The sequence below is a fragment of the Panulirus ornatus genome, chromosome 36, assembly GCF_036320965.1.
Source record: "Panulirus ornatus isolate Po-2019 chromosome 36, ASM3632096v1, whole genome shotgun sequence".
NCBI classification, from domain to species: Eukaryota; Metazoa; Arthropoda; class Malacostraca; order Decapoda; family Palinuridae; genus Panulirus; species Panulirus ornatus.
Window position 1 is genome coordinate 12,234,526 of NC_092259.1, and position 72,089 is coordinate 12,306,614.

Sequence of the window (72,089 nt, forward strand, 5' to 3'; positions counted from 1 at the left end):
GTGGAGACCATAACGTCCGTGGAGACCATGACGTCCGTGGAGACCATAACGTCCGTGGAGACCAGGGTGTCCGTGGAGACCATAACGTCCGTGGAGACCATGACGTCCGTGGAGACCATGACGTCCGTGGAGACCAGGGTGTCCGTGGAGACCAGGGTGTCCGTGGAGACCAGGGTGTCCGTGGAGACCATAACGTCCGTGGAGACCATGACGTCCGTGGAGACCATGACGTCCGTGGAGACCATGACGTCCGTGGAGACCATGACGTCCGTGGAGACCATAACGTCCGTGGAGACCATGACGTCCGTGGAGACCAGGGTGTCCGTGGAGACCAGGGTGTCCGTGGAGACCAGGGTGTCCGTGGAGACCATGACGTCCGTGGAGACCATAACGTCCGTGGAGACCATGACGTCCGTGGAGACCAGGGTGTCCGTGGAGACCATGACGTCCGTGGAGACCATAACGTCCGTGGAGACCATAACGTCCGTGGAGACCATAACGTCCGTGGAGACCATAACGTCCGTGGAGACCATAACGTCCGTGGAGACCAGGGTGTCCGTGGAGACCAGGGTGTCCGTGGAGACCAGGGTGTCCGTGGAGACCATGACGTCCGTGGAGACCATAACGTCCGTGGAGACCATAACGTCCGTGGAGACCAGGGTGTCCGTGGAGACCAGGGTGTCCGTGGAGACCATGGCGTCCGAGGAGACCATGGCGTCCGAGGAGACCATGGCGTCCGTGGGGACCATGACGTCCGTGGAGACCATAACGTCCGTGGAGACCATAACGTCCGTGGAGACCAGGGTGTCCGTGGAGACCATAACGTCCGTGGAGACCATAACGTCCGTGGAGACCATAACGTCCGTGGAGACCATAACGTCCGTGGAGACCATGACGTCCGTGGAGACCATAACGTCCGTGGAGACCAGGGTGTCCGTGGAGACCAGGGTGTCCGTGGAGACCAGGGTGTCCGTGGAGACCAGGGTGTCCGTGGAGACCAGGGTGTCCGTGGAGACCAGGGTGTCCGTGGAGACCAGGGTGTCCGTGGAGACCAGGGTGTCCGTGGAGACCAGGGTGTCCGTGGAGACCAGGGTGTCCGTGGAGACCAGGGTGTCCGTGGAGACCAGGGTGTCCGTGGAGACCAGGGTGTCCGTGGAGACCAGGGTGTCCGTGGAGACCAGGGTGTCCGTGGAGACCATGACGTCCGTGGAGACCATAACGTCCGTGGAGACCATGACGTCCGTGGAGACCAGGGTGTCCGTGGAGACCAGGGTGTCCGTGGAGACCAGGGTGTCCGTGGAGACCATAACGTCCGTGGAGACCAGGGTGTCCGTGGAGACCAGGGTGTCCGTGGAGACCATAACGTCCGTGGAGACCATGACGTCCGTGGAGACCATAACGTCCGTGGAGACCATAACGTCCGTGGAGACCATGACGTCCGTGGAGACCATGACGTCCGTGGAGACCAGGGTGTCCGTGGAGACCAGGACGTCCGTGGAGACCATGACGTCCGTGGAGACCATAACGTCCGTGGAGACCATAACGTCCGTGGAGACCATAACGTCCGTGGAGACCATGACGTCCGTGGAGACCATGACGTCCGTGGAGACCATGACGTCCGTGGAGACCATAACGTCCGTGGAGACCATAACGTCCGTGGAGACCATAACGTCCGTGGAGACCAGGACGTCCGTGGAGACCATAACGTCCGTGGAGACCATAACGTCCGTGGAGACCATAACGTCCGTGGAGACCATGACGTCCGTGGAGACCATGACGTCCGTGGAGACCATGACGTCCGTGGAGACCATAACGTCCGTGGAGACCATAACGTCCGTGGAGACCATGACGTCCGTGGAGACCATAACGTCCGTGGAGACCATAACGTCCGTGGAGACCAGGGTGTCCGTGGAGACCATGACGTCCGTGGAGACCATGACGTCCGTGGAGACCAGGACGTCCGTGGAGACCATGACGTCCGTGGAGACCATGACGTCCGTGGAGACCAGGGTGTCCGTGGAGACCAGGGTGTCCGTGGAGACCAGGGTGTCCGTGGAGACCAGGGTGTCCGTGGAGACCAGGGTGTCCGTGGAGACCATGACGTCCGTGGAGACCATGACGTCCGTGGAGACCATAACGTCCGTGGAGACCAGGGTGTCCGTGGAGACCATAACGTCCGTGGAGACCAGGACGTCCGTGGAGACCATAACGTCCGTGGAGACCATAACGTCCGTGGAGACCATGACGTCCGTGGAGACCAGGGTGTCCGTGGAGACCATAACGTCCGTGGAGACCATAACGTCCGTGGAGACCATAACGTCCGTGGAGACCATGACGTCCGTGGAGACCATAACGTCCGTGGAGACCATAACGTCCGTGGAGACCATGACGTCCGTGGAGACCAGGACGTCCGTGGAGACCAGGGTGTCCGTGGAGACCAGGGTGTCCGTGGAGACCATGACGTCCGTGGAGACCATAACGTCCGTGGAGACCATAACGTCCGTGGAGACCAGGGTGTCCGTGGAGACCAGGGTGTCCGTGGAGACCATGACGTCCGTGGAGACCATGACGTCCGTGGAGACCATAACGTCCGTGGAGACCATAACGTCCGTGGAGACCATAACGTCCGTGGAGACCATGACGTCCGTGGAGACCATGACGTCCGTGGAGACCAGGACGTCCGTGGAGACCATAACGTCCGTGGAGACCATAACGTCCGTGGAGACCATAACGTCCGTGGAGACCATAACGTCCGTGGAGACCATGACGTCCGTGGAGACCATAACGTCCGTGGAGACCAGGGTGTCCGTGGAGACCAGGGTGTCCGTGGAGACCATGACGTCCGTGGAGACCAGGGTGTCCGTGGAGACCAGGGTGTCCGTGGAGACCATAACGTCCGTGGAGACCAGGGTGTCCGTGGAGACCAGGGTGTCCGTGGAGACCATAACGTCCGTGGAGACCATAACGTCCGTGGAGACCATAACGTCCGTGGAGACCATAACGTCCGTGGAGACCATAACGTCCGTGGAGACCATAACGTCCGTGGAGACCATAACGTCCGTGGAGACCATAACGTCCGTGGAGACCATAACGTCCGTGGAGACCAGGGTGTCCGTGGAGACCATAACGTCCGTGGAGACCATGACGTCCGTGGAGACCATGACGTCCGTGGAGACCAGGACGTCCGTGGAGACCATAACGTCCGTGGAGACCATGACGTCCGTGGAGACCAGGGTGTCCGTGGAGACCATGACGTCCGTGGAGACCATAACGTCCGTGGAGACCATAACGTCCGTGGAGACCATAACGTCCGTGGAGACCATAACGTCCGTGGAGACCATAACGTCCGTGGAGACCATAACGTCCGTGGAGACCATGACGTCCGTGGAGACCATAACGTCCGTGGAGACCATAACGTCCGTGGAGACCATAACGTCCGTGGAGACCATGACGTCCGTGGAGACCATAACGTCCGTGGAGACCATAACGTCCGTGGAGACCATAACGTCCGTGGAGACCATAACGTCCGTGGAGACCATAACGTCCGTGGAGACCATGACGTCCGTGGAGACCATAACGTCCGTGGAGACCATAACGTCCGTGGAGACCATAACGTCCGTGGAGACCATAACGTCCGTGGAGACCATAACGTCCGTGGAGACCATAACGTCCGTGGAGACCATAACGTCCGTGGAGACCATGACGTCCGTGGAGACCATAACGTCCGTGGAGACCATGACGTCCGTGGAGACCAGGGTGTCCGTGGAGACCAGGGTGTCCGTGGAGACCATGACGTCCGTGGAGACCATAACGTCCGTGGAGACCATGACGTCCGTGGAGACCATAACGTCCGTGGAGACCATGACGTCCGTGGAGACCATAACGTCCGTGGAGACCATAACGTCCGTGGAGACCATGACGTCCGTGGAGACCATAACGTCCGTGGAGACCATAACGTCCGTGGAGACCATGACGTCCGTGGAGACCATAACGTCCGTGGAGACCATAACGTCCGTGGAGACCATGACGTCCGTGGAGACCATAACGTCCGTGGAGACCATAACGTCCGTGGAGACCATGACGTCCGTGGAGACCATGACGTCCGTGGAGACCATAACGTCCGTGGAGACCAGGGTGTCCGTGGAGACCATAACGTCCGTGGAGACCAGGGGTGCGACACATGTACCTCTTATCAAAGAGGCCCAGAAGTGGAGGGGCAGAGGCAAGGGGCAGTTACTGGAGGACCACAATCATCAGACCCGAGGATGGCGAGAGAGTGTAATGCTCCAAGTCGATCATTACGGTTTAAATGCACTTCCAATTTTGTTTTGATCCTCGAGTGTGGCACCAGTCACCAGCTGGCCTGGACGAGATGCCAGTGGCCACAATACCATAATCGACCGAGCAGTAAACTCTGTGGAATGATCGCTCTCATACTTCTAGCTTGATATACCCAAATCATCTCGGCGCATTATCATCTGGCATCGACGAGACGTCGCGACATCATATGAAAAAGAAAAATATATAAATCAAATTACCATCTGGCAACGTTCACCCTCGAGTTGCCAGTTCGGGAAATAAATACTATAATTCCGAGACGACGAAGGAATGAGACATTGGTGATGCCAACAACTGGTGGTGCCACGGGCGTGGGCTCAATCCTGAGTGTCAAAAAGGACGCCATCGTGAGCGGCTCTTCCTTCCGTATCGGACACGGGGACGTGTCGTGCGCAGGGACGTGTACAACCGTCGTGCGGCTCTTCCTTCCAGATCGGACACGGGGACGTGTCGTGCGCAGGGACGTGTACAACCGTCGTGCGCGGCTCTTCCTTCCACATCGGACACCGGGACATAGTCACTCCCGTAACCCCATTTGGCGGGCAATGTCCCATCCCCCGTTCTCCATGTCCACATGAATTTCTCCAGGGCTACTTTTTTTTTTTTTTTTATTCTCCGTTTTCTGATTCCTTATTTATAGTCCATAAGTCTCTCTCTCTCTCTCTCTCTCTCTCTCTCTCTCTCTCTCTCTCTCTCTCTCCTCGCCGGACTTAAATCTACCTTCTGCTGGACCAGACGCTACGTAACATTGAACACACAGGATCATCACATATATATATATATATATATATATATATATATATATATAATATATATATATATATATATATATACACACACATATACACACACAGAGGCATCACTGCAGACTATCACTTTGAGAGGAACTGGACACCGAACAGACTGGCAGGTCGTCAACATAATACCTCTGTTCTCATGTTTTACGTCGGTCAACACAGCCAGCTTTACGTCCTGGCCAACACATTCTGTTATCACACCCATAAAAAGCTTTCTGGTTTATTCTAATGCGTGTAACTGTGTAGCTTCATTTCCTCTATGTCGATGCAGAGGCTTTCGCTCTCTAATTCTGAGCTTTCTCTCAAATCATTTCGAAGTGAGACGATATACAGCGGATACTGTCCATGTGGGAGAATGTTTAATTTCCTGGGAGAGAAACTCCAGATATTCTGTATGTCGTCTAACTGCTCATCAACGTTAATGGTAATGATTACCTGCTGGCCAGCTACTTCAATGTAATACCAAATTTCATTCTATAAACAAATTAACTGGTTTAGCTCACGTATTCTGCTGAGAGAACTGTATTCTCATTTTCACGTTCGCTTCTCCTGATTTTCCTATTTACAGACACGTATTAACCAAAAAACAAAATGTAAATGTAATGTAAATGTAAATGTGAAGATCCCTCACTAATTCCTTTCATTGCGACAGTGCCACAAACTGACGTAAGCACATTCAACAGACATAAATTTCATTATTTACAACACAGTTATTTTTTTTTTCGCTTTCTGAAGCCTGGAGAAAAGAGGAAACTGAATAATACATACATGAATAAATGTATGACACATAACGTATACATAGGTCCCTGCCTGGTAATTACGGGTCATCGTATGGAGGTATTACGGTTTGGTAGTGGTGATCTGAACTGAAAAACGGAAGACTCAAGGAAAACATGGATACTTACGAATCCTTGTGATCGAACGTAAATTCTTACGAAAATCTACTGAAGTGTTCGTTTCTTACGAAAATCTACTGAAGTGTTCGTTTCTTACGAAAATCTACTGAAGTGTCCGTTTACTGTTTTCCATAACTGAAGGACATGAAGGAAGAGGCCGCCATATGACACAGCCCTGCGGAACGTAACAAGACACAGATTTCTGACGACAGAAAATCTTGGCAATCTGGGCCGTGGGCAGGCGTGTGTGAAGTGACGGAGGGCGTGCGTCTTCCGTCGGAGGCGTGGGCTGTTATCAGGGAAGTGTTGTGACATGTATGTATGTTTGTATGTATGTAGGAACGGAGGAGCCGCCAGAGCGAAGGGAGGAAGTTGTGACAATGTAACAGGACGGTGTGAGGGTACGTGCCAGCCATCTACGTGGCGCACCGAATTCTCAAAGGATGTGTAAATATGTGTGTGTGGACGTGCGAGCGTATGTGGAGGTTGTAAACACGTGAACTAAGTGAGTATGAGGGAGTGTTGAGTGTAGGGAGAAGTGAGGGACCCCGGCCCACCCTCCACAACAACCCTCCTTACAGATTCAGCAAAGTTGTAGATGATATATAAATAATTCAACTGCACACGACCTTCTTTCTTATTGATCTGCTGGGGTCCATAGCCTCTGGGGGAACAGTGTTTTGTAGGAGAGGAGGGCGGGGAATCTGCTGGGAGTTAAAATGTGCTTTGGAGGGAGGAGGGAGGGAGCGGCGAGGGGGACTGCTTGGAATCAGGAGTGGTTTGTAGGAGGGAGCGGAGCCAGGGCCTGGTGGGAGTTAGCAGCTCTTTTGGAGTAGGGGAGGTACAGGCCCGAACAGTAAGAGTGCGAATCTGGAACATTACAAGGGAGATCTTTACCATCTGACACAGAGGCCTGGAAATGCCCTGTGTTGCGGACTGGAGCCTGGAAACACCTTAGGCTGAACGGTTTGGGACAGTGGGGGTGGGCCAGCAAAGCTTAGAGGAACGCTGTAGCTCTTAAGGAAAAGCTGAGGGACACTTCTAGGTGCTGGTGTGGGAGGAAGATAGTGATATAGTTAGATTTATGAAGCAAATGCTTCATGATGTTACAATTAACAAGGTTCCAACAGCATGATGGCGGGTGAAAGATCCAATTCCAGACCCATGTCCAGGGGAAGGTCCAAGTCCTGATGTAGGTCAGGTCCTGGTATAGGTCAGGCCCTGGCGCAGGTCCAGGTCAGGTCCTGAAGCAGGTCCAGGTCTTGGTGTGAGGTATGTAGGGGGTCAGGTCTGTTGGAGCAAGTCTTGGGTGACGAGGGGTGTCGGGTCTGCTGTACCAGGCCTGGGGTAACCTGAGGGGACCAGGTGCGTCAGGTGGACTGGATCTGGGAGTAAATCTAGGGCTCCAGTGATACAATCTACCCCCCAAAACACATCCGAAGGTCCCCACAAACTGCATTAGTCCTCTGTAAACGCTTAAATGGGGCTAACAGGACGCAACGAGTGGTAAGAGACGTGTCTGGAATGACGTAAAGTTCCATACAGGTCTGGAGGGAGGGAGAGGAAGGGAGGGAAGGAGGAAGAGAAGGAGGGAGGGAGGTAGAGAGAGAGAGGGAGGGAGGAGAGTGCCTTGCTTGTTATATAAACAGAAATAAGAGATTCAGAGGCAGAGCACTGCTGAATACGTAACGCTGTTGGAAAGAACTTCTGTTGCCAGGGACGTAAAGTGTCTTCCTTCCTCTGGCTCCAGCAGCGTGGTCTGTACCCTCACTTCTTTGTTCCCTTCCTTCTGTCCTGAAGCGTTACCACCTCAGGGAGGGCGGCTCCAGCCACCGGCGTCAACCTCTCTTTGTCAACATTTTTCAACACATTCTTTCCCAGGCCTCTCGTTGTGGCTTCTTTTATACATTATCTAATGTTTATCTATATTCCATTCATCTATGTGTTTTCTCCTTCCCACACGTTTGCTGATGGACTTATTTAGTTATCTAGTCTGTGTGTGTGTGTGTGTGTGTGTGTGTGTGTGTGTGTGTGTGACAGTCCTTACTGTCCGTCACCGTCCTTGTTGCGCGTGAGTGCTCTTATCGCGCCTGCCTGTCCTTACTGCCCGGGACTGTCCTTAGTGTCCGTGACTGACCTTACTACACGTGAATGTCTTTACTTTTCTTATGTAAAATCTACATCATGAAAACCTATACACACACTGCTGTGGGCCACATATATACCATGGAAAGCTCTCTCGTATGGTTCGTGACGTCGATAAATGAATAAATAAATAAATACATAAAATAAATCACGGTTTATTGGATTTCGGCAGCCAGTCGGCTGGAAATACACAGTGGAAGTACGCGATGGATGGGTCTTTCACATATGTGGCCCACATCATGCACGATGGAAGTCATTTTCATATATATGTATGTGTGGCCTCTTATGACTTATATAAGTATCGGAGGGGGGGTGGGGGGTGGTCTTCATACGATCTCGTGTTACTTTAAATAATCAAATCCTGGAAGGCTTCTTACGCATGTGGTGTGCATACCACATGCATACTTATACATGACGAGTGGCGTCTTCATACATATACGACCTCATTCTACTTATATCAGGTACACTACTGAAGGCACAGGTTTCTTCACCTAGGCTAGGTAAACAGTACTTATATAAGTACATCACAGGAGGGTTCCTCGCCCATGTGGCCCCGGTATACGTCAAGTAGCTTTCGAGATACCGGACCAGCTAGGAGAAATTGGATTCAATGAGGCATACGGCTCACCCTCCCCACGTACATGCCTCCCGCGACAATACATAAAAAACAAACAGGTCCATATTTACCCCAGGTCAATACATATTTACCCCAGGTCAATACATATTTACCCCAGCCCTCCTCCCAGCCCGTACTGATGATCATGCCGTAAACACTGGGTTACGTCCACCGCTTCAGCAAGCACGACAAAACTAAATAATGGTCAAACATCAGAGAATCAAACAAAAACAAAAAAAAAAATGACATCGTCTTTCGCGGGGGTAAAATACCTCAGCCATCACACAGCAGACACAGGCTGGTCCTCCAGCGAACTGTTGATATACGCCGGGTACATCTTCATATAATTACCTCAGCGGGATCTTGATCGACTGACTTTATACGGCAAAATGGGGGTAATTTTCATGTCACCGACGACAGAACATTGCCACTAATGGTAAAAATACATGATGCTGCTACCAGATCATCTGTCACATAAGGCTACGACTTCTTTGCATTATGTAACGAGTGCGATCATCATATAACTATATTACTGCGAGAAGGACCGTGTTCTTGGCATCATACCGACGTCACGCCATGGGAAGACGGAGGGGTGAGGTGGTAGATTCCTCAGACCTTATCTCGAGACGTCACAACAAAACACGTTTGAGGAGATGTTTATGATACGCGATGATACAATGTGGTCTTTCTACCTACAGCTGCCCACATGGCCATGCGGGGCGACATACACAACACGTAATTTGCTGATATTATATCCTCTCAATTCAGCTCGCAAACTTGTCTCTCTTCGCTCTCTTATCATAAATGATTCCCTTTCGCTATCGTTCTTGTTAGCCTGTCTCTTTCCTTTTATCTCTAAACATAATCTATCTCCATGTGTCTCCCTTGTGCTTCGCCCAGCGTGACAATTACGTACAATTAATGATGCACAGAGAGTGAGTGGCGGGTGTAAACCACGTCTGGGGGCCCATGTCGCACCCACGCATGCGCCACACAGACGTCCCCCGCCGGCTACACTCGTGTTTCATCAATAAACATGAAAGCATGAAGAGTGTGACGAACCAGCCAAGTCACAGGACTTCACAATAAGGATGAAAGACTCGAGTACAATCGAGTCTTATACTTTCGGAGGATCTAAACCTCCTCAAGCGATCATCATAATAACCGCGAGCGATCAAACCAGCCATTATACACGACAACAAGACTGTCTCATGTCTTTCCTCAGACACCATGACCCAACGAAACCGTACCTCGGCGGGAAAGCCCGTCTACGATTCCCAGGGTAGACGGCGTCGGCGTGAAATACGACGCAGTCTTGTCACCCTGGGATGAATAATTCCACCCCCCCCCCCTCCCCCGCCACGGTGGGGGGACCCCCCCCCCTCACAGTAAACAAACACTCTTTTGTTATGTTTCTGTTTTTATGGTTTTTTAGATACTCTGGCGGAGCTTTGTTGTTGTCATTTATGAAGAGCCAGTTGTTTGGCTTAATTCTGGCGGGTGAAATAATACTGGCATATATATATATATATATATATATATATATATATATATATATATATATATATATATATATATATATATATATATATATAGTGTGTGTGTGTGTGTGTGTGTGTGTGTTCTCTATGTAATATACTCACAACAAAGATCATGTCGTATCATATCTGCTTTTCTTGTATGTCAGGAATTCCGTTAGTAATTCTCCTCAAAAAAAATCACATATATCTGGAGTAGTAAGAGGCTCAATTTGGAGAGTAATTAGAAACAGGGATTACGGGCCAACACCCAGCGGGAATTCAATTACTTTCCCTCGCAGCGAGACACTTCCTGTCTCGCTGGAACATTCCATCTCCCTCAGAGACCCTCCGTCTCTCTCTATATATATCACGACGTGGCATTTTCTGTGTGGAAATGAACTCCTCCGTCTCTCAGCGAGACAGTCAAGTTAATGACGCCTCCGTCTCTCTCACTCCCTCCCAATTCCGTCTTTCACAGAGACATCCATCCGTCTCTCAGGAGCCGTACTCCCTCAGCTGCTGGTCCCATCAGCCTAGGGGTTAGAGCCGGTAGGGGAGGTCACAGATGGCTCGGGTAGGCTGGTCAAGGAAACCGCCACCAACAGTTGGAAATATAGAGGGGGAAAAAAAAGGGAGGAGGAGTGGGTTAAGCAGACAGTCGTTCATCATACAGAGCGGCTGAGCGGCTGCAGTCTACTATCTATCAGTCACTGGGGACTGTCTATTATCTATCAGTGGTGGAGGGGGACTGTGAATACAGTCCTTACCGTCGTGTATACGTGTTCGGACGACGGGAATACATACGTTAGGGATACTCCGTCATTTCTTCTCTCCTCCTCTCGGAAGATCGACGAATGTACCGTGCACAGCGACCCACCTTGCGGGAGGTAGGTCGCTCAGGAGAACACTGGGGGGGTAGAAGAGGTGCCGGGGCTGGGGAGCTCGGTGACTGAGTGACGCTCGTCGGTGCCGGGGTTGTGGTTCTCGGGTGACGGCGACGGTGACGGAGGCAGGAGGCGATGCAGTAGCTTCGTCCCCGAACTGTCCAAATGAGGTCCAGGTGATGGTTGTGGAGGGACGCTAGCTTGGATAGCCAGTTGTGTTGAGCATTCTCTCTCTCTCTCTCTCTCTCTCTCTCTCTCTCTCTCTCTCTCTCTCTCTCTCTCTCTCTCTCTCTCTCTCTCTCTCTGACGTGCGGTGTGAGATGGCCCGAGGATGCGCTCCGGCCTGGCACTCCAATTTTGTTCACGTTAATTGTAACTTGTGTTGCGTGGCGGGTATGGAGGAAGGGCCAGGCGGGAGAAACACACTGGAGGGGATAGGAGGGAGGAACGAAAGCGGTGTGGATGTTCCGAGAGCTGAGTTCAGGTGGTACAGGAAGGACGAGTGTCTTGAGATCGTCAAGATGAGAGCTAGAGGACCTGATGGTGGTGTTGACGTGTTCCTCCCACCTCAGTCTATCGTCCACGGTTGACACCGACAAGATTGATGGAGAGAAAACCTTGGGAGGATGGAGGGCAGGGTTGGCCACGGGTGGACACGGGGGGCGCTGACGTGCACGATTACTGTCGTGGTTCTGGTTGATGATGACGTCCTGGCATGCCACAACAACCCGCCCCGGAGTGCCACAACCTACCATGGCGTGGACCACAACCTATACCCCCCCGGCGTGGTGTGATTTCACCACAAAGGTAGCAGATGCGCGCACCCATCACACTGTCTGTCTGCTCGAAGACTGGTCGTTCCACCTTATGTTGTAGTCGTGATGGTGTTGTCAAGTGAATCACTACTTCAACTTATAGATCATCATCAAGTTATTCCTTTATTTCCACCATCATCCTGTCATTCTTACCCTCAGTTATTTTCCCTGTCTTCTCTATCTCCCCTTTTTCTCATCATCACCAGTCAACCACGGCCTCTCAAAGTCCTCCTCTCGTATCCTGTTCATAAGCCAGCTGTTCGTCCAGTCCAGACCGTCACATCCATAACCTGGAAGTTGTTATATCCCCGCAGACACACGGGGTGTATATCAAGCGTCCTCCTCTGCCTCCATCAACAATAATGGCTGATAATATATACTATACCTCTATATAGCGAGTCCAATGATGCGAGTCAGCGTTTACATAACAAAAAACAACATTGCTAACATGAGATATTCCGAGTCACAAGTCGGTCTTGTTTATATATATACATCACAAACAATATCCAACATGAGTCACTCATGTTGGAATACATATATATATATGAGCTGATACAGCATAATGTAAATATTTATATTCCTCGTGTGTATCGACCACGATACAAGACATACAGCGTCTGCCAATAAACTCGTGTGGTTTGCATGATTCCGATGGCAACTGACGATGGAAGATTTAATGATATGCAAATTGAAGCAGTATACACAAATCTCTATATGGATCTCCTTAAAATAAATCATTAATTAATTCATGATATTATACATACGTAAGCACTCATCTCTACCATCCCTGATACACACACACACACACACACACACACACACACACACACACATCATCGCCAAGCGTAAAGGTATAATATATGCAAATTACCTCAATGACTATGAGCAATATTTGCGTGCAAAACCAGATTGGTCCTTCATTCTATACCTCGTAATGGACGCCATTTCAGGCTTTGATAAACTCAAATCGCCTCCTTCCCTTTGATGTGGGTGCGTCAAGTCTTTAATGAAATGAACATGAACTCACGTGTGGGTTAGTCAGCGTCCCATATGAGTGAGTCGGTCTTTACTCATGGAAAGTTCCCTCATTAATGAGCCAGAGAAGACCAAACCAGATCCAGTGTGACCCGCTTACCGTACCGCTGTTTTCCCGCCTCATTTCCCAAGCTTACATTTAGTGCCCCGGGGCGGGCGGCGCTGGTTATCAAGGTGCTGGAGCCTAAACACTCGGTTATCAGTCTCGATAAATGATCCAAAAATGTTGTTACTCTCGAGGGGGGAAAAAGGGAATCTCCACCACAACATCGCCAGGAAATGGTACACATCTTCGCGCCAGACATGACTGTATGGACCGATGCTGTACTGGCTGGTGGCAGGCGCTCAGGGAGGGAGGGGGTCGGGGAGGTTGCATTGGGTACGGGGCGGGTTGCTGGGGAGGAAGGGAACGGGTGCGGGGTGATTGTGGGCGTGATGGCGCCAGGCTGCTGGACGCCTCCGTCAAAACACTCGGACCGCCCGCCAATTTTCGACTCAAGCGACCGCCCAAATCCCGTCGCTCTCACCACTTACGTCGCGCGAGATTGCGGGTCTCGCTCGCGGTCTCGTGCCATCGCGGGTTCGCCCGCAGATTTGAAGCACAGTTCCCCACAACTTATCATCCCCAGCACGTCTGGGTATCCCTAGCACGTCTGGCTATCCCCAGCACGTCTGGGTATCCCTAGCACGTCTGGCTATCCCTAGCACGTCTGGGTATCCCTAGCACGTCTGGGTATCCCTAGCACGTCTGGCTATCCCTAGCACGTCTGGGTATCCCTAGCACGTCTGGCTATCCCTAGCACGTCTTGCTATCCCTAGCACGTTTGGCTATCCCTAGCACGTCTGGCTATCCCTAGCATGTCTGGCTATCCCTAGCACGTCTGGCTATCCCTAGCACGTCTGGCTATCCCTAGCACGTCTGGCTATCCCTAGCACGTTTGGCTATCCCCAGCACGTCTGGCTATCCCCAGCACGTCTGGCTATCCCTAGCACGTCTGGCTATCCCTAGCACGTTTGGCTATCCCTAGCACGTCTGGCTATCCCCAGCACGTCTGGCTATCCCTAGCACGTCTGGCTATCCCTAGCACGTCTGGCTATCCCCATCACGTCTGGCTATCGATACACATAAAACCTATAGCTTACGAACACATCTGTGGGTGGGTCACTAAGGCTTTGAAAACAAGGTGGCCCGTTCAGCCCTCCCTTGATGGTCGGGGGAGGAAGGATTAGGTGATAGCATCTCTTAACAAGGATCAACTCAAAGACAGGTTTTTGCAAATCCTGACAACGCCATTAGCTAGACGGTGTGTGTGATACTCAGTAAGCCACTGGCTCGCATAATGACACCACGGCCCATGGCACCTCAAGGGTGATGGGCCGTGGCGATGTCTGTTTCTTTCCCTTCACCGATAAGCTTTGGGAACCCATTACCTTCTCACGTCTCAGGACACTTGGTGGAGCAAACCACCGTAAGACATGACACATGGGTCTCAGCACACCGTAATTATGACGTGAGCAAAGACCGCAGACATGAAACGTGGTGAAAAGGTGCTTGGGACAGGAGACGTGGAGAGCACGCACCGTAGACATGCTGGTCACCTCCATCCACCCTCCTCCGTCTGGCCACCTGTGGGTACCCCAGACTTCTCCCAGCCCCCACCGTGTCGGGCAGACAGTATGAGAATATCTTACGTTCTCGTCGGAACGTCTGGGTCTTAAATGAGACTACCTTAACGTTCTCTGGCGAGGCCTGGCCATGTCACGTTCTCCTGCGATGCCTGGGCACCTGTGCCTCACGTTCATCTCTGTAGGCCTGATAAGCCTAGAGCAAGGCCCCTCACGCAGCTGGTGGGGTAAGGCAGGCGGACGTATGGCCCAGTGCCAGAGTATGGGAGCGTGTGGCACCGGGGACAGGCCGGGGTGCCAAGTGCCTCATTATGGAGGTACGAGGAACGAGACGACCTGCCCGCCGGCCGGACCACAGCACAGGTGGTGGTCCCAGGTGGTCGTGCGGTGCCAAGGTCGTCTCCCAACACCGGACGTCTGGTGGTCTCCAAACAGACCCGTGCCATGACCACCTTGCCGTCGCTTTACGTAAATACTAAACCCTCCCAAAAATTAGAAATCCTTCCCAGTAAAACACTTTTTTTCTCTGCATTTGAGACCTTCCATCCCATTACTCTTTCAGCATCGTGTGGCGGCGCGTTTTCATAGGTGAGGGGGACGGGGACCGCAGGGAAATCCGGTCCTCCATCGACTGTGGACAGACACGGTGAGGGAGAATTCTGCTCGAGGAAGCCAGTGTCTCGGTCAGCTAATTTTAACGGATTAAGACGACAGCCTCCGAGAGAGGCGGCCACGGACATAATAACCCCACGGGAAGGGAGGAGGGACCTGACTCCATAGGGCGACCAGCGTACCTCGCCTGGTCACCACATACCGGCAGACAGACAGTAGATTATAGCTTTCGTTTCAGGGAGGATTGAGTACTCAGTGTTCTCAGGAGGTTATCAAGATCATACGAAGTGATCTCCGATACGCGAACTTACTCCAGATCGGAGATTATCATCGAGTAACTTAATCAAACAACTACATACCCTGGGAGCAACTGCCTCGCCAGACCATGATGATATACACGGTCCATTCTTCACGGGGACTGTAGGGAGGTGCCTGGTGTGCCGTTAGCTCACGTCTTCCATAATTCACCACGGTCTGGTGTCGTGCCAGAACCGCGCTACATCGGCTAGTGTAGGTAGAGCCAGCTTACAAAAATAGGGGGGAAATCTCGTCCACTCAGTTTAAGAGGTGGATATTGTACAAGAAGCAATAACAGATGGGCTCATCACTAACCATCCGGGGAAAAAAAGACAGCTTAATGATTGCCATCGTGGTTTACCAGAGGATCTGTCCTTCACGTCGGTTTGAGTAGAACTCTCGGTATGGTGGCTCACGAAAGACGAAAATGGAGACGAATGGAAGGGAAGAAGTTCGTAACTGGAGTAGGCAGGTTAATGGAGAGAAAGGTGTCAGGTTTAATGGAATAAATTTGTCTGGGGATTAGCGTTAAGTGGGGTTCCTCTGGGGCTAATCCTTGGGCCTATGGTATTCGATAGTGTGGTCAATGACCTGAATATATGATCAGTTTTGATCACCTGTAAATACGAACTGTTTTGAATGTTCCTTTCTTATTGCATACATACATACATACATACATACATACATACATACAGACAGACAGACAGACAGAAAAAACAGGTAATCTAACAGCTGCTGACTTGTTCATGACATTTCCTGTTAAGGAATTTGTTTTTATATCCATTTCGTTAATGGAATGCTACAGACCAGGATGATGGCATTAATCTCATAATTAATCTCACAGTCCAACTTGATGGATCGTCCAATAGGCACCTTCACCTCTGCGCTGGCGCCAGGAGGCTCGCCATCACAGCTGGCGCTGTGGTACAGACGCTGGGAACCACGCCATCATTTCCCACAACCATGTTGGTCACGAACTTGTGTATGGTGTGGCCTGGTGTTCGTCCAGAGGGCGTTACACGAGTCATCTCACCCTGAATCTTTAACCCTGGATCGTATGTACCTCTGAAGAGTCTCTTTCCCTTCTTGTTATAATATAGAATCTATTTCCATCTGCATGTAAACTTCCTGGGCACTGTTGAAGCACCACGGGAGGGGAGCTCCTACGAGAGGAAGGTATATGTAATAGCGATTATCTTATCTAATAAACAGTTTATGTGTTATCAATATATCTTTTTTACACACATATAAAACTCTGTATATCTATTTCATACTCTTGTGCATCGAACTAACCATGTTACTTGGGCTATAAATGTTTCATTTCTTGCAGCCATCTGCTGACCCTCCAATCTATATGTTAATACGTCTGCATGCGAGCGGTACTGTGCACAGGACGGTGTGGCCTTTGTGGTGGTGGCTGTGGTGTTCTTGTGTAGCTTGATAGTGTGGTGGTGGTATCAGCCAGCTGATGGGCTGGAGGGAGGCGTGGGTATTGAGGGGGGGGGGGGGGGGGGGACCTTCTGCTTTATTATCGTCCTGTCTTCATCTACAGTGGTGGGTATTGAGGGACCTTCTGCTTTACCCTCCTCGCCTGCAACCAACGAGACAATATTACTAATCCTCCAACAGGTAACCTCGCTCCAGACCATCAGTTCCTCTGTCCTTACTCCCACGTACATTAGCTACATACAGCATAACGGGCTGAGCATATGATCGGGTGAGTGACTCATATACTAAACTTGAATGAGCGACTTGTTTAAGTGCACTGGATCGATTGGCTTGCCAAGCGCACTTGAGCGTTTAAGGCGAAGTGGATCACCTCTCATCTGAGCTAAGAGGCTTTGCTGTCATCATCCCTGTGGCCGTGGATGGGGACGTGGGTCCAACCGCGATACACACCTGCTGGGTGACAGGTGTGGCATGCGGCACATCAGCTGGGTGACAGGTGTGGCAGACGTATATCACATCTACTGGGTAACAAGTTAGCATGTGTCATACCAGCTCCTGAAGACACAGCAAGCGCGGGTGAGATAAAAATCACACACGTTCATAACCATCAAATGCATGTGGGATGGCAAAACATTTCAAGCTTATCATATGTGTGTGTCCCCTGTGATCTTGTGAGTTAATGAAGGCAGTTGTGAAAGGATGTGTGTGTGTGTGTGTGTGTGTGTGTGTGTGTGTGTGTGTGTGTGTGTGTGTGTGTGTGTGTGTGTGTGTGTGTGTGTTCGAGACCCTTGAGACTATGTGAGCGAGTGAGAACAGTTGTGAGTGGGTGTATATATATACACACACACACGTCAGGTATTTCCGTGGGGATGAGTGTTCCGAGTGCGTGTGTTCCTTTTTAAACCCGTGAGTGCTGACCAGCTGGCGTGAGCCTCGGTGGCCGCGTCTGTGCAGAGGTGGCTCACGCCAGTGTCCGACACACACACGAGTTTGATCGCTGCAGGAAGGATCGGTGAGTTAAGTTGTGCGAGCGTACGTGGTGCCCCAGGAGAATGGTGCCACGGTTGACGGTCGTGTGTGGCGGAGGCATTTCGTGACAGGTCTCACCTTACGGACCAACCTAATGCGCTTGAGCAGTTTATTGCAAATGAGCTCACACTGCAAAGGAAACTATGCAGTCTCTGTCGCGTTCGGTGAATAACTGCAATAAATGAATATTTGTACACGTGGATGAAAGATCCATTTGTGTGCATCTTGACGGCCAGATATGATACCGTAATGCTCACAGTAATTCCTGAAGTGGAGGCAGTAAGTAACATTTCAGCACACCCAGGGATATAATTATACAAGCCGTCTGCAGGTCAGCTGACTAGTATAAACATTAGGGAACGTGGACGGGCCGTGACGTCATGGTTGCGCTGTGTCTGGGCGGGCGGCTGGCAGACTGCCTGGCGCCCACACACACACACACACACTCACCCCAAACACACACACACACACACTCACTATCTTTGTGTGTAACTCCACAGTGCATCAGTTGAGACCCCGCTAAACGTTCTCGTGTATCTAATTAAAGAAATAAATAAATGCCGCATCTGAAATAAGATTAGAGTTTCAAACGTGTCAGAGGCTACGGTGGGGGTGGGTTCCTTGTGCAGCCAAGGTTCTGGCACTTACCCCTTCACTGTGTGGATGCCAACCTTACTGGCACGTCAAGTGGGGGGACGTGGCATTTCTTCCCCCCACCCCACTCTGGACTGGTCTCAGCATACCCTGCTGAAGCGTCTTATTCATGTGATCCCTCTGCTCCTCACCACTTCTACCGGTGCCATCTACTTCTACTGGGGTACCATCTACTCTATAGCTCGTAAAAGGAATCCCCTTTGCATCGACTATGCTCTACTTTTACACGAACGTCCTGTAATCCTTTAAGAGCTTGATAAAACCCACAGCAAACTTGATCAATCCTACTCCCATGAAAGGTAAACACTACAGGATTCCTTGTTGAAGTAAGAAGCGATCTTCACTCTTGAAGGGCTCGCTGGGGGTAGGCGCACACACCTAACTGGAGGCAAAACAGGTGCCCAAAACTCGTAAATAATTCCACCTATATGTTGAATTATCTTATGACCTCACACTTACGTGCCGAAGTATCGTACACCTTCAAGCATCACACGTTACGTCATCTGCTTTCATGCTCATGAGCTAAGTAATCTTCTGCCTTCATGGAGAAGTGACGAAAGAAATTGATAGCTTCACACTTATACGTTACATAAGCTAATGCCTTCATCCCGGTACTTACATGTTAAGTAACTGAGATATGACGATTGGCAGGGGCACAGCCACCAAACCACAACGTTAATAACATTATTCATACAGCGTTAAGCGTTTCCTTGTCCTTTATCTGTGCATCGTTCTGTACACAGTTGCCTGGCAGCTCTCTCTGTGCCCCTGACCCACGGGGAGAAGCATGGCTATCGCATCATCAAGATTTACGGTGCGTGTCACTGTCCTTGTTTTATTTGTTCTGTCACTGTTGGTGTTTGTTTTGTAAGGCGCATCAACGGCAGAGCAGGGGGCGCCACACACGCCCTCACTTGCCACATCCCTCACAGCTCCACAGCACATCCCTCACGGCCACAAACACCTTAGTAGCACAGCCTCCCCCACAGCCACGCAGACCATCTCAGCATAGCCTCCCCCACAGCCACACAGACCACTTTCAGCACATCCGTCACAAACACAGCCACAGAGAACCTTCACAGCAAGTCCCTCGCACAGACCACCTCAGTACATCATCCTCCCCTCAGCCACACACAGACCTTCACAACACATCACCACAGCCACAAAGGCCTTCACAGCACATCACCACAGCCACAAAGACCTTCACAGCACATCACCACAGCCACAAAGACCTTCACAACACGTCCCACACACAGACCATCTCCGCCCATCCTCTCCCCCCAACCGTCACACACTATATAATTCTCATGACACCAGAATGTCGACGTCTGCATCATAACGTGTGGACGCTGGTCATGTCGCCGGGGACGAGAGATCATCGTACAGTATTCCATGAGCCTTAAAGACGCACGCACGAACGAAATTCGTGCAAAAGCCGGTGATGCGTGCGTGATACATGCTCAAGTTCTGAACATGCGACTCACTGTTGATTATTCACAATTCCAAGTCGGACGCTGGTCACCCATGTGAGCTGACTGGCGTCTCATGATTAATCCCCGTCTCTCACTGCAGGGGTGTAGCGCCCCATTATAATCTCCGTCTCTCAATGCAGGTGTGTAGCGCCTCATCATAATCTCCGTCTCTCACTGGAGGGGTGTAGCGCCCCATCATAATCTCCGTCTCTCAATGCAGGTGTGTAGCGCCTCATCATAATCTCCGTCTCTCACTGAAGGTGTGTAGTGCCCTGGCCATCATCCCGTCTCTCGTTGCAGATGTGTAAGGCGTCTTATACTCGAGATGCAGGGATGGGGGTTGCAAGGGAGAGGGGTCAGGCACACCTGGTGCTGGCCAAAACATCTGACGCGAGGAGGTCAAGTGAGGTGAGAGAGAGAGAGAGAGAGAGAGAGAGAGAGAGAGAGAGAGAGAGAGAGAGAGAGAGAGAGAGAGAGAGAGAGAGAGAGAGAGAGAGAGAATGTGGGCGAGGCTGGGGAGGAGAATATAAGGGACAGAGGAAGGGGCGGGGAACGTGGGTGGTGTCCAGGGCGTAGTGGAGAGGGGGGGGGGGGTAGGGTTGACACCTTCGCTGGCGACAGTTGATAAGGTCGGACGGTCAGGGTGTGACGGATGGGGGAGGAGAAGTGCCCCAGCGAGGCGCACACCCCCTCTCCACCACACCTGGTCATACCTCATTCACCACCACCTATATCATGCCTCATGTTTACACCCGTCACATCCCACCGCTACGAGGCGTAGCGCCAAGCCTGATGGAGTCCACCTCTCACGGCCCGGCACCAAGTCCAGGCCACTGCCGCCGTCCCAAGCCGCGCTCATCTGCCTGTCCGGCCAGCTAGTTAATAACTGGGTAAGCCATGTGTGTGGCAGCACCTACGTCTGCCCGTCTGTAGTGGCTGTGATGATGCTGGATCATGATGACGACGAACTCTGACCTGGGTCAACGCTGACCCACCTTATTGATAAGGTACATCAAGGGCAACAATATCTTAACAATATGACGATAATGATAATAATAATAATAATAATAATAATAATAATAATAATAATAATAATAATAATAATAATGATAAAAATAATAATAATAATAATAATAATAATAATGATAATAATAATAATAATAATGATAATAATAATAATGATAATAATAATAATAATAATGATAATAATAACAATAATAATAATAATAATAATAATAATGATAAAAATAATAATAATAATAATAATAATAATAATGATAATAATAATACTAATAATGATAATAATAATAATAATAATGATAATAATAATAATAATAATGATAATAATAACAATAATAATAATAATAATAATAATAATGATAAAAATAATAATAATAATAATAATAATAATAATGATAATAATAATAATAATAATAATAATAATAATAATAATAATGATAATAATAATAATAATAATGATAATAATAACAATAATAATAATAATAATAATAATAATAATAATAATAATAATAATAATAATAATAACAATTACTACTAGTAGTAATGATAATAATGATAATGATAGTATTAATGGTAGTCTACCACTTCAGTCTTGATGAAATAAGGTTAATGACTACGGCCACTACACATCTTCCAAGTCGTTTGGGCAGACACTGACATACGACAGATTATACACACACAGATTCCGACCCAACTGGAGAACATCAGTAGATCATCAAGAGACTAAGTTTGCCTCCGTCGTGGCAGCAATAGTCACTAAAGCGCACGTTTGTTGACGAAATACCTATCAGTACAAATGTTTACATCTAAATCCCACCCCACCTCGCTCATGTTGTGTACAGTTACGTCACTACACTGGCTGCCGCAAATCACGATCGTTTTGCTCCATTCGCGTCCCGCCGGCACGCTAGATGACGTCATTCGTAATTTGACGTCACACTTCACTCGGATCCGGACGCGCGCCATCAGGACCCGCGGCGGTGTTGCTCAGCGAGCGGCGTCGTCGCCTCCTGCTGCTGCTGCCTGGGAATGGGTTGTGATCGGGATATTGGAACCTTCCATCACGGCTCCTCATATCCCACCGGTGTTTCATTAGTTCTTTAGAAGAAGACAAATATCCCGGCCATTAGATCGTATCTCGTGAGATATTTCAAGGGTAATGACAGCCTTAATGTACGGCTGTATTTATAGTCCCGTCGTGTCGACCGCTGTAATGCTGGGGATTTGGGTTGGTTCAGCGAGGAGGTTCCTGGGAGAAATGCCATCCACTCCGCCGCCTTACTTATATGAGAAGTCTTCTGGGTTTATTCCCTCCCCCCTCCCATTATGAGACATACGTAGGTCCCTCTGTTCTACCGCCACTCACTCACTCATGTCTGTGAGTTCCCTGACGTCGTCCGAGGTCGACAAACAGCAGCGGGAGGGCCGAGCGCGCGGGCGGGCCGCTGTCGGAACCCCTCCGTACTCCGCTGTACCCAGCCAGGAGGAACTTACGAATCATCGAACTGTTTTTCTGCGAAACAACAAAAGTTATTGTACATTCTTGATCACGCGTGACGTCACCTCCACGTCTTCGATGTCCGTCAGATTTTCAGAATACCGGCCTATGAAGCCCGGCCGTAAGGGCGAAATGATCCTGGATATACTAGAGATTTACCTTACACATACATCTGACGTATGTACCTGTTTTCGTGCCAAAAGAATCATTCACGGGGAAAAGTTTAACACTATTTGACCCCCGGTATGCAAATGAGGCGACGCCCTGCGGTCACCCTGGTGTTGTTAGTGGGACAGACCAGGAATGACGGGTTTCAGGACCTGTCGCCATCATCTTTACGTCCCTCACACCGTCTTGGTGCGTGAGGGTTTTATTTTTGATGCGCCTGCGGCATCTCCTGGCCCTTCTGTCATCTACTGCCCCTTCTGTCATCTCCTGGCCCTTCTGTCATCTAGTAGCCCTTCTGTCATCTCCTGGCCCTTCTGACATCTACTGGCCCTTCTGTCATCTAGTAGCCCTTCTGTCATCTCCTGGCCCTTCTGTCATCTAGTAGCCCTTCTGTCATCTCCTGGCCCTTCTGACATCTACTGGCCCTTCTGTCATCTAGTAGCCCTTCTGTCATCTCCTGGCCCTTCTGTCATCTACTAGCCCTTCTGTCATCTACTGCCCCTTCTGTCATTTTCTGGCCCTTCTGTCATCTACTAGCCCTCCTGTCCTCCTCGTTGAAGATCCTCAATTCGTTTTCTGTCCAGCGAGACGGGACGCCGTCTGGGGGACTGGTCTGACCTGCATCATCCAACACTGGACAGTTCCTCACACGTCACCCTAGTGTATGTACTCTACCTAGTCAGGTCCTCCACCCAAAGCCACAGTCGGCCTCCTCAGTGGCGCTCTGGACCTGGTTAAGACTCAGTGGGGTGGAGCCCCTTATCCTCACATGTCAGCTCTTATACTCTCACTAAAATGCTCCCTGTCTATGTCTATTTAGACAACAAATATTTCAAGACGAGAAAATAAAACAAAAGGGTTGCGACCATCAACTAAACAGCTATATTATACTCTGGCCTTCATCAATCATAGTTTTCCTGCACTATGCACCCATTAGTTGTGGTTCTCATTAGAATTTCGGGGAATAAATTTTCCTTTCCAATTAAAACCCTGCTGGCGTGGGGAGCACAACATAAACAACGTGGACGAGCTTCAAGCAAATACGGGGAGTGAGTGATTGCGGGAGATGTTATCTCGCCAGACCCCCGAGACCGCTGGTTAGGGCGCGGCCGCCTCACATACCTGACGGAGGGAACACATCAATTGGCTGCTGTCATCACACACCAAGATGTAAACCTCATATCTTGCGAATAAAGCGAGGACGGTGGAGGTACGATCGCCGTTGCTTCTCCTAAGGTACAGACATGCTCGTAAAGAAAGACACATTCAATTACTCCTGCTTGAGTCCTTCTTCCCTGGGCCCTCCTGCTTGAGTCCTTCTTCCCTGGGCCCTCCAGCTTGAGTCCTTCTTCCCTGGGCCCTCCTGCTTGAGTCCTTCTTCCCTGGGCCCTCCTGCTTGAGTCCTTCTTCCCTGGGCCCTCCTGCTTGAGTCCTTCTTCCCTGGGCCCTCCTGCTTGAGTCCTACTTTCCTGACCCCTTCTTCCCTGGCTCCTCCTCCCTTAGTCTCCCTTTCTCGAGTCCTTCCTCGACCCTTCCTTCCTAAAGCATCCTAGGGGGTCCTCCATCGAGGAACCCTCCTTTCCTGGATCATCTCTTCCAGGCCTTCCAGTCGCTGGACCACCCTTCCTTCTTGAGTCTTTCTTACCAGGTCCCATCCAGCAATTCGGGACGAAGACATTGACTAACAAAAACCTGCGTTTTGACTATAGTATTGTGGCAGCAACGTGAAAAGATATGATGAAAACGAAACTGAAATTAGTTGAGGAAGGAACTCCATCCCACAGGGAATAGTACAAGGTGACGTCAGAAGGTCCCCTGAAGTGGATTAGAGTTTCCACAACTTTACCAAGTTACAGAAAAGTTAAGTCACACGTCTGATCTCCGGCCGCACCATGCCCGGGCCCCTGAGGAACACCTGCTGTGTCCTACGGTTGGAGAACAAGAGGGATATCCTTATTAACCAGGCCAACCACCAGTCCTTCTCTGGGGGTCGCCCATCTGCTCAGTCACACCAGATGAAGACAATAGCTGGACCCCACCTCCCGCAAACCTCCCAGGTGTTGTAGGCAAACCTGCTGGTAGCAGCTTGGTGAGGGGGATCTGACACCTTCCACGACTCTCGAGGATTTTCTCGGTTTATGTTCATCTACCTACAACGTTGGTGACAACCCTCGCTTTTACGGCGATGACATTAGTATGACTCCAGATCACACAAGGATGGACCTTACCCTTGTGTACATGGATGACCGAGCATCTATCTTCTCGTGCTCATCCTAGAAACTTGTGGTGAACAATTTTTTTTAAATGCCTCGCGTGGAGGTGATTAATTGCACTCCTGCTATACACGTTTTGGTGGCCAACCAGAACGAACCTGGGTCATTAAAAACAACGGTACAACATCTCAAGGAATCACACATTCTCGGTTGTTATCTTAAAAGAAAACAAAAATGAATCTGGTATCTCACAAAAACCATCTGGCGGGTTACTACAAACACTCTGACAGACTTCAAAAAAAAAAGGAACCAAAAAAAAAACCCTGTGGTAACCCACAAGAACGACCATCTGGCGGACCAAAAGGGAAACATTTTCACACCCTTCCAGGAACCAATCAGGACGCCCACCGGAAAACGCTGGAGGACTTGGACAGAACTCACATAACGTTCTTCAAACGTTACACTGAGAAACGTTTTCTCAAAAAATAATCTCCCTCTCTCTCTCTCTCTCTCTCTCTCTCTCTCTCTCTCTCTCTCTCTCTCTCTCTCTCTCTCTCTCTCTCTCTCTCTGCTCCACATTCACAAGGTTGGGTGCATCTCTCATAACTCACTGTTGTCATCAGATAAACGCCGCCCACCTCCGACTCTTCAGTGAACAGCACACAGCCTCCTCTCTCCCCACACCCCCCCCTCACACGTCCCCCCTGCCCTTTGCCAACCCTACCCTCCCTCCCTCCCTCCCCCCCTCCCTCCCCCACCCTTTATGCTTACGACCACCACCCCCCTCCCCCCCCCTCTCCTTTGCCCCGCCTCCCACCCTGGCTATACACACCTAATGCGTCATATGTCACACGTAGTTCACACACACTACGGAGCCGCCGCCACCCTACCACCCTCAAACACCAGGAGAGAAAAGCCTCACAAATTCCGTTTGATGTCAACATGATTTACATTCACACGGAACCGATACACACACACACACACACACACACACACACACCCACACACACACACACAAACACACACACACACACACACACACACACACCCACACAAAATGCTTTTGACTCGTGTTCGAAGGCTAGTGTATATATATATATACACACATTCGGTTATTCACGAACGCTATAAACTTGTGGCCAGAACAGGTGAGAGAGAGAGAGAGAGAGAGAGAGAGAGAGAGAGAGAGAGAGAGAGAGAGAGAGAGAGAGAGAGAGAGAGAGAGAGAGAGAGAGGAAAGAGGGAAAATGTGAGGTAGGGCAGTCGACCGGGCCAGAGGAGGGCGAAGGTTCGCCCGCCCGCCACGACCACACGAGTAAATATTTCTCCTCGCAGTTGATGGATGGTGGGGGTCCGGCCGGAGCCTGGAGATATGTGCATTATTTTCGTACAGACGAGAGAGAGAGAGAGAGAGAGAGAGAGAGAGAGAGAGAGAGAGAGAGAGAGAGAGAGAGAGAGAGAGAGAGAGAGAGAGAGAGAGAGAGAGAGAGAGGTTGGTTCCCTCCGTTAATACCTAAGCTCCTCCCGGTGCCCCTTACCCATATACATCCTACCTATACCAGAGGTTTCCTGTAGAGGGGGGGGAGGGGGGCCACGTTCGTGGAAAAAAAAAAAAGAGGAGGACCATCCAGGATGTATATATGTAGTTCAGCCATTAAGGAGAGCCAAGCTGTACGATACAGCGAGGGAGAGACGTGTTGGTGACCCTGGTGTGTGTGTGTGTGTCTGTGTGGGAGGGAGGGAGGGGTAAAGCACCTCCCAGGCCCTAGGCTGGTTGTGTGTGTGTGTGTGTGTGTGTGTGTGTGTGTGCACTCCCCACCCAAGTTACCCCCACAATCTCACTATCATCACCACCCTGATCTCCATCACTGTCGTCACCACCATAAATCACCATCACCCTGGCCGCCGCCCTCATTTTTCCCCTCCTCGTTGTCAAAGCATTCTGACGATGTTCAGGGTGGGGTGGCGGAGGTGATGGTGAGCATCACTATCACCATCACTATCATCATCATCACTATCACCACCACCATCACCATCACTATCACCATCACCCACACTATCACCATCACTATCATCATCACTATCACCACCACCCACACTATTATCATCATCACTATGACCATCACCCACACTATCACCATCACTATCACTATCATCATCATCACTATCACCATCATCCACACTATCACCATCATCACTATCATCATCATCACTATCACCATCATCCACACTATCACCATCATCACTATCATCATCACTATCACTGTCTTCAGCCACGTCACCATCACTAATCGTCCACATCAGGTTTCACCATCATCGTCACCATCCTCTCTTCCTCACGCATAGCGACCATGACACGGTCATCCTGGGCACCAGCTGAAGTTGATAGTGACCACCTGGGCTGGCCAGGCCGCCCTCCCCCACCACGAGCCAGCTGTGGCCATGGCCTCACCTGTCACCGTCTGTCACCTGATTAACCTCATGTGCACGACCGACCAACCCTGGGTATGAAGGCCTGCTCTCTCTACCCATGGTCGTATCGTCGTGTTCAATGGTCGTACCGTCGTGTTCAGTGTTCGGTGTTCAATGGTCGTATCGTCGTGTTCAATGGTCGTATCGTCGTGTTCAATGGTCGTAACGTCGTGTTCAATGGTCGTACCGTCGTGTTCAGTGTTCGTGTTCAATGGTCGTATCGTCGTGTTCAGTGGTCATACCGTCGTGTTCAGTGGTCGTACCGTCGTGTTCAGTGGTCGTACCGTCGTGTTCAGTGGTCGTACCGTCGTGTTCAGTGGTCGTACCGTCGTGTTCAGTGGTCGTACCGTCGTGTTCCCGCCTCCTGGCTGTACTTTTTAATAAATCATGTTTACGAACATTATTTTTCTATTTCCCCTTCAAACATTAGCTACATTAACCTTCCAGTTCCTTGTTGTTACTGTATCAACATACAGATGTACTGTATCATGCAAGGTACAGATGTACAACTTTTCAGTTACACACACACACACACACACACACACACACACACACACGCGCGCGCGCGCGCGCGAACACCAGCTGTTACGGTTCTGGCGTCACCACCTACACCAGCTGACGTGTGGGGGAGAATGGGGGAAGGGAGGGGGAGGTGTCTGGTGCTGGCGTCACCAGCTGCACCAGCTGCCTTGAATGGGGGTGGGGAAGGGCACTGGTCTTACCACCCACACCAGCTGTCATCATCGGTCAAACAGGTATAGATTGATGACCGCGGGTCACCGCCAGCTGGTTGCCCGGCGTAGCCATACAGTGGGCATCACTGTTCCAGGGCCATACGTCTCTGTCATAAGGACGGGGCTCCTTCCTGGAACACCCGGGCTTCTGACCTTTACAGAAACAGAGCATAACAACAATGAGGCACCACCACACCCACACACTCTCATGACATGCTCGGAAAAATGTCAGCCAACACACTCTCTCTCTCTCTCTCTCTCTCTCTCTCTCTCTCTCTCTCTCTCTCTCTCTCTCTCTCTCTCTCTCTCTCTCTCTCTCTGGACACACACACACACACACACACACACACACACACACACACACATATTCATGTATAATTGCAGTATGTATATCACAAGAGGAGGAGAGGAGTTGGGGCGAGTAGAGTGTGTTGTGGGGAGGAGGAAGAAAGGGGAGGTTAGTGGTAGGTAAGGGTGGCAGGGCAGACGTGGGCAGGGTCATTATTTGCCTTAGTGTCCCATAAAGGCGTCACTGGAGCGGTAAAGACGGTGATATATGGCCTTGGGGAGGAGGGAGGGGGAGAGAGAGAGAGAGAGAGAGAGAGAGAGAGAGAGAGAGAGAGAGAGAGAGAGAGAGAGAGAGAGAGAGAGAGAGAGAGAGAATACAGTCGGCAAAATAGTCTCACACTGTCTGATGCCTGACCTGACCTACCATCTGTGGCAGCTGGTCACACACACACACACGCCTCCTCATGATGCTCATCGCCTGATGACGTCCAGGATCTCATGAGGTTTATTCCCTTACTCTCAACTCCGCCCCTGGTGTTCGTCACTCTCTTCCCCTCCCACCCACCCACTCACCACTCGCACCTCTCCCCACACTCCCACTCTTATCACAAGCTTCGCATTTGATTAATATATAGTGGGACACATTTCTTAACTATGAATGAATACATAAATATATATATATATATCAATAATGATTAACTGAATTTAAGCAGCCACTCGGCTGAAAATACACACTTCAGGTGTTACAGATATTACAGAACTGGGTGCTCATAATAATACATAATTAACTAATTGTAATGACATACATATGTATGTAAGTTGGGCCCTAGAGGTGATGGCGTACACATGACTGTATTCTGGTCCCACAACCATGACCACAGACGGGGAGAACTGTTCCCATATATATAATTCCTTGATCAATGGTCGTATAATTGGTATAATTCCTGGCATGGTACAAAGGCGTAAGTACATACTGTCCATCCACAGTGTACACAAGCTATGTGAATCATGCTAAGTCTGCAAGACGGACCGCGGGCGAGGAAGTCTACTCCAACAGCTTCCACGTCTATATATACCATCTCCACTACGGCTGACGGAGGCGGGCGCGACCGGCCGCCGGCAGTGTACGGGCATGAACCACTTGACGATGTAATTGTGGAGGGGAAGAACAACATGCAGGCTGATAACACAAGTCGCCCGTACAGTGGGGGAGCCGGAGATACGGGATGCCGCTGCTCTTAATTACTGCCTTCTTGGGTCTTTTCTCATCTTTTTTCCCCTCCCTATGGGGATGTGATGATGCTCTGTGTGTGTGTGTGTGTGTGTGTGTGTGTGTGTGTGTGTGTGTGTGTGTGTGTGTGTGTGTGTGTGGGTTTGGGGGTGTGGCGGCGGGTAGGGCAGCTTTATGACCCGTGCAACAGTGCTGGCTTGTGTTTGGTGTGGCCCGCCGTGGCCCAGTGTGGCCCTGGTTAACACGGCGTGGTCCGGTCATTATCCATATGGTTCCGGGTCTCTCTGGCCCAGGCTAGGGCCCGCTGGTTCAATACGTGGCCCTGTGTCGCCCACGTGGCTCAAATTGTGGCCCTATGACATAATGAACACCAACATGCTTCGATATGACTGTGGCCATATGTAGTCCAGTGTGGCCTTGGTTGACACAGCGAGTGCCAGCACACCAGACAGCGAGCGCATGGCTGGCTAACAACCAAGATGAGGAACCATCCTCCAGCGCACTCCATCTACGGTGGCATCCAATAGTCTCTAACCCCCTTCCCAGGCAGGATCCATCTTACACCCATACCATAATAATAATAATATTAATAATAATGATAATGATAATAATAATAATAATAATAATAATGATAATGATAATAATAATAGTAATAATAATAATAATAATGATAATGATAATAATAATAATAATAATAATAATGATAATGATAATAATAATAGTAATAATAATAATAATAATGATAATAATAATAATAATAATAATAATAATAATAATAATAATAATAATAATAAGAAGAAGAAGAAGAAGAAGAAGAAGAAGAAGAAGAAGAAGAAGCAGAAGAAGAAGGAAACGAAGAAGAAGAAGAGGAATAAGAATATATAGAAATATGTAAATAAATATATGAACAATTAAGGAAATCGAGAGTAAATGCTTAAATAATCAAAGAAGTAAATCACTGAAGCTAAGTGAAGAGAAATATGCACATTAGGTCACGACACAATACAACACAGTTACCTTAAAACATCATTATCAGCTCACCACAACTCTCTCTCTCTCTCTCTCTCTCTCTCTCTCTCTCTCTCTCTCTCTCTCTCTCTCTCTCTCTCTCTCTCTCTCATACCACTCGTCTTATCTATTTATCTTCCATAAAATCATCACGACCCGAGTAACTGGTTCTTACAGTCAAGCCTTTGGTCAGTCAGGAGCTTTTAATCTTACACTTTTATTGAGTCATAAATCTAACACTCTTGACTCTTTCGGCAGAGTGATCAACATTCTGTTTTACAATTACCAATTTATATTGTCACTGGATAGAGGACGGAGGGAATATATATATATATATATATATATATATATAATATATATATATATATATATATATATATATATATATATATATATATATATATATATATATATATTACAAGATTATATAGAGGACGGTAATGGGATTGTATGCTGGAGTACAGGAATTCACTGTTTTTGTAGGATTACGTAGAGGATTAAAGGGACTACACAATTATTATTTACAGGACTATATACAAAATTACAGGATTACATCAGGGATTACAGGGGGTATGCCACAGAAATACAGAAGCATCATACACAATGTGGATTTCTCAGGTTAATCCTGCTTTAGTGTTGGTCATGGTGAAGTGTGCATCACTGTAATTAATTCAGCATTCCTCAAACAAGTCTATCTTAATTACGTCGTGCTTATCTACCACGGACCCGTACTTATGTACTTAACTATCGCTTCGTTTTACAGACCTAAGTACGAGCGTCTTGTATAAGTAAACTTAACGCGCGATACAGACGTAGACCCCTCCGTCTATCACACAGGCTTGTACATCAAGCCACGAACTTGATGTGCCCATCAGTTATCGCACGTTTCCCGCCATAAAACCACCAGCAGACCATCATACCTTGAAGCTGTTCACTCCGCCAACATCACCATCTTGCCGGATATGCATAACAGAAACGCCATTTTCAAAGTCTTGAAATATAAATAGATTTCTGGAGAACTGTTCTCTAAAAATGGACCTCTGTTTTTGTTTTCTTATCCCCCCCACCTCGCCCCTATTTCCCCATTCATGACCACGGTTTCTTCCCCCTCCTCCCATTCGTGCACGGAAGAGGGTGGGAAATATTCCTCATGCATATTTCGTCTTCGCTAGTCCCTAGGTCTTCGTTGTTCCCCCAGAGATGCGCCGGGCGCGGGCGGGCGGGCGTGGGGAGGGCCGGGAGATTTCTCAAAGTGGTGGTGGTGTGGCCTCCTCGCCTTCCGCGAAGCGGGGCCCTTCAAAGGGTGCTGCAAGTCCACAGTTTACCCTGGGTGCAAATACCGCCTGAGTTTGGAGGCTTGGAGGTAAACATTAGCAGAGGAGGCACGCGGGCCGTGACTGGCATCCCTACCATGGACGAAGTTTGGGGGGGAGGGCGGCGGGAGGGGTTTTGGAGGAAAACGTGAGGCGGAGGAGCACAACCACCTCAAACCCAGGAGGAGGCGGAGGTTTGGAGGCAACAACCTCCTCTCAAACCGACACACTGATCGTACTCAAATGACCCACCCCGTAGGGGGCAAATGGGGTGTGTGTGTGTGTGTGTGTGTGTGTGTGTGTGTGTGTGTGTGTGTGTGTGTTTGGAGGTATCCACCCCACCCCCTCCAAAAGACGGGAGAGCACACGTGACCGATGCTGCCTCAGCGGAGGTAGTAGGAGGGTGGGGGGTGGGGTAAATCCCCCGTAAGACAGGCAGGCACGCCCTGACCCCTCATCGCTCTGTGTTACCCCTTCCCCTCCTCCCCCGGAGAATCCTTCCGTGAAAAATGCACCCCGTGAAATACGATACTCCGGGGAAATTTGCCCCGAACAAATACGTACGTCTCGCGAAAGATAAACTTGGTGAAAATCCTTCGCCTCACGGAAGGGATTCCCGTGAGCAAATCCGTCATTTGGAAAAGGAAAATAAAACCATTTGAACACCGGGTCAGGTATTCCCTGTACCCCCCTGTAGTAATACCTCGCCAGATATGTACCCAAGAAACTCAACCTCCCCCCCATACCATCCCTGAATGACCTTATTCATGTCTAAATCAAGGTTTACAAACTATAACGAGAAGTTATGATTGAAGACCGTCGTATAGAGCAGTATAGATGTGTTAGAAATCATCATACCGGGCCGTGGCTATCACACGGTATTTTACTCCGGTGGGAATTACCGGATTTTGGTCTGTGAGGTAAACAAGATCGTTCATCTGGCTTCCCCCGTGACCTCTGCTCTTCCTGGTGTGAGTGGATGGTTTCCCCGCTGGCCCAGAAGACTGTTCCTCTCCGGCAACTGTCGCTGATGCTGGCACACGGGTCAAAGGGGTCGCGCGGCAGGGCGTGGCGGGGTGGAGCGGGTGATGGGGTGGAGCAGGTCAGCGGGGGTGACGGGGGCGTGGCAGGTCAACACGGTTAGTGTTTGTAGGGCAGGTCAAAGGGGGTTGACGGGGCGGGGCGGGGAGGGACAGACAACACGGGTGAAGGGGCGAGGCGGGGCAGACAACACGGGTGAAGGGGCGAGGCGGGGCAGACAACACGGGTGAAGGGGCGAGGCGGGGCAGACAACACGGTTGAAGGGGCGGGGCGGGGTAGACAATACGGGTGAAGGGGCGGGGCGGGGTGGGGCAGGAGGCTGAGGTTTATCCGTCACTCATCATCAGCTGGTTACGTCATCGTCTCGTCCCACCCCCTTAAAACCAGCTGTTGTGCCCTTGACAGCTGGACACACGTGTCTTGTGTTCCAACTGTGACGTCACAGACGCCACGCCCACCCCACTCACACATCCCCTTAATCCCCACGTCAAGCTACAGGTCGGGAGGGAGGCCCACGTCAACCCACAGGTTGGGAGGGAGGCCCACGTCAAGCCACGGGTCGGGAGGGATGCACACGTCAAGCCACAGGTCGGGAGGGAGGCCCACGTCAAGCCACAGGTCGGGAGGGAGGCCCACGTCAACTCACAGGTCGGGAGGGAGGCCCACGTCAACCCACAGGTCGGGAGGGAGGCCCTCATTTCTGCCAGGTAACCGTACCCACCACCCAGGTCGTAAGTCGCTGAGTCAAATCAGACCTTAGACTCCAGTCGCTGCCTGGGGACGACCAGGCACGGCCACGACCCATGCCCCTCTGGTGGTCGTACCCTCCCCAGGAGAACGGTACGACCCTTGGCACGACCTTTTCGCCTGACCCCTCAAGACGACTCCTTTCTACATAGCATAATACGTCTTCGATGTGGTCGTTTAGCTCCTGCTACACATCCCATGCTGCTTCTACACGAGCGGCAATGTGGGTGGACGGAGGTCGTGTGTGATGTTCGTTAGTGAAGCGCCTCAGAGTCGCGTTCTGTGTGGCCTACAGCGCCGTGATCTGCTGCAGGAGAGAGAGGGAGTGACAGCGGGTCATTATGGAGGAGCATGGGCGAGCAATACTAGTGACTGTAGGACGCGTCGAAGTCAGTACAGTCTGCTCCCTCCTCCTCTTTCTCCCCCCTGATTCTAAACCACCCCTCCTCCTCCCCCCACCTCTCTTTCGTCACAGCCACTTCTCCCCCTCCTCCTTCTTCCCCCACTGAGGACCAAAAGCCATCCCCCTCCCTTCCTCCTCTCCCATCTCCACCCACGCCACAAGTCGGCTGCGCAAGTCACTCTTACCCAGATTCCTCGTTTGGTCCGGAACTGATGGATTGGTCTCGCGTGGCTGCCCGGCCTCCTCCCCCAACGACCACCCCCCCATCCCAACCCCCACAAGTCCTGCCTCAGGCCCTAGACTCACTAACGCTGAGGTCTCACCCTCTGCTCTCCCCCCTTAAAACACCCTTAACCCCAGGGCCTTAGACCCCAAAAGCCACGTCCCTCCCTTTAAAGTCTGGTATTAGCCCCACATACCAGCAAGGGACGCGTCCTTGACCTGACCTCCTGTCTAAAAGGTCAAGCAGGAGGGGTTCCTACCCAACTGATCTTACCCACATCCCCCACACTCTTGCCTAAGGCCTGTCCACAGAGTGTATGGCCCGATGATAAACACTTCCTGCCCTCACCTCCCCACAGACAGACTCTCCTGCTGACACATTGCTTTCCTCTGCTTCTGTCACCCTCCTACAGACAGACTACTTCCTCTACCTTGTCACCCTACCACAGTCAGAGCCTCATCACAGACAGACAGGATCACCGGCCCGTCACCTTCTCAAAGACAGATCCTGGCGTGCTCAGAAGTCGTACCGTCGTGCTCAAGGGCTTGAGCAATCATGACTCACTGCACAGAAATTCATTTGATCGTTTTTCAGCATCATAGCTGCCTCGTTTCCATTGTGAGACTTGCTCTTCCTGTGATCAATTGTTTTATTGCTGGATAATACTTCAAATAATCAATATTATCTTTTATCTATATTTCTTTTCATCCTCTACTATTCCCTATATTCCCTCTCATTAATTGCCTCTATGTTAATCATCAATTTTCCATTTACACAGTTTCATTCGTTTTCATCCTCTTTATCTTCATTAATCCTTTAACTCTTTCGATATTCCAAGTCATTCTACGCCTATTTTCTATATTCTCATTCCTTTCTTTCCCTCTCTACTTTCTCATTCACTCACCGCATCTCAATATTTCCATTCATTTCCTTTTCTTTCCATTTCCCATCAATAACCGTCTCCTGTGTTCTGTTCCCCCCCTGACGCGCCTTCTACAGATTTCCCCCGCCCAAGCTCCAGAATTTCACAATTTAGCGAGGTCCTTTGGTCGAGTCATCGGCCCGAGGCCAACCGAAGCTAATGGGGTTCCCTCCCAGTTAGAAGTTTAATGATCGGCTCCGTCCAAATCTATTTTAGATTCTGATCTGCAGCCCAGAACTGGCTGGACTGGTGCGTTATGTTCCCAGAGATAGCGGTTCTGGTGACGTCCTGGCGGGGGCTTGTAGATGGTGTGATCCTGGTGTGATGCTGGGCTGAAGGCTTGGTGAGGCATTGTGTCCTGGTGAGGAGGATGTGATGCACTGAGGCTTGGTGAGGCATTGTGTCCTGGTGAGGAGGATGTGATGCACTGAGGCTTGGTGAGGCATTGTGTCCTGGTGAGGAGGATGTGGTGCACTGAGGCTTGGTGAGGCATTGTGTCCTGGTGAGGAGGATGTGATGCACTGAGGCTTGGTGAGGCATTGTGTCCTGGTGAGGAGGATGTGATGCACTGAGGCTCGGTGAAGTATTGTGTCCTGGTGAGGAGGTTGTGATGCACTGAGGCCTGGTGAGGCATTGTGTCCTGGTGAGGAGGTTGTGATGCACTGAGGCCTGGTGAGGCATCGTGTCCTGGTGAGGAGGTTGTGATGCACTGAGGCCTGGTGAGGGAGGTACTGTGGGTTGCCGAGGGTAGGTGCTGGAAATATACTGATGTTTAGTGAAGTAACTGTGTCTTGGTGAGGAACGTTGCGGGTGACTTAAAGATAATGACTTCGTCCCACCTGTGCCTCAGGGTTTACATGAGTTTACATGAGAAAGACAGACAAGAGGAGGGCTGGTTGGCCCACGACTGGGTTGTCTGAAAAAAAAAAAAAGGTGTTTCACTTGACGAGAAACTGTAATTCCGCGCAGTATTATTTTTAAAGCTATCACCGACTTCCCGTTGCCGCACACCAGTCTTCTAGCGTCTCCGTTAACGCTGTCGTTCATACAGCGTATTTCTGGCGTTTATCTCAGAGTAGAGCCTGAGTTAAGAAACTACTGGTCCATAAGGGTCCAGGTGGATTCGTGAGACTACTGGGTCTGGGTTCCATCGACTCTGGACACAGTGGACTTGACCATCGTCAACCCCCTGCCAGCCATCACAGCGGAGGTTGATAAGGGGAGACAGACTTCGGGATGTCCGCCATGCGAGGAGAGGGCGCTGGAAATGAGGCGCTGGAGTACTCATACAGCCAGTGGCCTTAGGGTAGAATTCGTCCACAGTGGCTACGGTTGCATCCCCTGGTGTTCCATGTGGGGAGGAACGCCGGGTTCTGCCAACGGTTCGTGATTAAGATGTGCGATATACGGACGCGTCCCAGAAACTTGCACTCGTCCGGGGGTGTTTATCGCGGGCTGGCTGGGCGAGGGTGTTGGTTCCCCGATGAGTTCGTGGGGTCGCTCCCTGAGGTCGATCCCTGAGTCACCGATGAAGACCGGAGGTGCGAATGAGGCGATGCTGAGGAAGGTACGGGCCCTCACGGTAAATGACCACCGCTTGTTGAGGTGGTATTTATGAAGCGTTACGTAATCTGCTCTCTCTCTCTCTCTCTCTCTCTCTCTCTCTCTCTCTCTCTCTCTCTCTCTCTCTCTCTGCCGAGGTCATGAGTCTGAACTTAAGGGATGAGAGACGCGGCGCGAGCGATGTTTTGGAAGTGACAGGGAGAGAGAGACCCTGCCGGAGGCAGGGACAGAGGAGACCTAAGTCACCTGACCATGAGTCTACTACGGCCATTGACGTACGTACCAGAGAAAGGAGACTGGAGCAAGGACCTAACCTTGAGGTACTCCAACATTAACTGGAGAAAAAAAAAAAAAATAAGGTTACAATGAGATCCTCAGGGGTCGCGCAGTCGTTCTCCTCAGGGGGGTCGCACAGTCGTTCTCAGGGGGTCGTCGTACAGTCGTTCTCAAGCGTGAAGTAAATTCTGCATTCCACATATATATACTTGAAGCAGCGAGTCTGATCCTCTTTAAAAATTCATACCACGTTTCATATCAGAACTGCTAATCACGTTTCACGGTAGAGTTGGCGGCTGGAAATTAATTAGTTTCACAGAATATATTATTTGCATATCATTTTACGTTGATGGCATGGCTGTGCTTCCGCTCTGACTGGTATTTACATGTTTGCTGTATACACTTCAGCCAACTGATATAACAGTTCAGCTGTAGGATGTGTGTGTGTGTGTGTGTGTGTGTGTGTGTGTGTGTGTGTGTGTGTGTGTGTGTGTGTGTGTGTGTGTGTGTGTGTGTGTTAGTGGCCCTATGACCCACACAGCTCCCCTCTCTGGCCCCAGGAAGCCTGGTCCATATGCTGGTCAGGAACCATCAACAACTCCCGTGTATATATATATATATATATATATATATATATATATATATATATATATATATATATATATATATATATATATATATATATATATATATATATATATATATATATATATATATTCTACATTCTGGTTTGGTTGCAGGCATCGAAAGCAGTGAGCCAACCTCCCTTACACAAAGTTGTTCTCTTGGACAAAGTCGTTCATTTCCCTCCCGCTCGTAGCATCATCATCATCATTATCATCATCATCATCATCATCATCATCATCATCATCATTATCATCATCATCATCATCATCATTATCATCATCATCATCATTATCATCATCATCATCATCATCATCATCATCATCATCATCATCATCATCATTATCATCATCATCATCATCATCATCATCATCATCATCATCATCATCATCATCATCATCATCATCATCATCATCATCATCATCATCATCATCATCATCATCATCATCATCTCACAACGGACTAGTTTCCTCAACATGAAGATGAATTCATTTCCTCCGAGTCTCCTGGGTTTCCCCTCCTGGCTTACCTCCTCTTCCTCCTCTTGGTCTACCACCACCACCACCACCACCACCACCATCATCTTTGTTTCAGTTCATCAAACGACGTTGACTTTTAAGTCTTCCTTCTTCTTCTTCTTCTTCTTCTTCTTCTTCTTCTTCTTCTTCTTCTTCTTGCAGGTTTCCTAGTGATGTTTACTGGTTTATCACGGACCCGGAGCCGCCTCGTCTGGGGTCACAAACGAGTCATTACAAGACGAGACGTAAGATAGAAGCTTATGTATATCATATCACAGGGTTCCCCTGTGGGAAGTGTGTGCATATACACCCACGATGAAGGGAAACCTACTCACTCTTCCTCTCGTTCATTATCACTTCCCACCCCCTCCTCCTTCCTCCATCCATTTTCATCAGCTCTCTCCTTCCCCCATTTTCTGAGACAATATCTCACCCTTCCCTCCCCCTCTGATCCAGTTCACTAAATACATTTCAACAACTTAGCCCTCAATACCAATTAGCATTTCTTGGGTCATTATTTCAACTGGTCTATTCCCTCTCCCTCACTCTCTTTTATCCTTACTAATTAACTATCACTCCCCCTACTCTCTCTCTCTCTCTCTCTCTCTCTCTCAATTTATTCACTCACGCCTTCACCTCACTCCCTCTTTCTTCCATCCCTTCCCAACCCGCATCACTCTTCCTCCTCTCCCTTAATCACCTAACTCTCCCTCTCTCCCACCAACGTCCACAGAGGGGAAAGCCATGGTTAAAAAAGCACTAAAAACACGTCTTTACGAGCACGGAGCACATAGAGTGCCCACCATCCTGGCTATACACACCCAGAGAACTGCCAGCAACCATGGTCACCATCCAGCACCATAGCGACCCACACAACCATGATGTGGTCTCTCTGGCACCATATAACAACCCACCACATAGTCATGGCTGCCGCCCACCACCATAACGACCCACCACAACCACAACGACCCACTACCGACCTGACATGACCCTGGATCGAATGGCACCCAGACAGAATAACACAATGTGAAGCTCAGGTTCTGTAATGAGAAGTGAATTCATAATGAGACAAGGTAACATTACCATACTTGGGGTGGGTGGCCTTTATCAATGTGTGGATACACTCACAAGTTCTTATATATATATATAACCTTGGGAGCAAATTTCGATGAAGTTGTATACGCGTTCATTACCAAAATTCGTCTAGTTTATTTCCTAATGCAGCAATGAATGAAAGCAATTTGTTTAATATACATTTTTATCAAACTGTCCACATTTTCCACCTCAAATCAGAATCACTTTTTGATCGCGTTCATTAAGTCAACAAAACACGGCTCTGATACGGGAAAAAAAATATTATACATTTTTTGTTCTGAGCTGAAAACCCGCGCAACACACGGATACAAAACTCCCGGTCGGTCCAACATCATGTTGCTATAAAAGCGAAATCACGAATTCAAATGACGGTAAATGAATTTCTTTCAAATCAACCAACCCTGGTGATTGTCTCTGTTGTGGGGCCGGCCGTTGGACGCGAGGCTTCCGTTAATCTGTTAGTCCCAGCCGGCCATCAACACCTCGATATAACAGGCGGGCGCTCGGCCGACGCTGGCTGGCACTCAGAGCGGTCTAATCACACAGCCTCGACTCATGGGGATTCCTTCTCCTCGTAGATTCCCCTCGAGTTAAACCTCGAGGTGATACATCATCATCCCAACAACAATCAACAACGCTGTCTACAACCTTTTGTTATATCTATATGGCAACGTAATGATAGCCAGACCGAGCCAAGCTTTTGAGATACACAAAGCAAATTCCACAAATGGCCAAAGGAATGACACGACCACTGTGACACCTATCGTAATATGCCATAGCTAAAAAGTAATTCTATCACAGCCGAATAATAGATTAATGTACAGTGCCTGGCCCTGCTCCTGCGTGGAGTGCAGCCCATCAACGGCAGGAGTAGTGCCTGGCCCTGCTCCTGCGTGGAGTGCAGCCCATCAACGGCAGGAGTAGTGCCTGGCCCTGCTCCTGCGTGGAGTGCAGCCCATCAACGGCAGGAGTAGTGCCTGGTCCTGCTCCTGCGTGGAGTGCAGCCTAGCAACGACAGGAGTAGTGCCTGGCCCTGCTCCTGCGTGGAGTGCAGCCCAGCAACGGCAGGAGTAGTGCCTGGTCCTGCTCCTGCGTGGAGTGCAGCCTAGCAACGGCAGGAGTAGTGCCTGGCCCTGCTCCTGCGTGGAGTGCAGCCCAGCAACGGCAGGAGTAGTGCCTGGTCCTGCTCCTGCGTGGAGTGCAGCCTAGCAACGGCAGGAGTAGTGCCTGGCCCTGCTCCTGCGTGGAGTGCAGCCTAGCAACGGCAGGAGCATGATACATATTACGAAGGATAGGCTCACCATCATCAAGGGAGGCCTGGCTCATTTCCATCAAAAAGCTCTGCTATTTACATATACGGATTCGCTATTTGTCCTCGCCCAACAAAGGTGTGCTGGAAACCCGAGAAAACTCTGCGAGTGAAAAAGAAAAAAAAAACACGTTCGTCGTGTCATCCATTTCAGAAAAGGAAGGAAAAAAAAAGTTAATTGGTAACATGTAGACAATGAGCTCTCTCTCTCTCTCTCTCTCTCTCTCTCTCTCTCTCTCTCTCTCTCTCTCTCTCTCTCTCTCTCTCTCTCTCTCGTCCGCTACACTGCTGAAACGTATTGAACGTACCGTTCGTCCTGAAGGCTGAGCTTTTACGCCCAGTTCAAGGTTTCCTCACCTCCTCCCGGGTCTTTATATATCACACACACACACACACACACACACACACACACACACACACACACACACACACACTAATCTGTGGTAACCTCACCAGCGTGTCAGTGAGGGCAGTGTGTCCCGGGACATCAACATCCTGGGGAAACTACACCAAGGATGAACAGCTGGGGTGAGCTGTAAGCCGTCTTCCCGCGCCGGGAAATCGAACCTGGGTCGGTTAGATTAGTCGTCAAAAACACCTCCATTCCAAGAACCTCCTCCGAATAAATTGGCCAGGGGGCCACCATCTTGACAACCGTGATGATACAAAAACCAAAAGGGTTAAGCAAAAGGGTTAAGCAAAAGGGTTAAGCAAAAGGGTTAAGCAAAAGTGAATCTCGTGACTTTGACCCGTCATAATATTAACGGGGTTCACCAACTCCCTGACGTACAGTGAAACATTCAGTCCACACACACCACTACAACATCTTGGTACCAGAGAGAAAAACCATAATCTTATTATAACCAATAAGTCATGCAAGTCAAGTTATAATAGATACAACTGTGACTTTTTTTTTTTTTAATTTTCCAAAAGAAGGAACAAAGAAGGGGGCCAGGTGAGGACATTCCCTCAAAGAGCCCAGTCCTCTGTTCTTAACGCTACCTCGCTAATGCGGGGAAATGGCGAACAGTATGAATAAAAACAAACAAAAAAAAAAAAAACTGTGACTTGTAAAAACTTATCCAAAAATGCTGCACCAAATTTTAGCAAAACTTAAAGAGACGGACAGATATATCATGATATAATACACGGATGAAATATGAGAAAAAGTGGAGTTATTATAGAGTTTGTTATACTAGTTAACTGCATCGCCGAGTGCATAACATACACGGCGGCATTACCACGAGGAAATTTCTTTACTGCTGTGGTAAATATGATGTCACAATGGTAGCCATGAATTTACATGAGAATTTACATGAGACGTTAATAATCATTTAGTTCGTGCAGCTGTGTAGTGGGTATGATTACTATTTGTGTGCTGCGAGGAGAGAGTTTTACGCTCCGCGTTGCCCCGTCTCATAATTATGTCTTTATTCTTATGTATATAAACACACACACACACACACACACACCAGTCTAAGCCATGAAGCCATGTCTCGACCAGCTCGGAATGAAGACTGTACTGCCGGGTTGGCTGGGGGCCCGACTGCAGCGCACTGGACGAGAAAGAACCAGAGTAAGCCCGCGCGTGAATCATGGTCAACGACGCTAACCAACTACACCGCGGAAAACTCGTTATGTGTGTGTGTGTGTGTGTGTGTGTGTGTGTGTGTGTGTGTGTGTGTTTTCCTCGACCATTACCACGTCTCTTCCTGCCTACATGACCAGCAATGTTATCCTTTTCCACGTCCCCTCTGTCTCTTGTCCCCCAACACCTTCTCCTCCCCCATATTTCCTCCCAATCCTCGGCGCCTCCTTCCCATTCTCTCATTATCATCTTCCTCCTCCCTTCCACTGCTGTCCCCCCCCTCCCCCACCCCCCAACCCCCACCTCATCTTCACCATCAAGGAACAAGTCGAGAGGCGCCCGGGGGAAACATTAATATCAAAGGGTTCAAAAGCCTTCTCCAGATTAATTTTCCTGCAGAGGTCACGAAGCCCTTGACCTTAATGGGGGGGGGAGGGGGGGTGTTTTGGGGGGGGGGGAAGGGTTGGTTAACGAACACCATCCTGGAGCCGACTTTTAGCCTTTGGATAAATGGATTCGACATAAAGGGTTTTCGTTTAGGATGACCCTCCAACCTGGAGTGTTGAGATGCGATAACAGAGGGCGTTCTACAACCCCACCATATCGCCTACACTGGGGCGGTACTTCACTATACACTCGATCGAAAAGGAGTCTGCGTACACAAAAGGCGCTTCAAACACCAAGGTTCGGATCCCCGGTGCATTCATATGTTGATGTCGCCGCCCGGCCAACCAGCGCTCGCGAGCATCCTGCCCACGTCTGACTGGCGAAGCGCCCCTCCCCGTCCTCAGGGAGCAACTCCCTCATCCTGGGTTTGAAACAGGTGAGCTTCCAAATTTAAGGCTCCCTCGCGGGGAAAACTTACGCCGTTCTTCTTAATGTTAAGGAAGCTAAATGGCCCAGAGCCGGGACTGCACCTGTGGGAGGATGAAGAAGAAGTGGGAGGGTGGAAGGGGGAGGGGAAGAAATTCCTCCTTGGGGAGAGAGAGAGAGAGAGAGAGAGAGAGAGAGAGAGAGAGAGAGAGAGAGAGAGAGAGAGAGAGAGAGAGAGAGAGAGAGATTAACAGTGAGGTGCAATATGTATACAAATAAGACCTCCCCCCCCGCCAATAATAAGAGGCACATGTGCGAACCGGTTGCCTGTCCGGGCCAGCACAAGTTCCAATTAATATAATCGACGAAGATAACGAGCGCATCTTCATAATCGCCCCTGATCCTTGGCCGACCGCCTTTACAATTCAATTACCAGCGCATGGCGGGCAATCCCAGGCAACCAGCACCTCTACACCTCGCCCTGAACTATGTTAAGTTATTCCACACACACACTAAAAAAGAGCAGAGAAACGAAAGAAGAAAATAAAGGCTACAATTTCTTTTTACCTTCCTGAAAGCGGCTTTAAAGCAACGCTGAAGGACAGAGCCTTTGAGACGTTAGCCATGTAACTTTTTAATTTCCTGAGAGCAGAGAGAGAGAGAGAGAGAGAGAGAGAGAGAGAGAGAGAGAGAGAGAGAGAGAGAGAGAGAGAGAGAGAGAGAGAGAGGGGGGGGGGGGAAGGGGAATCTAAAGTACCAGGGCAGGAGGAGGAGCAGCAGGGTCCCTCGCCGACAAGGAGCTGCTGCTGCTGCTGTTACTGTGACGAGCCGCAGCTGCTGGTTGGTCAGGATGTAAACACCAGGCAGGCTCGCGCCGGTCATTTAAATGTCCACGTTTTACGGCCGCTCACACCACCGCCCCCCCCCCCCCCCCCACCCTCCACCCCATACCATACCACCCTCCCCTTCACTCAATTAACATAGCGCGAACTGACACGAGGAGGGAGGGAGGGAGGGACACACCGCCGCCGTCCACACACACACACACACACACACACACACACACACACACACACACACACAGCCATGCCTAACCGTAAGTCTGATTCCTCTAACAGCGACGCTGACTGATGAGGGGGTAATTAATCCTCCACCTCACACGGGTGTCAATGTACGATACTAAACGACACACAACTGCCTCATTAAGCGAAAAACAATACAAAACAAAACAAAAAAAGTTTTAATAAATTTCGTAGATAATTACTCTGGATGTGGGCTATGTATTAGATCCATCCCACGATATCGCCCGGCGCTGTCATGTTGTGGATGCCATGACAACACGAGAGAGAGAGAGAGAGAGAGAGAGAGAGAGAGAGAGAGAGAGAGAGAGAGAGAGAGAGAGAGAGAGAGAGAGAGAGAGTGTACAGGTAATGTTCCCTCCAGTTACGTCATTGACTGGGAGCTATAACACAGGGGCTGTGTTACCTGAGTGATCATGCACTGGGAGAAGGAGCAGCTGTAGCCATGCACTTAATGATGAACAGCTGTTCCCGTGCAGAGTGAGGGGTCATGGCTGTTCCCGTCAGCCGAGGTACAAGGATACAGTGTACTGAACGCAGGTTACAGCTGTACCAGAGCGCTGAGCAGAGACAGAAATCGTAATGGTATTACTACAGCTGACAGTTGGAATTACAACAGTAATACAACAGCTGACTGTAGGAATTACAAGTTATACAACAGCTGACAGTTGCAATTACAACAGCAATACAATAGCTGACTGTAGGAATTATAACAGTAATACAACAGCTGACTGTGCGAATTACAACAGTAATACAACAGCTGACTGTTGGAATTATAACAGTGGTACAACGGCTGACTAACGAAGACTGATGGAATCATGAGAGCAATAAGCTTTATACATTATAACCTGACGTGTCGTCCCACACACACACACACACACACACACACACGCACACACACACTAGGGCTAACATGATATGAGTGGACAGTGTGGCACACACAGCAAAATTAGGTTACCACATTTTGAAACTTGCAGCCGTATTTTACGTCCATTTATGAATCCAAACTACGTGTATACGAGACGTACATTTACATTTATGAATACAAACTACGTGTATACGAGACGTACATCTACATTTATAAATACAAACTACGTGTATACAAGACGTATATCTACATTTATAAATACAAACTACGTGCATACAAGACGTATATCTACATTTATAAATACAAACTACGTGTATACAAGACGTATATCTACATTTATAAATACAAACTACGTGTATAAAATGTGTAAAATGCCTATGTCTACATTTCTGGCAAACAATCACTATTTAGCGAGTTATCTTATGTTTATAATTTTCCTGGTTGCCGTCCTTTCAGATTAAGAGAGGAGACAGGAAACTTGGATGACAAAATTCTGGTGAACCTCAGGGCGAGTTGCTGAAAATGATGCAGGATCAGGTAACGTGAGGTGAGACAAGACGTCGGAGGCAGGTGTCCCGTGGCGCTGGTGCAGGTGCAAGAGGTGAGGCAAGTGTCCCGGTCGCTGGCGCAGATGCAAGAGGTGAGGCAGGTGTCCCGTGGCGCTGGTGCGAGAGATGCGAAAGTGCCGGGTCTTGTGGAGCTTCTACAGAAGGGAGAAAACAACTGTTGAGGTTCTGAGTTAGCAGCCACCGGAGTTTTTGAGGTGTTGAAGGCGTGGCCGTTAAGTCCTGCAGTTGAATCAGGCTGCTGCCGGGGTAGGGGCGTTGGCGCTGTCCCACGGCGGTCCTGCCAGAGAGGCCTTGGGAGATGAGGCACCACAGAGCCCCTGTGGAAGATTTTGATGAGCCATGGGTCACATGACGGACGTTGTTTCCAGGTAGGGACGATGAGGCCTCGGTACTCCACAGCCAGGTACCGCCTCAGTGACTGACTGCCTGAATGATGCATGGATATTTATGAGCCACTCGCGTCAGTCACGCTGATAGAGTTAATTGTGCGGGAGTGACCGAGCTCAATGATGCTGGTCCCCTCGGGGATTTAGGAAAGGTCAGGTGTCAGTCAGCCCGTGGGCGTATGATTTCATCACGCCCACGTGGACCGACCTCATGGTAGGAATGTAATTTCACAACCAACACTCGAGTTATTGGAATATGTAGCGCCGACTTGGAGGGGAGGGGGGTTGTAATTGCTGTCAACAGTAATTGCAATGTAAAAACGTTTGGAAAAATGAGACAAAAAAAAAAAAATATGGATGAAAAACAGTTCTTGTAATGGATAATCACAGTTCGAATATGTATCTACTCCCTGCTTGTCATGTTATGAGACTTTGACGGAGTGAGTGACCAGTGAAGAATGACACATACATCAAGTTTACGAGTGATATTTTCTCCCCACGGTTCACTGGGGTCTGAGAAATCTACGGGAAGAAGAGGCTGTGGATCCGGGACCTCTACGCTATAAACACCGACGCAGGATTAACGCAGACCTGACGCATCAAATCCTGCCAGTTGATCCTTCGCTCTGATAAGGCTTGAGACGCGTCTGCCCAGGAGGATTACTGACGCTTATAGTGACGTCGTGGCCGTCTGCAGCTGGGGCAAAAGGGAACTAAACACCTCTCAAGCCAGCTGGCAGGTGGTGGGTGAGAAACGCTTTATACTCCCCCTGAGCACGATGGTACGACCCTTGGGTGTTCAAGGGTCGTTAGGCCGAGCCACCGTGCTCAGAAGTCGTACCGTCGTGCTTAAAGGCCGTGTTGTGGTGCTGAAGGATCGTATCACCATGTTCAATGATCATCCTAAGAGATCCAGTATCCTAGCTATAATCCCCAGAGACCCTACATCCCTCCATCCTTAGACACACTAAATTTCTTCTAGTATTCCAAGAAATCCTCTTTCCCTATCATCCCAAGAGACCTTATTTTCCTCACCTCATTCATAGAAACCCTACTCCCCTTCCTATTATTCTCCTCGGAGACCCCATTTCACTCTGTATTACCTCACAGACTTAACTGAGAAATCTTCGTTTGTCTCAAAGCCGCTCCTTTCTACCAAAACCCCCCAGAGTTTCCGCACCTCCTTCCACCACCGAACTCCCTCCTGACCCCCGAAGCCCCCAGAGAGACACACACCATCCCCCCCCCCCTCGCCCCCCCAATGACTCGTCCCAGAGACCTCTAGATGTCGGCCTCTAGACAATCACCATCAAAAGCAATTCGTCTCTATTGGTAAATTACCCAGAACCCTCTCATGCAAAGGTCATGTCAACACGGGGTTGGCGCTCCTGCGGCCACTGCTACTGCTGCGTCCTAACCGGTGACGTCACGCTAACTGGCTGTTTCTACGAAGGGGAGGCTGTTAGGTACTTGAGGTTGCGTGACGGGCCCGGCAAGGGATCAACCTGAGGACCTTGACTAATCTTGATCATGTCATCTGGTGAGTAATGTAGGACGCGTACTTGAGGTGGGGAGAAGGGGGAGGGCATGTCCCACGCCTACCACTGGGTCTTCACCTTAGCCACGTCCACTATCTACACCCGATACATACGCCTGCCTCGCACACACACACCCAACACCATGTCTGCATGTGCGTCCAAACACCCGCCTATACCTGTGGTGGTCAGGTCAGCCAGAGGTCACACCCCTACACTAGGTTATTGGTCACTGACTGACTCTCCGATGGTCTGTTCACTGTTGTGGCACCCTGACGTCATCACCCCACCCCACTCCCCAGTCAATCCTCACCCCTCTCCCAAGGGACACATATCACCCTCAACCCTTCCCTGGGGACACATCAATCCCCCCGCCCCTCTTCCCCAATCTCCCGGGTGGCAGGCAGCGTGACACAGGGCCCCGGGCAGCACCTGTCATAACACAGCCAGACAGACCAACCCCGGGCCCCACACCAGGTCTGCCACGTCACCGTCTGAGGGACCACCTCCACAACTGTAGCTGGTGACCAAGGGCCTCTGTGGCTGCCCGTCAGGCACTGTCATACGACACCAAGAGCCCCCCCCTCAGGTCAAGGGCCAGACCATCGTACACAAGGGTCATACTGATAGTGCTCAAGGGTCGTACCATCATGCTCAAGGGTCGTACCATCATGCTCAAGGGTCGTACCATCATGCTCACGGGTCGTACCTTCGTGCTCAAGGGTCGTACCTGCATGCTCAAGGGCTGTACCATCATGCTCAAGGCTCGTACCGTCGTGCTCAAGGGTCGTACCATTGTGCTTAAGGGTCGTACCTTCGTGCTCAAGGGCTGTACCGTCGAGATCAAGGGTTATGCCGTCGTGTTCAAGGTGTTGAAGACGAGAATCATATAATGCTTCCATTAGGCTGTAACTGTAAAAAAAAAAAGAAAAAAAAAACCCTGTAGGGTCGGATATTATCCTTAAAACTCTGGACGACATAGCTCTGTAAACATTCACGAGGAAAGCAGCTCTTCACAAGACGCTAGAGCGCATGCAGTCCTTCCAGGACATGTACTTCAAATGAGAGAGAGAGAGAGAGAGAGAGAGAGAGAGAGAGAGAGAGAGAGAGAGAGAGAGAGAGAGAGAGAGAGAGAGAGAGAGAGAGAGAGAGAGTTCATAAATCCTCGTGAAGATTTGAGACAAACAACGATTACACACACCCGGTCTTGTGAAAGCCTGGCTCCTCACTCCCTCCCCGCCAGGCAAACACAGGTCCTGGACTTTCTCTTTTACTCCCGTTAATTACATAACTTTATAATGAGGCTCAACTTTTCTCTTCCCGTAACTGCAGGCAAATTAAACCCCCCCGCCACCTCCTCACTCCCCCACTTCCTCCTCCTCGGCCGCTCCCTGATTCTCAACTCCTGCTGGCATTCACACTCCCGCTCGAAGACATACTGGAACGCGATGCTGGTATAATCAAAGTGACGTACCCAAAGCTGGTATACCCATGACTGGTATAACCGAGCTTGTGACATCCTGAGCTGATAAACTCGTGTGCTATGAGGCAACAGGACGCACGGGGGATGTACAACACGTCCAGACAATGAGGTCAAAACAATAACACGTCTGCGGTACACAGACCGAGGCTCATCCAGTCAGCAACCTTCACTATCTGTCCTGACATGGAAACAACGATTTGGATCTGTATTGTACAACGTAATCGTTACGTACTCTCCCCTTCTGCAAGCCCCACGAAGATACGACTTGTCTCAAACGTAAACCTACAAATATCCAAAATCCAAGAATGCGAAAATGTTTCCATCAATTGTGAACAACGGACGCCGAACCGAGAAACCACGATGACAGGTTAAAGAGAAGAACTCAGGGGGCTCTTCCAGTGGTTCCTGGAAGTAGTGCTGGACTACAAACACCCATAGGTCTATTCCAGTGGTTCATAGAAGCTCCTCCCGGAAGGGATGCTAGACTACGAACACTCACAGGTCTATTCTAGTGGTCCCTGGAAGCATAACCTGGAAGGGGAGTCGGACTACAAGGACCTACAGGTGTTTTCCAGTGCTCCCTGGAAGCACCTCCCGGAATACTTGTTGAAATTCTTAAAATTATGGAGGCATGTTATAAACTGCACCACATAGACGGTGGAAGCGTACTAGCATCTAACCCATGGCTCCCTGACGAACCCAGAGTAACTTCAAACATCGTCTGGAAAGAAGTCCTTCAAGACTGAGCCAAGATGATGATTATATCATGTCCAAACTTCAAAAAAAAAAAGGACACATACACTAACCCCGGATCTGCACTGATCCAAACTTCAAAACAAAGACACATACACTATTCCTGGACCTGCACCGATCCAGCGCTGCCTCTAAGTCTGAGCGAGAAAAGGGTCGATCACAGGAAGAAAAGTATGGAACCTATAGAACATGGGAAATGGAAAACTTTATTTCCTTTCCTCACGCAAGACGCCCACAAGCCCCAGGGAGGGAGAAAATTATTTTGGAAGTCTTTTCTCTTTCTTTTCCATCTCCAGGATGGAGGGTTGGTCTTTTGTGCCCCAGGACGGTCAAGACAAAGGCCAGGCCATCATATCTGACAGTCGTACAGTCGTGTTCCAAAGGCCGCATCTTCGTACTCGAGGGTCGTGCCGTCGTGCTCAAGAGTCGTGCCGTCGTGCTCAAGAGTCGTGCTGTGGTGCTCAAGAGTCGTGCCGTGGTGCTCAAGAGTCGTGCCGTCGTGCTCAAGAGTCGTGCCGTCGTGCTGAAGAGTCGTGCCGTCGTGCTAAAGAGTCGTGCCGTCGTGCTCAAGAGTCGTGCCGTCGTGCTCAAGAGTCGTGCCGTCGTGCTAAAGAGTCGTGCCTGTCGTGCTCAAGAGTCGTGCCGTCGTGCTGAAGAGTCGTGCCGTCGTGCTCAAGAGTCGTGCCGTCGTGCTCAAAGAAATTAACACTGCAACTCTACGAGATTCGATGAGGAACAGTGTGACGAATGTGACGTAACGCTACACATCACAACCCCACAACACCGCTCGTTACAACCCCACAACACCGCTCGCCACAACACCCCACATTAAACACCGCCACACCGTCTCTGCTGCACCACGACACAGCAAACCGCAAGCCACTCTACCACATCCTACCACATCCTACCGGCCAAATACGGCGTGTGGTGTTTGGAGCGGAGGTGTGGGTTACGTGTGAGTGACGCGTCCATCATGCTGGGGTCTACACCGCCCCGTCACACCACCACACGCCACACTACCAACACTCGTGCACCCCTCTGGAGCCACACCACCACACTACCACACCCCTGAACCCCTCTGGAGCCACACCTCCACCACCACCACATCTGCCATACACACTCCCTGCGGAGCTTCACAATCCACCTCACATCCACACTCCCACTGCACCACCGTGACGCCCCTCCGCCACCATATCTGTCACCCACACCCCCATATTCACCATGCTGGGGCTTCTCTCTCTCCCTCTGTTGCACTATCATTATCATCATTTCTTCCTCTTTGCTTACATCTCATTGTATGTGTGTGTGTGTGTGTGTGTGTGTTTCCACTCCACTTTGATCCTGGTCCTGAGTTCAGTCCTTAACAATGACACTGTGGGTGAATGGGGCTGCTGGAGAAAGCGCCACGCCCAGCAAGTCCATTCGCCTGCCAAATCCAATTTCCAGTCGGCGTGGAGTATGTAAGGTGGGAGGAGGGGGGGGGGGGGTGTCTCCAAGCGACTCGCAGGAGCAAGGAGGTATGACCTCTCTTGTTCCCAGACTCAGGCCACTCCGACGACTGGGACAAATAAGACGTAAATATCGAACTGAACCGAGGCAAAGTCAGTGACCTCCTTGAGCACGACCCCTCGACCCTTGGGTATGATGACCTGACCCGTCTTTTCTCTGGCCAGGTCACCATCACAGGTCGTGCAGCAGTGCACAAGGGTCGTACCGTCGTACTTCAGATGTCGACCAGTTAACAGCCGCCCTACCATTCGCTGGGGAATTACCACCATCATACACACAAACGCCATCGCGTCTTCCGTGATCTTTATCTCACGTCTGGGCGACCTTTTCTGTGTCTTAATGACCTTACTACTGTCATCCCTACCGTCACAGGTCACCATTAGCGTCACACGCGTCGCCAGCCGAGGAAAAGTTATTCTTTCGCCAAGAAATTGCCGTCTACAGGTACCCCGTCCCTCCCCCCCCATCCCATCGTGGGGGAGGGCGGGGGTCAATTATCATCGCCTGTGATGTAATTGCCTCCTGCGGGGCCTCGTTAGGACGGCACACAGCAGGGAGGGACGACGAGGAGGAGGAAGAGGAGGAGGAGGCCTCCTCGAAGTGTGTGATTCAAGATGGGAACTGGCGAAGTTGACGGAGGGGAGTGAGGGGATATGAAGGGAGAGTGAGAGCTTGTTATGGCAAGGAGGGAGAGAGAGAGAGAGAGAGAGAGAGAGAGAGAGAGAGAGAGAGAGAGAGAGAGAGAGAGAGAAACAACTTTGTTCTGACCGACTGTTCATCTCATCTTGGTAGTTCTCGTCATATTCTGTTGTGATCGCTTCGTTCATCTCCCTGTGGTCATCCGCATCCAGTCTTCACTTCAGCTTGGTTATATCTTCTTTACTGTAAGCAATATATTTTGGTTGTTATCTCTTACTGATTATGATTATCTTTATCAATTTAACCAACTATCTTGCTCTTACTGACCATGTTACATGTTTGTCTTCATCATCTGCTTTATATCTCATCTTAAGCATTTTGTCTGGATTGCTTGTTTATGTCTTATTGATGAAGTACTCCACCTTGATGGCTCATTGATTCCACCTTGATTGCCCGTTAATTCCACCTTCATTGCCCGTTGATTCCACCTTGATTGCCTGTTGATTCCACCTTGACTGACTGGTTGATATCTTCCTGTTTATCTCCCAACATTTTCCTCATGACAACCTCAGTGTACACAATCATCTTACAGCCCCTGGAAGGCTGGCGTCCCAGCACCGTTGCAGCCTGGTTCACACCTCAGACTTCGCACCGGGGGGGCAGGAACCCTGGTTCGAACCCCTCCATGCCGAGGAACCTGGTTGCGAGTGATAGCGTCCCCGGGCGGGTATTTATGTGGCCAGTGTGTCAACTGAAACCCTGCTCTTTGACCAGTTTGGTCATGGCGGGAATAGGCACTCCCTGATCACAGCATTTTTCGAATGGAATGCGCGGGGCAAGCCCCAACCCCTTGCCGGGATACGAAGCCGTGTCACTAAGATCTTCTTGAGATCTATGAATCCTCAGCATCCACACCGCCAGGGTAGCACCGAAGGTCACACTACCCCAGGAGGCATCACCGAGGCCCGTCCCCACACCACCTCCTCCCGCAGCTCAACACGCGCACGCACGCGCCCGTGAGGCGTCAATTCGTCTGTGGAGCTTGGGCACCGTGCCATAGCGTGTGGCACTCTCTCTCTCTCTCTCTCTCCTCCTGTACTATATCACCCATCAAACACCCCCACTCTCTCTCTCTCTCTCTCTCTCTCTCTCTCTCTCTCTCTCTCTCTCTCTCTCTCTCTCTCTCTCTCTCTCCCTCGTTTTTTTTTCATTCACCTTCCCTCACCTTTTTTTTCTTCCTGTCATCCTACCCTTCCCACAGCCCCATGATGACCCCCCACCCTCCACCCTCCCCAACTCCCCCCACTTCCCCTCGAGGGCTGGAGCGCCAAGCTGGGCCGTCCTCACCTGGCACCCCTCCTGCTTACCGGCGCGTCACACAAACAAGGTAATTAGCCTTACGTAAACTACCCATTAAGGCAACTGCAACGTATACATCACCCACAGGTAAGACAACACCAGTCCCAGGGCAAGGACGACACAGTGAGGCGCTATGCTGAAGTGAAGAATGATTGACCAGGTGGTGGTGATGTCATTGTGCTGAAGCACTATGTGGCATTATGAGGTCCCACGTGGCACTATGAGGTCGGTCATATGTGGCACTATGAGGTCCCACGTTGCACTAGGAGGTCCCATGTGGCACTATGAGGTCCCACGTGGCACTATGAGGTCATATGTGGCACTATGAGGTCCCACGTTGCACTATGAGGTCCCATGTGGCACTATGAGGTCCCACGTGGCACTATGAGGTCCCATGTGGCACTATGAGGTCCCACCGGCACTATGAGGTCACACGTGGCACTATGAGGTCCCATGTGGCACTTCGAGGTACCATGTGGCACTATGAGGTTCCATGTGGCACTATGTGGCTGTCTGTTCTGGGGAAAAATGAAATAAAAACCGGAATTTTGTTGACCGTTCCCGTAATTTTTTCTTTCTTTCTTTCCCGCAAAAAAAAAAAAAAATCATCGGCGAAGTATTATTTCATATGACACTACAGCTGCAAGGGGAAGCTGTGGGGCACGTCAGCAGCCAGGCACGTCAGCAGCCAGGCACGTCAGCAGCCAGGCACGTCAGCAGCCGGGCACGTCAGCAGCCAAGCACTTCAGCAGCCAGGCACGTCAGCAGCCAAGCACTTCAGCAGCCAGGCACGTCAGCAGCCAGGCACGTCAGCAGCCAAGCACGTCAGCAGCCGGGCACGTCAGCAGTCAGGCACGTCAGCAGCCAGGCACGTCAGCAGCCAAGCACTTCAGCAGCCAGGCACGTCAGCAGCCAAGCACTTCAGCAGCCAGGCACGTCAGCAGCCAGGCACTTCAGCAGCCAGGCACGTCAGCAGCCGGGCACGTCAGCAGCCAGGCACGTCAGCAGCCAGGCACGTCAGCAGCCAAGCACTTCAGCAGCCAGGCACGTCAGCAGCCAGGCACGTCAGCAGCCAAGCACGTCAGCAGCCGGGCACGTCAGCAGTCAGGCACGTCAGCAGCCGGGCACGTCAGCAGCTAGGCACGTCAGCAGCTGGGCACGTCAGGAGCCAATCAGGTCTTCCAGAGTCAGTAGGTCGGGAGGGCAATCACGTCAGTAAGATCTGTACGTAAACAGGTCAGGCAAATCCCGTCAGCAGACGTGACGGTCGACGTACAGAGTCAGCAGACGTGACGGCCGACGTACAGAGTCAGCAGACGTGACGGCCGACGTACAGAGTCAGCAGACGTGACGGTCGACGTACAGAGTCAGCAGACGTGACGGCCGACGTACAGAGTCAGCAGACGTGACGGCCGACGTACAGAGTCAGCAGACGTGACGGCCGACGTACAGAGTCAGCAGACGTGACGGCCGACGGACAGAGTCAGCAGACGTGACGGCCGACGGACAGAGTCAGCAGACGTGACGGCCGACGGACAGAGTCAGCAGACGTGACGGCCGACGGACAGAGTCAGCAGCAATGTTAGCGCAAGGACGACGCTCCTCCCGGCTGTATGTGGCCCAGCAAGTCAGCGGGGTCAGAGGAGGTTCAACAGGGCGCGGACCATAGGGTTCGTTAGGGGGAAGGGTAGGGGGGTAGTGAGGGAATGGGGGGAAGGAATGGGGAGGGGGGGGGAAGAGACGTGCCGAAACGCCATGAAAAACAAAAAGGTTTTTTTCTTCTCTTTTCCTGCCAGGACGTGTGAGGGGCGACAGGTCCCCTGGGGCGCTGGAGAGGGGGGGGGTGTTGCCCTGACGTTTCCTGGTAGAAGGTTAGGATCTCCAGTGTCCGTGGAGGTCAGCAGGGTCAGGGAAAGGTCACCGATGATATGGAAGGTCAACAGGGTCAGGTGCACAGTCAAGAGAGGTCAGGGGACTTCGAAAACACCCAAAGGTCATCATGGCCAGGAGGGAGGTCACCAGGGGTCAAAGGACATCATCATCATCATCAGGAAAGGTCACCAAAGTCAGAGGGATAAGTACCATTCAACAGCATAAGAAAATAACTTGAAGAACTTTTTAGAGGAAAAAGGGACTCCTTGAAGACACACACACACACACACACACACACACACACACACACACACACACACACACACATAGCCGCCTGTTGCCAGAGTGAGGCCCTCCCCTCTTCCTGGTCAGGTTAGGACTCTGCACAATATATACCTTCCCTCCAGTGCACAGCCACCACCAGCCTGTGTCAACACCAGCCATATTAATTTTTGTTACGTGAATGACTGAAGCATAATTACATTTATTAAAAGATTTACGATGCTGGAATAAATGTGGTGAAAAAAAAGAGGATCATATACAATACACAGGAATAGTTGGGGTAAAAATTATATGGAATATATATTGAAATATTCAAGGCAGAAATTATATGGAATAATTCTATTTTGGAATATGTATGACAGAAATCTATATGCAACAGAGTTATTTATGGTGTATACATAATGAAATGTATGCGCAGCTCCCTTCATATATATATATATATATATATATATATATATATATATATATATATATATATATATATATATATATATATATATATATATATATATATAGCGACCATCTAAAATTTCTAGAAAATGTGCGATTTTCAGCAAAGCGTTGACCATCCCCGGTTTATACAGCGTGGACCGCAACAGCTCTGGCCTGGACACCTTCCCTCCTGAACCAGAGGCTTCCAGCGGCGACTGATGGAAAACTCTATTGAAGTTCCAGGAGCTGGAAAGGGAGGGGAGAGGGGGGAGGAGATAGAGAGAACACCTGGAAAAAGAAGAAGGAAGAGATATTGGGCTGTGCTGGAAGAGAAGAGGATGTAGATGGAGACGAGCTAAGGGAGGGTAGAAGGGTGAAGGTAGCAGGAGCTGGGAGAAACACACACACACACACACACAAGAACAACAACACCAACCACAGGCCATAACGTTACATTAAGCCACAAACTAGCGTGACAAATGACGCACAGAAGCACCTTCACGGTGTAGCAGATGAACGAACGGACGACGCTGAGGTGCGGGACCGTGAATGGGCACAGCAAGCAGCTACACCTTCAAGACGCAGTGCAGTGGTGGAGAAGGACCAGGAGAACTCCCTCCCCGCACAACACAGATGTGTAATCCATCATAAAAACGCACAAATATACACACAGAGAGACACATATATAGACACACACACACACACATGTAAATATACATGGCTACGTGTGTTTCTCCATTCTGTCCTTCCAGTGGTTCATCGGGCAGGTCGACGCACGCCACAGCCACCGGTAAAATTAGTTTGCCTTTGTTCGGACAGTTGTCCAAAGAGCCCCTCACCATACACCCACTTCACTATAAAACTTGCGACCACAGAATGGCCGCTAATTCCATTCGGAGCCCCTCCTCTGGGAAGGCCTGGAAATCTGGTCACCCCTTGGCTTCCAGGGGCGATGGTATGAGGTTAACGCATCCCTCTGTGTGCTAAGGCCAGCAGGATTTCTATACTGTATAGATAAACATCCTTCTTATAAGGGAATATACGACTGTACACGGTATATGATATAGTGGGGTTGGCTACGGAGGAGGACTGGCTGAAGGTATATATATATATATATATATATATATATATATATATATATATATATATATATATATATATATATATATATATTCGTGATAATTCACATCTTCAAGGATAAAGAGGTGATTACTTAGGATGACTACTGCAAGGCTGGATACATTGCCTTATTGGATTTCCTTTCCTTTGTTTATCAGTGGTAAGTCGGTCTCCTTCTTCTTGTACTTCCTCTACCGCAACACGTCCTGCCGTCTCTCCCCACTCCCCACCCTGAAGCTCTGGGAGAGTGATGACCCTCGTCTGTTCTACTAGTGGCTCCCTGCATCACCCTAAGCTGTCACCATTCGTCCTCCTGTCCCACACTCGCTCCTTCTTCCACATTACCTAAAGCGGAGTACAGTACCTCTCCCATCGTTAACAACGACACGTACCTTTATCTATATCCAGACGTATCTCACGATCTCCTAATCAATCTAATAGCTAGAATATATATATATATATATATATATATATATATATATATATATATATATATATATATATATATATATATATATATATATATATAATTTTCGGTACTTCTTTTCATTAACAGAGAGGGATTAATGAGCCCACAACCTCCCCTTTTATCCCATACAAACACAAACACTTTTCCCCGTCGGTCTTTTCTCCAGATTGTTTGTAGATTCATACGAAGTTTCAGGTTTGCCTTGAGGCAACACTGTGGATAAATATCATCGAAATATTTCGTTCGGACCATTAGGTATGGAGTGTGTGTGTGTGTGTGTGTGTGTGTGTGTGTGTGTGTGTGGTAGAAGCCATACGATTCTTTTGGTATGATGATTTTGTGCTCGCGGGTCGTGCCTTTGTCCTCGCAGGTTTTAACTTTGCGCCCTCGTGGCTCACGCCCTTGTGCTCGCGGGTTTTACCTTCGTGCTCGCGAGTCGTGCCGTCGTGCTGACCCTGATATAGCCAATGCCTCTCAAGTTATCAGACCTATTTCTTGTGTTCCACTATGAAACACACGCGACCCAAACATCGCCAACCTACACCCTCACAGCAGGTCCACACGACGAAGAATAGTGACACATCAGGTATCCATACACACACAAAAGAACATTGTGTACACAGCGCCATTGACAGATGCATCTCAACGCAATGTGTAAATCATGTACAAGCCACACAACAGAAGAGTGTGAGCTAAAACAACAGTGTGTTCAGATGAGCTGATGTCTGTCATGGAGCTACACAGCAGATGCCAGAATTGCCAGGTAGGCTATGCAGCCGACACTGGGGTTACCAGGTAGGCTATGCAGCCGACACTGGAATTGCCAGGTAGGCTATGCAGCCGACACTGGGGTTGCCAGGCAGGCTATGCAGCCGACACTGGGGTTGCCAGGTAGGCTATGTAGCCAAGACTAGAGGGAGGGGTTGCCAGGTAAGGGATAAATGAGGACACAGGGTGACGGCATACATCCATGCCAGATCAGCTCCGGACCATCACCAATTTGCCAGCCGGGAGAGAGACAATGGCCCGGGGACCAGCGCTTAACTCGCTAACCACCCTCGCTAACCGGGGACCAGCGCTTAACTCGCTAACCACCCTCGCTAATGTGGGCGGAGAATATGTGATTAGCGAGGGGGATGCGCGTGTCCCCCACCCCCCTTTCAAGTACGTGCAGCGGTGGTGGACATATAATGGGTTCCTGAGGATAGTGAAACTATAAACTGTCAACTGGGGACCTATTGTAATGGAGGGACTGTGAACCGGGAGGTGGGGGAACTGTTGACTGGAAAGACTGTGAACACTGGGGAACTGTTAACCGGGAAAACTGTGAACACTGGGGAACTGTTAACCGGGAAAACTGAACACTGGGGAACTGTTCACCGGGAAAACTGTGAACACTGGGGAACTGTTAACCGGGAAAAAGTGTGAACACTGGGGAACTGTTCTGGTGTAAAAGTTAAGATGGTGAGGGAAGGTCTTGGGCGATGAAATTCCTTTTAAGTGACAAAGTGAGAAGTCTTCACTGGGTGATTTACTTCCCACACTACCAGGGAGATCCGGTCTTAACCGCAACGTCACAAATTACGAATAAACGAACGGAAAACTTACTCGTTCAAGATGACGTAAATGTTCCCCGAGAACACAGCGGACGACCTGGCAGACGGTAAGAGTTGTTCTTGCAGACGACAAGGATAAGATGTGTATACACGTACGAGGTCATCACAACACAGTCCCTACGCCTCGCCAGGATGTCTTGTTGTTGTCATGTTGGTCGGTGGCGGAGTGTGTAGGGCAGTGGGTCGTCACACCAGCAGGCACGGAAGGATTCCAATTAGCCAGTTCGTCACTCCTTCTCCCCAGCTTCCTTAGACTCCCTAACTACCCTCCCTCCACGCCTCCCCCTCAACCCTTCCCTGCACAGACAACACACATGTAGGACTCCCCTCCCACCCTTGTCCTTCCCTAGGATCATCTCCCCCCCCCTCCCTACCCCTTGCTGAGGCTCAGCAGCCTCCCAGGGTAGGGGGATGTGGTGAGGGAACCCTCACGTGAGGTTGTGTCACAACTCCCCCACAAGTGAGAGATGGTGCGCGTGACCAGCGCTCCATTGTTTACCTCCTGCAAGAGAGAGTTAATGGCATCATTTGATGTCAGTATTTTTCTTCCGGCCTTATGAAAAAAAAGTTCTTCATCATCAACAGCCGAGTGTTTACTTAACTGGAATGAACAAACGCACGAGAGAATATTGCGTAAATAAACAAGTCAACTCGGGAAGACGAACTTTGTGAAATACTTACACACTCACTTCCCCACCTTTACCGGTCCTTTATCATGTATCAGTCATTACTGGATGTTTCTCAGTTCTCATTTACAGTTCCTCCTCCCCCCTCCCCGGAATCTGGGGAATGTGACGGTAGATTCCCTGGGGTTTGTGCCTCCTGGTGGAAAGCAAGACAAATTACAGTGCCGAAGAACCTGTAAATCCTCGACAGTGTAAAGAAATTAATTTTCTTCTGAGGAAACCATTTCTTCTGGGTCTTAAGAGGTGTTGGCAAAAAATTTCGTATATATTTCATTCGTGTTTTATTTCCTTATCTGAGCCGAGTGGATCTTGAAGGCGGAGGGCGTCACTTTCCCCCCGTCTTGTGTCCTGGTGTAAACCTCAAGACATGACGGAAGGCGTTTGTACCTCATGAATCTCCAATCACACCGACAGTTTACGGCGTATACTGTCGTGGCTCAGAGAGAGAGAGAGAGAGAGAGAAAGAGAGAGAGAGAGAGAGAGAGAGAGAGAGAGAGAGAGAGAGAGAGAGAGAGAGAGAGAGAGAGAGAGAGAGAGAGAGAGGGCAGTGTGGTGCACCAGCCGCCGGTGTATCTGGGAGGGTGCCGCCTGCAGTCTCATTTGCATAAGTACACTTCTTTCTGCAATTCCAGCCAGCGTACGAGGCTCTCTGTCTTGAGGTAAAGGCACCGTCGAGGAATCTCCGTCTCCCCAGGGGGCGCCTGCAGGGGGCGCCCGGATATACTGTCAAACTCCGGATGGTAATTCCCTGGGACTTCCCGGTTCCGCTGCGCCATTTTCTTTCTTCTTTTTCTTTATCTATACCAAGTAGGCGACGGTCACCACATCCAGAGGGCGGCTCCACCAACCTCTCAGATACTGGGTAGTATTCCTCAGCTATCACTGCAAGCTTGAACAACGTAGAATCTATCTAACCTTCTTCTATCATGGGCAAGAAAACAGAGTTCTCATCCTTCATTGGTCCTTCATTTTCTATCAGAAATGACTGGATATTCTTCAGTTCCCATTGACGGTGACAAAAGAAGAAAGAGTTCAGTGAGAATATTCGATAACGTTCACGATCATAAATCAGGAGTTCACTATGTGACAGTGTTCATGTCGTCACACTCGTACAATCCTGAGACCCATCCCTGAGACTCGGCCCTGTGGCGTCTCGTGGGTGTAATATGCGATTCCAGAAAATTTGACGTCGCCTGCAGCGTCTGGAAATAATGTAATCACGGGAGCTCGACGGTATGACGTACTGTCTCATCACACGTGAAGTTTCAACGTTCACATCTGCCTTGTGTACGTTTACGAGAGGCTGTGAGTCACGGGCGGTGACATAACAACGAGTTCACTGGCCAACACTTGGTCATCCACCTCTCTCCTCTCTTGCGGCGTTTCGTTCCATACCGACTGGAACCAGCGACTACCAGCATCACGTAACCGATTCGAACCACGAACAGTTAACTATGACCTCAATAATGACCGTCTTCACATTGTACAAAATAACGAGAGGCACTGCTCGCTCCACCGTGAGTCACTACGAAACTGATAACGTTACAAAGATACCCTCATTTCTAACTGCGTTCTCACGTACATAGATGTGTGAGGTGTTGTTAGGGCCGCTTCGACGACACCTCCTGAGTCGCATGTGAGTGAACCACACCTACTGTTGTGATCCAGGCAAGATGTTTGGTCTATGTTGTGTTCCCTTCCCTAGGTACACTGTGGTCAACCTTCTAGCATCACTTCCTCTTTCCCAGATCTGTTGTTCTTCAGGAGGATGAAGGGCAAGGCTCGGTACTCCTCCTCCAGGAGGATGAAGGGCAAGGGTCGGTACTCCTCCTCCAGGTGGATGAAGGGCAAGGGTCGGTACTCCTTCTCCAGAAGGATGAAGGGCAAGGGTCGGTACTCCTCCTCCAGGAGGATGAAGGGCAAGGGTCGGTACTCCTCCTCCAGGAGGATGAAGGGCAAGGGTCGGTACTCCTCCTCCAGGAGGATGAGGGGCAAGGGTCCGTACTCCTCCTCCAGGAGGATGAAGGGCAAGGGTTCGTACTACTACTCCTCCTCCTCCTCCTCCACAACCAACCCACCTTCGCTTTTCTTTCATTCTCTGCCCAATCGTCATCGCGGTCGAGAGCCTGCACTCAACAGTATCCATCTCCTGGCACGCCGTCTCGAGAGCGTCTCGCGTTGTGGGAAAAGTGTGTTCCAGGAACCGGGGTTCGTTCCATGCGGTGCTCGTGGCTGGCTGGCTGGCTGGCTGGCTGGCTCTGGATGATTGGTGAGGTTGTTTATCTCGGCTCCAGGGCTCTCGAGTGCCTGGGGGGGTCATTAAGTCCGACGACTGACCACCAGACTTTAAAAGTCTTGAGCACTTTTGTGGATGACTTGTCACACCACGTAACGCTGGATTCAACCATCCAGAAAATACCACATTCGAAACATTTGTGTCACGAGGTGAGAATGTCTCCTGTTACTCCCACACACACACACACACACACACACACACACACACACACACACACACACACACACACACACACGATCTCGTCTCGTCATGGCCATCAACGTGTGATGCCGCTGCACCCCATGATAGCATGGGGCAGAGCACCTAGACCCATGCCTGGAATGATGGTAGAGTGCTGGAGCGCCAGGCCAAACGCCCTTATCATTACCTGACGAAGCGTGTGGTCAGGTCACCTCTGTGTGTGTGTGTGTGTGTGTGTGTGTGTGTGTGTGTGTGTGTACAAGGACCATAATGGGGCTGGGACTATTAGTCAATGGGTAACCATTAGCCAGGTTGACCACCGATGCAGTTGCAAAGGGAACCGCTCCCGGTCTTGTGGCACTAATTAAATCAAAGCCGCTGGCACTGTCGGCCACAGACTCTCCCTCCTCCTCCTCCTCCTCCTCTTCCCTCCCTCCCTCCCTCCTCCTCCAGCTGTGAACACTGGATCCAGGACTGGTGCAGCCAATGCAGGCGAAAGAGGAACAACCAATTCTGGTATTCCTCCTCCTCCTCCTCCTCCTTCTTCTTCTTCCAAGGAAATATAGTTTGATGTATTCATGGGATTCACTAACTGGTTGTAAACACTTCAGGCAATTCAACTCTAATATTTTTTAAGAGTTACTTTCCTATGATTTTCCCTTATATCCCTTTCTGTCTATCTATCTCTTATCTCTAACTCAGCTCTCGTTTATCATGAGCTGAGTTAAGGGCTTCACAGCTCCCGCCCTACTGTCAATTCGCTCGTCCATCGGAACGGTGAATTAAGTCGCCGTGAATAAACCAGTGTACAACGGCACGGGGGAAAAAAATTATTCATTTCCCAGGTCAAGCTTCCATTCACACCCCCCCCCCCCCCCCCCCGCCACACCTAATTCTTCACCTCACGTTTTCCTTTATGTGTATTTCGTGATGACCATTATCTTCCAGGTGCCAATGAGTCTCCTCTTTCATCACCAGTTATGCAAAACTCTTCTCTGGTGTCCTATCAACCATGGTGAGATACAGTGCTGTATTCAGTGTAGCATTGAATACAGCCAGGCACTGTAACTGTATTTTCTGTATAAAATCCCTTAATAAGTCTAAGTATAAAACCCCTTACTAAGTCTCAGTATAGAATTCCTTAATAAGGCCCTGTATAAAGTCCCTTCATAAGGCCCTGTATAAAGCCCCTTCATAAGGCCCTGTATAAAATCCCTTAATAAGGCACTGTATAAAACCCCTTCATAAGGCCCTGTATAAAATCCCTTAATAAGGCACTGTATAAAGTCCCTGAATAGGGCTCTGAACTGAATCCATATCATTATTTCGTGGTGCTTCCTGGTATGATATTCCTACCTAACGCCATCTCGGTCTCCACCTCCCAATTCTGGCCCTCACGTCCCCTCTCTCCTCTCCCCTCTCTCTCTCTCCCCCTCTTTATCCAGCTCCCCTTCTGACTCTCAGCTCCCCTCTCCTCCCCTTCAGAGATTAAATGGAAGGGAAAAGCATATTGGAATTACTACCACGCCGTCAACATGACCCTCAAACCACAACCACATATTCCTCCACACCGTATGATCCTCTTCCACACACCACATGACCCTCCAATCTACCACATGACCCTCCACCCCACCACATGACCCTCCACACCACCACATGACCCTCCACACCACCACATAACCCTCCACACCATCACATGACCCTCCACACCACCACATGACCCTCCACCCCACCACATGACCCTCCACACCACCACATGACTCTCCACACCACCACATGACCCTCCACACCACCAAATGGCCCTCCACACCAGCACATGGCCCTCCACCCCAGCACATGACCCTCCACACCAGCACATGGCCCTCCACACCAGCACATGGCCCTCCACACCACCACATGACCCTCCACCCCACCACATGACCCTCCACACCACCACACGACCCTCCACACCACCACATGACCCTCCACACCACCACATGACCCTCCACACCACCACATGACCCTCCACACCACTAGGACATGACAGTAGTCGTCCACACACCGCATATCAACACGGTGGGGCCAGCCGGCCGCACAGTGCCCCGTCGTAAGATAAAGGACTGTGGTTTCCGGGGGTCGTATGAGCGTTGCGATGTCTCACGCCGTTGTCTCTGGTCATACCCTGGAGATAAAGAGCCCCTCTAGTGTTATCAGCTTATCTCTACTTTGTCTTGTTTTCATGAGGTGCCGAGGTCACCCCGACGTGCCACTTCCTGTACCGCTGGGAGGCGATAGTGAGCGAGTGTTGCCATCTTGTGTGGTGGGTCTCTCTGTACTCACTGCCATCCCACCCCTCACACAAGACCAGCAGTCCACGACACAACACACACTCTCACGTGTTGTTTATGTTACTTTTATCTGGAATCTTAAGAATCTACTCATCTGCATTGCTAATCTTATCATCAGTGTTGTTACGTACCTCCGTATGAAGAGGTGGGGAGGGAGGTGGAGATAGGAATAATAATCGTTGTTTCTTCTGTATTGTATTTCGATAAGAGAATTAAATCTGTTGCCACATGCTAATCCATGTTTACTTTAGTTTTCGTCTTCTGGGGCAGCTGTGTGTGTGTGTGTGTGTGTGTGTGTGTGTGTGTGTGTGTGTGTGTGTGTGTGTGTGTGTAGGTGTGTGTGTGTTTCAGGGAAAGAACTTTACACTCTAAAATCTTTGCCTAAATATACACAGGGTATTTCGGTGATAGCATGGCTAGGGGCAGGAGGGCTGTGAAGGGTGGATGCATGGCTAGGGGCAGGAGAGGGCTGTGAAGGGTGGATGCATGGCTAGGGCTAGACGGCCTGTGCTCGTGATGAGGGCTTGCCACACAACCAGACGTAACCCACAAGTTTATGCTGTGAGTGAGGTTATGTCCCAGGTAGGTGCTGAAGGCTCTCCAACCAACCAACAAATCACTGATGCAGAACTGGTCTCACCCGCTTGGCCCATCGTGTATACCTACTGCCATCCGAATACTGACACAAAGCGCCCTGGTTTATGTGAAGACGGTAGCAAGTGTTGGGGGGAAAGGTGGAACCGACTGTACAACGTGTGCTTTAAGACCGGGGTTGTTAAAGACGGTGCAAAGACGAATCGGTGAATGACTCGCGGCAGTGAGCGTCCAGCGAAGGGGACACTGTCAGTTCACTGGCCGTGACAACAGTGAGAGGGGGAGCCTGCTCTTGTATGTACAGCACTCGGGTTTACACGTCGAGTCTGGTGAGGAATGCTCGTGTTGTTGTTGCCAGTGACGGACCCGATTGTGGCAAGCTACAGCTGACTGCCCAGAGAGAGGTAGCTGGCCTCATGTAAGGCACGTAAGGCAAGCAAGAGCTCGGTGCCTGCAAGCATAAGCTTTAGGAAGAGGATGGTTGCTTTCTGACTTCACGCTTGTTGGCTTGGATGATTGGGGAGGGGGGGGGGGGAGGCAGGAAAGCCCTTGTTGCATGGCCTTAGTCATACGATCCTTGCGCAACCTGGGGTCACATTGGTCGCATCTCCCCTTGTTAAGGAGCAAGAACCCCCCAGCACGACGGCACGACCCTCTAGCACGACGGCACGACCCTCTAGCACGGCGGCACGACCCTCCAGCACGACGGCACGACCCTCCAGCACGGCGGTACGACTCTCCAACACGGCGGCACGACCCTCCAGCACGGCGGCACGACCCTCCAGCACGGCGGTACGACCCTCCAGCACGGCGGCACGACCCTCCAGCACGGCGGTACGACTCTCCAACACGGCGGTACGACCCTCCAACACGGCGGTACGACCCTCCAGCACGGTAGAACGACCACTGAACACGACGGTACGACCAGTGAACACGACGGTACGACCCTTGGGTGTAACAATAGCCTTTCCTTTGCCCGGATCCTTGAGGTTCGAACCGTGGCGTTCGGGGGGGTCATACCGTCAATACTCATAAGTCGTACCGTCGTGATCAAGGATCGTACCGTCGTGTTCAAGGATCGTACCGTCGTGGTGAAGGATCGCACCGTCGTGGTGAAGGATCGTACCGTCGTGGTGAAGGATCGTACCGTCGTGGTGAAGGATCGTACCATCGTGGTGAAGGATCGTACCGTCGTGATCAAGGATCGCACCGTCGTGATCAAGGATCGTACCGTCGTGGTGAAGGATCGCACCGTCGTGATCAAGGATCGTACCGTCGTGGTGAAGGATCGTACCGTCGTGGTGAAGGGTTACCCGCTCTAATGTGACTGGTGAGGGAGGGTGTGGTGTCGAACATGGGGACTCCAGTAATGACTACACCGTAGCCACACCAACGGGCTCTGTCTCACTATAGCCTCCCCCCCCCTAACCCCACCCCACCCTCACACACTGCCCTCGGTGCCGCCCACACCCAGCCCACCCAGTAACAAAACATCACCACCCACTGGAGCAAAGCCCCGCCCAACACACTCTACACTCCGCCCACCCAATCATCGATCAAGGAATCTCCCGCCGCTGCTCTGTGTGTGTGTGTGTGTGTGTGTGTGTGTGTGTGTGTGTGTGTGTGTGTGTGTGTGTGTGTGTGTGTGTGTCACATCTTTACCGTCCTAAGTCTGGCATTACCTCATATATATGTATATGTGTATGTCCTTACATACTCGTCCTTAGAAGAAGTGAGCGCTACTCATGTTGTAAAACACATATATATTAGTCCATCTTGTTTTGAAAATATTCGAGTTCCTCACACACACACACACACACACACACACACATACACACACACACACACACACACACACACACACACCTCACTGACTGGATACCAACTATCACATATTCCATACCTAAAACTACGTATTTCCCTACATCATCTCTCACTGTCTTCTTGTTAAAGTTTTTACACTTGCGTCACTTAGTGCCCTCCGTACCATTACGTCTCCACCACAACACCACATCTCCACCACCACACTCCTAACACCACATGTCCACCACCACACCCCTAACACCACATCTCCTCCACCACACCCCCGATACCACGTCTTCACCACCACACCCCCAACACCACATCTCCTCCACCACACCCCCAACACCACATCTCCTCCACCACATCCCCAACACCACATCTCCTCCACCACACCCCCAACACCACACATAACCACATCCATTTCCCCATGTACCATCGTCACACTGCACCATTACCAACGCCTTATCCCAACCCTTGAGAACATCGAGACCATTACATATCCCTTCCTTGCCATAATGACTCCACTCCCTCAACCATTACACACACACACACCCACCACCCCATTAAGGTCCCCATTAAACCTCTGGTGTGCCCGGGAGCTGCGGCTTCGAGCGGGCAAAGGCATCAACTTGATTACGGCGAGGTGAGAGGAGCCCTGGTGGTTGCTCTGTGGGAGGCAGGCAGGCCGGCTGCTTACCACCACTGTACTGACTGCCTAATGTCCCACACCGTCCTCGCCAGCACGAGAGGAGGAGCGGTACACCTGGTGTGTATGGGCCTCCCCAGCTCTCTCTCTCTCTCTCTCTCTCTCTCTCTCTCTCTCTCTCTCTCTCTCTCTCTCTCTCTCTCTCTGGGGGGAGAAAGGGAGAGGGGGAACACCAGTGGTGACACAGGCGTCCCCGGGCCGGAGATCCGGCGCACAGCTCCACCCAGCTGTTCATCCTCCCTCCCTCTGGGTACCCACTTTGGGTCGTGGTTGGTCACCGCAACAGTGACAGGCCTAGCCAGCCGGCCGGCTGTAACTCAGCTCGTATTTACCCAGGGATGGCCAGGAGCACGACTGACCCTTACTGACACGCTTGTGGACCGACCAAAGGTTAGTACTTGACTTCATCATTATTTCTTTGAGATTATGGACAGAAAACGCATAAAAAAAAACATGGTAAAATATATATACAATGAAGCACCAGAAAAATAACTTGTCCTTTTAAAACTATGTTAAAAAAATAATACATCTAAAAGCAGCAGGCTGTTCGCATGGCCATGTATATTAAATAGCTTAACTTAGGCAAGAAAGTGGTATATAAAAAACAGCGTGGGTTATAACGAATACAGGAGAGACGCATTAGTGTGCCATGAATATTGTCCAGTATTAATATGATGACCTGGGCTGCAACACCCACGCCTCACTACCCACAACCCACTCCGCCCAGGACCCCCAGGACCCACGCCCCACAGCCAACCACCCCTATCCGTAACACCCTTGAACTACCACAGACCAACTACAACAACCAACCTCTGCTTCTGACCTCTTGCGAACGACAGTGTGTGGCCTCTGACCTGACCCTCACAGGCAATCCTACTTTGAAGGGGTCGTACCGGCGCACTGAAGATGGTCCTCAAAAGTCGCATCATTGTGCTCAAGGGATCGCACCGTCGAACCCAAGAGTCGTACCGTCGAACCCAAGAGTCGTACCGTCCAACCCAATGGTCGCAACGTCGAACCCAAGGGTCGCACCGTCGAACCCAAGAGTGGTACCGTCGAACCCAAGAGTCGTACCGTCGAACCCAAGGGTCGTACCGTCCAACCCAATGGTCGCAACGTCGAACCCAAGGGTCGCACCGTCGAACCCAAGAGTGGTACCGTCGAACCCAAGAGTCGTACCGTCGAACCCAAGGGTCGTACCGTCCAACCCAATGGTCGCAACGTCGAACCCAAGGGTCGCACCGTCGAACCCAAGAGTGGTACCGTCGAACCCAAGAGTCGTACCGTCGAACCCAAGGGTCGTACCGTCCAACCCAATGGTCGTACCGTCGAACCCAAGAGTCGCACCGTCGAACCCAAGAGTGGTACCGTCGAACCCAAGAGTCGTACCGTCGAACCCAAGGGTCGTACCGTCCAACCCAATGGTCGCAACGTCGAACCCAAGGGTCGCACCGTCGAACCCAAGGGTCGTACCGTCGAACCCAAGGGTCGTACCGTCGAACCCAAGGGTCGTACCGTTGAACTCAAAAGCCGTGGTTTCGTGCTCGAGAGATTAACACTTCGTCCACCACCCCATCCTGGGCGCCGCCCATGCCCTCCACTGTAGCCCGCTGTATCGAGCGTTAGGGCGACGCCGCGCCTTGTGCTACGGTGACCCGACAACATAGCAAGAGGTCAGGATGAGCTGCTAACATTATCTGCAGAGGGTGGAGACGGCGCGGGGCCTCCGAGACGACCAAGGCAGTCAGGCCGTCTACTTGAGCAGCCGCTGTGTCGTCTGTCGCCCCTCCCATCGTAAGTTCCGGGCGCCTCGTTCCCTTGTGGGGTGGACAAGACAAGCTGGGATACGACAAGACAAGCTGGGATACGACAAGACAAGCTGGGATACTATTAGACAAGCTGGGATACGATAAGACAAGCTAGGATACGATAAGACAAGCTGGGATACGGTGAGTTAGCCTAGGTTAAATCAGGCTAGGTTAGGAGATGTCAGGTTCATCATGGCAAGTAATGAATACTGATTAAAGGCAGAGTTGTGTTGATCATTTTGTGACATCCTGGTCAAAAAAAAAAGATCAGGGGACTTGAGCGAGGGATTGGATAGCACAAAGTTCTATAACCTGAAGTCAGAATAATCTACTGAATGAATACAGACACACACACACACACACACACACACACACACACACACACACACACATCAAGGTTACCAGCTGACGACGGTAACATCAGACACCTCCAGTAACAAGCCACAATTTCAGTTTTTGTTGGGTCAAGTAAGAGGAATGGAGCTCCAGTGATGGTTTTCCGAGGTCACTCCTTCAGTCGAGGGGTTTCATCTGTCCGGGCATGTGTTGTACCCAGGCCGGGCGGCGCGTGTGTGACATCCACGGCTGCCGTCAACAAAGTCGTCAACCCCAAACTTGGTAATTCAGTTTGTGGTACGAGAAGGCATCGTAATTAGGTCCTTGTTCAAACACAACCAGGCTAATGTAAAACGGGGTTAATCACCAGGAACTCTCCCGGTAACGAGCCAGTCGGCAGATTAAAATGGATCGTCCACATATATACCCACGATATCAACACTTGTTGATGTAATAATACTGTCTCCGAAGGTGGAATCTTAAAAGCTACTCTCTCTCTCTCTCTCTCTCTCTCTCTCTCTCTCTCTCTCTCTCTCTCTCTCTCTCTCTCTCTCTCTCTCTCTCTCTCTGTTATCCACCGACCCCCAGCATCACCCCAAGGGTAATGTCCGCCTCCCCAGTTATGCGAATATTCAATTAAGGCGTCTCCAGGGGTGGGTGTCTAGGGGGCTGGTTTGTTTATACTGGAGGGGAGGCAGGGTTGGGGAAGTGGACGGAAGGGTGAGGGGAGGCAGCTGTAGAGGAGGGGGCGGGGGGGAGATGTGAGGTCGATGATAGAAGAAGAATGAATAGAAGGAGAGAGAGAGAGAGAGAGAGAGAGAGAGAGAGAGAGAGAGAGAGAGAGAGAGAGAGAGAGAGAGAGAGAGAGAGAGTCAACCCTCAATCAGTCCCACACAACAAGACCCAACCTCACGAGGAAGGTATGAACCCACGTGGACTTATAGGAATATCTTGATCAAGCGCAAAATTGTGATCCTTTCCAATATATATATATATATATATATATATATATATATATATATATATATATATATATATATATATATATATATATATCAGTGTTGCTTTAGTAATAGATTGGTTCATCCCTATTCTAAAAAATAAAATAATCTCACACTGTCAAACAACAATAAACCAATTTACAAAATTAAAGGCAAATATCTGGTCTGATACGTTTGTTTTCCTATAACGGGAAATTATCTTTTATTCGTGTTTTACGTAAACACCGGCAGAGTTATGTTTACAACACACAAGCAAGTTTTGTGGATTTGGTAAATCGCCGGAGCCTAATGGTTCTCCAGAGCTTTTTGAAATGAAAAAAAAATGGTCTAAAAATATATACAACTGTTTACAGAAAATAACATAATGTTGTTTCCTCTAAAAGATGATGACAAGATTTACAACTGTCTGTACACAGTCATCGCTAGTGATGTTTGTTGTTACAACTGTTGTACCCGCAAGCCTTCCACAACGTCTGAAGGACGGGGTCGCCGTAGGGCGGTAGTGAACGAGAGGAACCTCCTCCAGGATACCACTAAGGTCTTCGTCCAGGGTTCCAGGATGCCTGGATACCACCCACCAGCCTCTGCTCCTGGTTATCACTAAGGGGGCGTTCGTCCAGGGTTCCAGGATGCCTGGATACCACCATGATCACCTGCAGGAAATTAACTACCGCTGCCTCAGTCAGGGGCTGTGGCAGCGGGCGGACCCTCCTGGAAATGTTCGAGTCTTATTTTCTGTTGTAACTTATATGGTACCTGGATTATCCAGGTATAATAACGAACAATTATCATGATAATGAATAGTATCATTATTATAAATTCTAGAATTATTAGGGTATAATAATAATAATAATAATAATAATAATAATAATAATAATAATAATAATAATAATAATAATAACAATAATAATAATAATACATAATAATGATAATAATAATAATAATAATAATAATAATAATAATAATAATAATAATAATAATAATAATAATAATAATAATAATCATCGACTTCCCATTTTCTTTTGAATGTATCCATCACCCGTTTTCTTTATACCGTATTCTACCGTCACTATTCCAGAAATGTCTACAAATCAAAATCCATCCACGAGTGACTGACTGGCCGTCCATTC